Raw genomic sequence first — 72089 nt, 5'->3', positions numbered from 1 at the left:
GGTGAAGTTTGAGTACGAAGACCGAGAGATCGTGGTCCACGGGGAAGATGAGCATGCCATTTATCGGGACCCATCCATCCCGTACCTTGAACCGAGGGAAGGAAGTGAACATACGGTCTATCAAGCTTTCGAGATTGTACTGGCAGAGCAGCACGAAGAGGGAATACCCTGCCCTCAGCCTTTCTTGTCTAACGCCTCGTTTATGGTGGCCAAAGAGATGATTCGGCACGGATTTAGGCCAGGGAAGGGACTTGGACGAACCCTTCAGGGAATAACAGAACCCATTACTTTGTCAATCATCAAGAAACCTTTTGGACTAGGTTTCAAACCTACTCCAGCAGATGAAGAATGGGCAAAGGAAAGGAGAAATGAGGGTTGGAAGTTACCTCAACCACTGCCGGATTTATATGCGACTTTCGTCAGGCCAAGGTACGTTGAAGAAGATGATGAGGTCTTCACAGCTGAGGAAATCGAGGAGATATGTGGGGCAATGAGGGAGATGCTCTACGAGATTCACGTGGTTCAGCCAGGTGAAGGAACGAGCACTGCTGAGATGCTGTACATGGGGCCGAGCGCCCAACTCCAAAACTGGGAGGCTACGCCATTCCCGACTAGACGGAAGTCCGGGTAGACCTGTCCTGCCACCTTTCCTGTGTCACAAGTTATCTTCGGGACATAACTTGAACGTTTTCTTCTTTTCTTTGTTGTTGTTTTGAATCCCTAGTTGTAAACATTGTTGTCTTCCAACTTTCCAAAGAAAATAAAAAAAATCGTCATTGCTTTCCCATTCTTTCTTTTGTTCTAATTTTTGTTATTTTTCCTTTTATCTTTCTTTTCAGTCCTAATAATGCGGCTTTAAATATGACATGCTTGCGGACTTCACGCCCAGATCACAATGAGTTATTTAACTGCGAATTAATGAACCCAGAACCAGAATATGATGTGGAAGAGGCTTTTAGGGAGATAAACCGAGAGTTGGAATATTTCGAGAATAAACCTAAGCCAAATCTGAATGACACTGAACCGGTAAATTTAGGAACCCCGGAAGAAATCCGGGAGACCAAGATAAGCATTCACACGGACAAGAAAACGTGAGAGGCAATAATTCAACTTCTTTTTGAATTCAAAGATGTGTTTGCTTGGTCATATGATGACATGCCGGGACTAGGTGTTGATCTAGTGGTTCATAAATTGCCGATTCATCCTGATTGTCCTCCAGTTCAACAAAAGCAACGAAAGTTCAAAACTGAGGTCAGTGACAAGATTAAGGAGGAGATCACCAAGCAACTGAAAACAGGAGTGATCCGGGTAGTCCAATATACAACATGGTTAGCGAATGTGGTTCCAGTACCAAAAAAGGACGGGAAAACTCGGGTATGTGTAGATTACCGAGATCTGAACAGAGCAAGTCCTAAAGATAATTTCCTGCTGCCCAACATCCACATCCTCGTTGATAATTGTGCCAAACACGAGATACAGTCTTTCGTAGATTGTTACGCTGGGTATCATCAGGTACTGATGGATGAAGGGGACGCCGAGAAAACTGCCTTCACCACGCCTTGGGGAACCTACTGCTACCGGGTCATGCCATTTGGTTTGAAGAATGTGGGGGCTACTTACATGAGGGTCATGACTGCCATTTTCCATGACATGATGCATCAGGAAATAGAGGTGTACGTGGACGATGTGATAGTCAAGTCCAGGACGCAGGATAATCACATCCAAGACTTGAGGAGATTCTTCGAGAGGCTAAGGAAGTATGATTTGAAGCTAAACCCAGCCAAGTGTGATTTCGGAGTTCCGTCAGGCAAACTTTTGGGCTTCATCGTAAGCAGGAGAGGAATCGAGCTAGATCCAACTAAGATAAAATCCATCAGAGATCTACCTCCCCCAAGAACAAAGAAAGACGTGATGAGTCTGTTGGGCAAGTTGAATTACATCAGTCGGTTCATTGCCCAGCTGACAAGCACGTGCGAGCCCATATTCAAGCTGTTGAGGAAAGACGCAGCGATCAAATGGACAGTTGAGTGTCAAGAAGCCTTTGATAAAGTCAAAGAATACCTTTCGAATCCCCTGGTCTTGGTCCTTCCAGAACCGGGAAGGCCACTTTTCTTGTATCTAACAGTCTTGGAGAACTATTTCGGCTGCGTCCTCGGGCAACACGACGTAACTGGAAAGAAGGAGCAAGCAATCTACTACTTGAGCAAGAAATTCACCGGCTACGAGGCCAAATACACTCTGCTGGAAAGGACATGTTGCGCTCTCACATGGGTTGCTCAAAAGCTGAGACATTATCTCCAAGCCCACACTACGTTCCTCATAAGCAGGTTGGATCCTTTGAAGTATATATTCCAGAAACCAATGCCTACTGGGAGACTGGCTAAATGGCAAATCTTGCTTACGGAATTCGACATAGTTTATGTCACTCGCACGACAATAAAAGCCCAAGCGTTAGCAGATCATTTGGCCGAAAATCCGGTCGATGAGGAATACCAGCCATTGGATACCTACTTTCCAGATGAAGAGGTAAACACCGTAGAAGTGATCTCGGAAGAAGCTCATGTTTGGAAGATGTTCTTTGACGGAGCCGTGAACGCCAATGGTGTAGGGATTGGGGCAATATTGATCTCGCCTTCCGGTCAGCATTATCCCGCCACAGCTAGACTTCGTTTCTTTTGCACAAATAATACAGCTGAGTATGAAGCCTGCATTATGGGCATGCATATGGCAATCGATCAGGATGTCGAAGACTTACTGATTATGGGAGATTCTGACCTGATCATCCGGCAAGCTCAAGGCGAATGGGAAACTCGGGATGTCAAACTTATCCCATACCGACAACGTGTGGAGGACCTCAGCAAGTGCTTTACATCAATAGAATTCAGGTACATTCCGAGGTGTCACAATGAACTGGCAGATGCACTTGCTACTTTGGCTTCAATGCTACCCTACCCGGGCAACGCCCACGTCGATCCTTTGGAAATCCAAATCAAGGAAAGACACGGTTACTGCAATGTAATCGAGGCGGGATCAAATACGCAGCCTTGGTACCACGACATCAAGAGGTTCCTGAAGACGCAAGAATACCCCGAGCACGCTACTGGAGATCAAAAGAGGACCATTAGGCGACATGCAAGTGGTTTCTTTTTGAGCGGTGAATTGTTATATAAGAGGACCCCGGACCTCAATCTCCTAAGATGTGTCGATATCGAGGAAGCGAGAAAGATCATGCACGAAGTACACGCAAGTGTGTGCGGACCTCACATGAACGGGTACGTCTTAGTAAAGAAAATCCTTAGAGCAGGTTATTACTGGATGACCATGGAAAAGGATTGCTTTAGCTTCGTTCGGAAGTGTCATCAGTGTCAGGTGCACGGTGATTTGATTCATGCACCTCCCACGGAATTGCATCCCATGTCCGCACCTTGGCCATTTGTCGCTTGGGGCATGGACGTCATTGGACCAATTGAACCAAAGGCTTCGAATGGACACAGGTTTATACTGGTTGCCATCGATTACTTCACGAAATGGGTAGAAGCTGTCACTCTCAAGTCGGTCACTAAGAAAGCTGTGGTGGATTTTGTACACTCAAATCTTATCTGTCGCTTCGGTATTCCTACGACTATCATTACAAATAACGCAGCAAACCTGAACAGTCATTTGATGGGAGATGTATGCGAGCAATTCAAGATAACGCATAGGAATTCCACGCCTTATCGGCCAAAGGCCAATGGTGCCGTGGAAGCGGCAAACAAAAACATCAAGAAGATTCTGAGGAAAACGATCCAAAGTTCCCGACAGTGGCATGAGCAGTTACCTTTTGCATTATTGGGGTACCGCACTACGGTACGCACATCAGTAGGAGCGACTCCTTATCTTTTGGTTTATGGGACCGAGGCTGTAATACCGGCAGAGGTAGAAATTCCTTCGCTTCGAATCATTGTCGAAGCAGAAATCGAGGACAGCGAGTGGGTCAAGACTCGGTTAGAGCAATTGACGTTGATTGATGAAAAGCGGATGGCTGCAGTTTGTCACGGACAGTTATACCAACGAAGGATGGCTCGTGCTTACAACAAGAAAGTCTGACCCCGGAATTTCGAAGTAGGACAATTGGTACTGAGGCGTATTCTGCCGCATCATGAGGAAGCAAAAGGGAAGTTTGCTCCGAATTGGAAAGGCCCATACATCGTAAGGAAGATATTGCCAAGAGGAGCATTGTATCTAGGTGATATCGAAGGAAATGACCCCGACACAGCAGTAAATGCAGATGCAGTCAAGAGGTACTACGTCTAAATCATACTCCAGTGGTCCTGACACGTTTGGAAATGGCGAAGGTTTTATTCCCCACTACTCCCCAAACACTACCCAATTCTCTCTGCCAACTTTCGAGCCGCTTACAAAACAAAAAAAAAGAACAAACAAAAAAAAACAAAAAAAAGAAAACAAAACAAAACAAAAATTGATTGAGGCCTGAACTACGTTTGACTTGATTCCGAAAGGATACGTAGGCAGCCTCTCCCTGAGGTTCAGTCACACCAACAATAAAATCTCATTCACCCTGAAATTGAAAACCGGGGCACGTCGAGCAGTTGGGAGGTTAGTATCACTACCTCTCCTTACCAAGCACAAGCCTTCAAATCAATTACCAAATATGGTAGGGAACCAATAAGCGTCACAAATGGAGACCAGCACACTCTGAATTGAGAGAGATAAAATAAGAGAGTCTCGGCGGTGAAAACCTTCGGGCACCACGAGGCGACGGGAGTAGAGAAACCAAAATGAGAGAGCTTGTTTAGTAAAAACTCGCAAAGAGTGCTATCAAGCGATGACAGGAAGAGAAATGAGAGAGGTCAGCCAGCGAAAACCCGTAAAGGGCGCTGTTGGCCGAAAAAGAATGACGCCACCCCAAGAAAGTTTCGGCAGAGTGCCACCGATTTGGAATCACAGATCCGTTCTAGTTCAGGAAAACACAAGCTCTTAGAAGGTCAGACGTCCAGTCCAAAGAGCATGTCATGTCATTTAAAGCCAGCGTTATCTTCCTCAGATAAGTCTTTCTCGTCCCGAAAAGGGTATTCCTTTTCTGATTTGTTTTCCCCTGTCTTTGTTTCTTTTCGAATCCCTTTTGCATTTTTAACCCCGAGTTCAGGACACACCAGAAAGGACAGGTGGCATGGTTTGTTTGCACGGAATCCCGTCTCATGAAGGAAAGCACATCATCTCATTGATATGATTACCCAAGCATGATGAATCATGACGTTTGATGGTGTTTCAGAGTAAAGAGGAAAGAGAGAAATCTTGAAATCTTCCCCAGCAAGTCCGCCTTCGGACAAATCCCCACAGAGTCTCCCCCTGTACAAATCCCCACAGAGTTTCTCCTTTTGTACAATCTCCCACAAAGTCTCCCCAGTATGAAAAAAAAAGAAAAAAAGAGAAAAAATCCCCGTTGGAATTTCATCAGCACATCCCCAGCGAGTCTTTTTGTAAATATTCCCCAACAGGCTTACCCCAACAAACCCTGGGAAACTCGTTTTGAAACGAAAACCCAGCATACCCCATTGTGCAGAATCCGCACAAAGAATCCACTTTGTAAATATTCCCCCCACAGAGCTTCCTTTTGTACAAATTCCCACAGAACACCTCCAATAAAATCCCCGTTGAGAACCTCCAATCAAAACGGGACAAAAAAAAAAGAGAAAGGAAAAGGAGACCTTACGAGGCAAATCATCGCAGAATCTGGAAATACAAGCCTGAGCAGTCTAAAGGGTTTCGCCATTCGAATCAAATCAATGGCGGAATTTCACAACAGAAATAAAGACGCACGAAAGCAACTGGGAACAGTCAAGGTCACCAAACCGACCGTCATTTCCGAACTAACAATTGTTCTTTGTCTGAAAGTTCAAACAGGTTTAATCCAAGACAACCGTGCAAGAAGCAGGTGTCGCCCAAAGAAGAAGGTACATGGGTGCAAGAAACATTTTGGCAATAAGGAATTCAATCGAAAGGTAAGTTTCCGCGAAACTCCCTTTTATTTCTTGTACTAAAGTAAGAAAATTCAAAAAAAAGAAGTCAGTGGTTGTTCTCGAATTTTGTCCCCAGCCAGTCAGCATTAGGGTTTTAAACCCTAAACTGAACTTTTTCCATTTAATCAGCATTAGGGTTTTAAACCCTAAACTGAATTTTCCTTTTAGTCAGAATTAGGGTTTTAAACCCTAAACTGAACTTTTTCCTTTCAGCCAGCATTAGGGTTTTAAACCCTAAACTGAGCTTTTCCATGCAATTAGCATTAGGGTTTTAAACCCTAAACTGAATTTTCCTTTTAGTCAGCATTAGGGTTTTAAACCCTAAACTGAACTTTTTCCTTTCGGCCAGCATTAGGGTTTTAAACCCTAAACTGAGCTTTTTCATGTAATCAGCATTAGGGTTTTAAACCCTAAACTGAATTTTCCTTTCAGTCAGCATTAGGGTTTTAAACCCTAAACTGAACTTTTTCCTTTCAGCCAGCATTAGGGTTTTAAACCCTAAACTGAGCTTTTCCATGCAATCAGCATTAGGGTTTTAAACCCTAAACTGAATTTTTCCTTTTAGCCAGCATTAGGGTTTTAAACCCTAAACTGAGCTTTTCCATGCAATCAGCATTAGGGTTTTAAACCCTAAACTGAATTTTCCTTTTAGTCAGCATTAGGGTTTTAAACCCTAAACTGAACTTTTTCCTTTCAGCCAGCATTAGGGTTTTAAACCCTAAACTGAGCTTTTCCATGCAATCAGCATTAGGGTTTTAAACCCTAAACTGAATTTTCCTTTTAGTCAGCATTAGGGTTTTAAACCCTAAACTGAACTTTTTCCATTCAGCCAGCATTAGGGTTTTAAACCCTAAACTGAGCTTTTCCATGCAATCAGCATTAGGGTTTTAAACCCTAAACTGAATTTTCCTTTTAATCAGCATTAGGGTTTTAAACCCTAAACTGAATTTTTCTTTTAGCTAGCATTAGGGTTTTAAACCCTAAACTGAGTTTTTCATGCAATCAGCATTAGGGTTTTAAACCCTAAACTGAATTTTCCTTTTAGTCAGCATTAGGGTTTTAAACCCTAAACTGAACTTTTTCCTTTCAGCCAGCATTAGTGTTTTAAACCCTAAACTGAGCTTTTCCATGCAATCAGCATTAGGGTTTTAAACCCTAAACTGAATTTTCCTTTTAGTCAGCATTAGGGTTTTAAACCCTAAACTGAACTTTTTCCTTTCAGCCAGCATTAGGGTTTTAAACCCTAAACTGAACTTTTTCCTTTCAGCCAGCATTAGGGTTTTAAACCCTAAACTGAGCTTTTCCATGCAATCAGCATTAGGGTTTTAAACCCTAAACTGAATTTTCCTTTTAAAACCCTAAACTGAACTTTTTCCTTTCAGCCAGCATTAGGGTTTTAAAACCCTAAACTGAGTTTTTCCATGCAATCAGCATAAGGGTCTTAAACCCTAAACTGAATTTTTCCTTTAGTCAGCATTAGGGTTTTAAACCCTAAACTGAACTTTTCCTTTAATCAGCATTAGGGTTTTAAACCTTAAACTGAATTTTTCCTTCGTTCGGCGTTAGGGTTTTAAACCCTAAACTGAACCTTTCCCCAGCTAGTCGGTATTAGGGCTCCAACCCTGAACTGAGCATGCATATCCTCTTTCATCAATTTTATGAACTTCCTGGCGAATAATTAACGAAATTTTCCTAGTGAAATTGGGGCAGAAAATTTCGTTCTTTTGTTTTCTCCTGCAGGTCTAACCTCGACCCACATGGATCGAAATGACCCCGCGAGATGAGTCCCAGTTCGAAATCAACGAAGAAAAAGAAGAAAAAGAGAGAAGATGTCCCGAGCTATCGGAGTAAATGGAAAGCAAATTGACTTCAACATTTGATTAAGGTCCTGAACCCTGCCAATCGCGTCTCACTCAGTATCCCAGAGGTTAAACAAGTCGCCGCAACTCGCAAGCATCAAGATTCAGATCGGAGTCTACAAGCAGAATCAGCTAAGACCCAAGATCAAGTCGTAAAAGAATCATAGATAGGAATCTTGTAACTAGCAGTTGACATGCATATAAGTAGTTAGTTCAGTTTCCAATTTTCGTTTGGTTGTAATAAGGCGGTCAGTGACGCAGCAGTGACAACAGCAACAGTAGTAGCAGCAAGCATTGCAATCCCATGGTAGGCCCAGCTACCAAAACTTCTCGAACTACATTGACCTGATTCCTGTTTAGCCCAGGATATGTAGGAAATCTTTGAAGCAAGATTCGGTCAGATCTTTCAAAAAAAATGCTTCATACGGAGCGGTCCATAGGCAAAAATCGCTCATACACGCTCACTTTATCTTTGCACGAAAACTCTTCGTGTTTCCGGACAAAGAGGGGCAGCTGTGAGCACGTGATTTTTGTTTCGCACGACAATCGCTCCAAAAGAAATAAAAAATAATAATAATTGGTCTTGCTGTACAATTTTTGGATTTCTGTGCAGCACTTTGTTGATTTACTTGTAACTTTTGTCCATTTTTATGTATTTAGCTATTTAAAACAAAATACAAAAAAAAATGTGTGGGTCATGCATAATTCGAACCGTAATCCGGTCGTCAAGTAGAAAATCATAAATAGGCATCTTCGTCCGTGATTTTGATTGGTTTGATTTTACCTGTTCTGAAATATTTTAGTATGTGTGCAAATACCCAGGGTGTCCAAACGACGCCGTTTTGGTCCAAACTGATCTGGGTCGTTGATCTCAGATTGATCAACGGCCACGATCACCTCCCCTTAACCCACTAATGGCCCCGACCCGTTTTCACCCGGACCAACCCAAACCCTTTACCCTCAAAACGACACCGTTCCACTTAAGCCCTCAGATCCAGACCGTAGATCTAGATTGATCTAACGGTTGAAATCCGCTCACCCATTAACTATATAAACCCTTTACCATACCCTGCCCCCCCTAGCCAACACCCCTGCCTTCGTCTTCACCAAACCCGTCCCCTTCAAACCCTAGCCTCCCCTGTATCCTTCACCATGAAAGCCGGCGGCACGGACGCCGGTGACCTTGCCCTTAACACCATAGAACCCCCTTGCCGTCCTGAACCCAAATCTATCAACCACACACTTCGAATCCTATCCCACCTTCTCGAATCTTCATTTGAAGATTCGAGTCGGAACCTAATCTACACCGATTGGCCCTAAATTCATACCAGACACTCCCCAGACCCCCCTCGTGACCAAACCATACTTGGTTTGGTTCGAATCTGACCAGGGAAGCACGAATCCCAGATCTGAGTTTTGAAACCACAAGGTTCCTCGTCACTGGTTCATACCCGTTCGAGCCAAAGAAATTAAGGTCTAAGGGACCTTAATCGAAGTGTTTCTCATCTGAGAAACACTTCGATTAAAGTCCGTTCAGCCTTAAGAAAAGTCTGTCCAAATCCGAGTTCAAACTTTTGATTTTTTTCGAGTTTTAAGGTGAGTTTGCTTTCTTTCCTTTACTTGTTTTAGTCCGTGTGATTTGTTTTAAAAGTCGGTTCATGTTTGTCTTTGAATTTTTACCAACTTCTGTTTGTCCACTTTGCCTAAACCACTGTGTTTGTTTGAATCCCTCCTTTATTCTGATAATGCGTGTGTATATGCTCTGCGAATAATTGAGCTCCAAATTTTGGACTGACTAGTTGACTCCTCGAGTACATTTCTGCTTAGTCAGTATAATTCGAATCATGCATCGATACTGTTTAAATTTTTGATTTTTGGCTACGATTGTGTATGTTAATGCTAATATAGTCGAGTCGACATGTGTCGTCAATTAGTTTCAACTGTCCGAACAATAACAAATCGACTTACTTCTGCTAAGCATTTGTTGAATCAATTAAGAACCAGTTTTGTTTACTTATAGCTGTTGATTTGGATCAGTAATGTAAAAGGGATGTTTGGTTTAAATTCTGAATTGGAGGGCATGTGCACAGCATGTGCATTGGTGCACCTCATGTGCTTTGTGCACAACCTGTGGCCTGCATAAAGGTCTTTGTTAAGTTTTAAATAATTTGACAGCATATGCTGTCAGATATATTCTACTGCCCATACTTTGCTTTAGTTTAAAAGTATTAAACCTTTTAAAAGTTAAGCCTGCGAAGGGAATGATGGGGTTTAATATTTACTTAGCTAAAGTGGAACTGAAAATGGAAGGCACATGGGAGGGGTATTGGTGATAATCTATCAGGCTGTAAAAGGGGTAATGTGAAGGCTTATAAGAGGGCAGACATCTGACTAAGGGGGGACAGGTTAGAGAACCCTGAAGAGTTAGAGGAAAGAAACACACACATTGTGAGGATAGAAGAGAAAAAGAGAGAGCTGATAGAGATACACAGACAGAGCATACAGAGATAGGGAGAGACACTGAGAGGGAACATCTGAGAGTTCAAATTTTGGAAACAGAAAACTGGAAAAGAATTTTTGTCTGATAATTCAGACAGACAAAAACTAGAAGTTGCTTCCTTTCCTTTTGTTTTAATTTCACTAAACCTGGACCTGTTTTGTGCAACACTAATTTCTCCCAACTGAGTTTACTTGGTTGTTGCTTGTTCTACTCGAGAGTTTGGTTTAGTTGGGGTGTTTGATCTCACTCCAATTGTTTTGTGAGTCATGGCTGCTACTCTTCTATTTCTTGTTGCTGCTGCTATTCTGTCCTGCTGTTACTGCTAGTGCTGTTATTGCTGCTGCACCTGTTGCCATTGTTGCTCTGTTGATTTCCCCCTTTTCTTCAAATTTTCAAATATTTCCAGGTACACAACTCCTGAAACCATGTGTTGTTGAAAGTTCGAAGTTGAAGCAGAAAATAAAGAAATGAACATCTGTTTATGTTATAATATTGGTGTTCAAAAATAGGTTGAATGCTAGTTTAGCCTGTATTTGTTTAACTGCAAACTGCAAACATTCTGTATAAACTAACATACATTCTGTTTGAGATGAACTATTAGATAGCATTGTTCAATAGTAATGACAGTATGACATAGACAGTATGTTTGATTTAGTATACATTCAGTTCAGTATAACATCCTGTTTGACTTAGTTATGACTGTATAACATAGAGTCATGGCAAGCACTTGTATGTATTTTGCCTAAGACCACTGAACTGACAAATCTGTGGTACTAGGTCTGGGATAAATGTATCCCAAACAAACTCTCATGCAGTCATATTAAGAGTCAGACTATGAATGCCAGCTCTCCTGTCAGATTGTTTGTTCCGATATAGGTTCGATATCGGGTCTCGGTATAGATTCCTTGTTTCGAAATAATGCGAGGACTGTTGAAAAAAAACTAATAGTCGTTTTGAGTTCAATTAGTAGTAATTTTCCTAAGAAACAACCAATTTCGTTTATCAATTTCAGATAGGTTAGAGTTTAAAATAAAACTTGGAGGTCGTTAAATATAACTCAGTATATGTTGTTGGTTTGCTTGCAATCTCACTTAGCAAATTAATAAGCGTATTCACTCGATGAAGACAAAGCATGAGGTAACTCTCACCTCATAAACAATCAATCAGGTAATCAAACAAATTTAGGTTCGGCAAACATAATAAAGATTCAGTCTGTATTTGTTCAAACAAGCAAAGTTCGGTATCATCTTTCTTTTTAAAGACAAACGTAGTAGAAATGTAGTCACTGTAGGATACCCTTCTAAAATAATGAGACGAGCCTCGCCAAATAAAAATGCAAATTGCGGGGCCCTCAATAATTGATCATGATAAATACTTAGAATTTGGGACGGACTGTTTAGTGAATTCCACTGCCTTCCCCAAAGATAATAACGCGTTAGATTCTTTAGGCGCGACTTTAAGTAAATTATATTCTTAAATTCGGGTGCGCATTGATGTGACCCGAATCCAAATCTCAACGGAGTCGAAATGTGTTGACAACCACGGGTGCATTGATTGTGACGTGGTTCGAGATGCATTTTCACGACGTTGCAATTCTATAAAAATAAATGATAATAATAAAAGCGGTTTAAACTTAATAAAAGCACGTAAGTCATAACATGTATTTAAATCAGATATTTAGCCATTATAACAATTTAAGCGACCATGCTAGAACCACGGGATTCGAGGGTGCCTAACACCTTCCCTCGGGTCAACAGAATTCCTTACTTAGAATTTCTGGTTCGCAGACTTCATTTGGAAAAGTCGAAAATTTCCTCGATTTGGGATTCAAGATAAACCGGTGACTTGGGACACCAAAAGCCAAACCTTTCCCAAGTGGCGACTCTGAATTAAATAAATAATCCCATTTCGAATATTGTCACTTAAATTGGAAAAACTCCACCCGCGCATCTTACCCTTCGGGGCGGGCGCACAAAAAGGAGGTGTGACAGGCTTAATGGGTATAAAGTAAGATTTTTCTATTAAAAATAGTCAACGTTTGAAAAGTCACTGAAAAATAGCCATTATTTTGCTACAACGTGGAAAGTTCCAGCATAATATATTGGAGATTGGTGCACTTGTGTATGAACGTCCATCATATTATGCTGGAACTCCAATACACAGAAAGTTTCAGCATAATATACAGGAGATTGGAGCACCTGTGTATGAACTTCCAGCATATTATACTGGAAGTCGAGTATATTATACTGGAACTCCAGTATATTATGCTGGAATATTTTTCGAATTTTGAACAGTGTTTTCGTTCAAATTTATCTTACATAAAAAGTGGTTAAATTGCGATTACTTTTGAAACTGTGGCTATTTTTCAATTACCACTTCTAAATCTGGCTATTTTTGAATTTCACCCATTGGCACGTAATTTCTATGTTCTTGTTAATTAATTTTCTCCTTGAAAGATTTTCATAATATAAATGATTTAAGTGATTCATCTTGACATACATGTGAGCATGTGATTTTTGCCCTACTAAAAAAATACTCCTACAAAATTAAAGAAATAGATTTTTTTTTCAAATTGTTTTCAATTTTTGTAGGATTTTATTAATTGTTTGCATTTTTGTGCACATTTAATTTTGTTAAAATCATGAAAAATTCCCCAAAAATGTCAAAAATTTCATGCATCGCATATTAGGTTTTGTGTTCATATTTTAGGATCAATTAGTTAATTAATTGCTTTATTAAAATGAAAAATCACAAAAACTATTGTCCATTTTACATTTTTAGCTCTTAATATTAAATTAGTAATTTTCTCTTCATCAATTTAGGATTAATTAATTTTGTAAGAATTATATATAGATAATTAGTTTAATTTTACATATTAGGTTAATTTAGGATTTAATTTAGGACTTTAATTAATTAAAGAAAAGAAAAATGAAAAACAAAGAAAAGGAAAAATGGTCTTTGATTTGTTGGGCCACCCAAAGAGCAAAATCGGTGGCCCAATTACATTTTACCCAATTGCACCCCATGGCCGGTCCAATCCCCCTCTTAACCAAACGACGTTGTTTCTTTTCCCTTATCCCAGTCGTTGGATCATCTTGGATCATCTTGATCCAACGGCTCGCAACTGATCTCCACCCCCTTTATAACTGTCCGAATAGACCCCCCCCCCCAACCCCAAAACCCCCTCATTCTCTTCTCTCTCTCAGCACCTTAACCTTAGCTGCCTTAAGTTCCCTCAGAACCCTAGCCGCCATAGAATGATCACCACCGGCGACGGCCCCAACCCCTTCCAAATTGACACCATATACTCTCCATCCTCCCCTCTCCTCAAACCCCATAACCATTTTCTTAAAATCCCCATTTATTTTCTCCAATTGTAGATCTGAAAATTTGAAGAAAAAAAAAACTTAAAACCTTTCTTTTCTTTATTACTCCTTGACCCTGACCCGTTTGAACTCAAAATACATCAATCGATTGCTCTTGCCGAGAGCAATCGAGTGATGTTAGTCTCAGTTCATCCCACGACCATCGGAGTTTGTTCGGTCTACCGGAGTTTGGTCGGAGTTTTATCGTTTCTCCTTGGAGGGCTAGTAGGTAATTATTCTGCTTTTCTTCTTCTTTTTCGTGTCTTTCTTTCAGCCAAACAACCTTTCTATTCCTTCTCGAACTCCTCTTCAGTTTGTTTGCCATATTGATTAAGAAGCTTAATTATTCATTAAGTTAGTATAAACATATAACAGTTAGTTTAATCAATTTTAGTTTAGTTCGGACAAATAGGTTAGTTTACTTGTTAAATTAGGCGTTGGTCTTGTTTTGTTTCTGATTTTGCATGACCTACTTGCCATTTAATTGCATGATTCTTTTGTTTTTTAAGTTTAATTGCATGTTTGGATTGATTGATTCAACCTTAATTAGTTCAGTAATCTAGTTTGGGTGAGTTAGTCAATTGTTTCTGCTTCATTATGATCTGTGATAGCTTGATTGCCAATTGGAATTAAAAAGGATTGGGAGGGGTAATGTTGAAAGCCTTAAAAGGGTAATTGGAAAACCAAAATCAGGCACTCCAATGTTAGAATTCCCTAGTTGATTTTAGAAGGTTCTAGAAGGGTTTAATAGGTAGTTAAAAATCAGAATTTAGGGTATATTGAAATACTCAGTACTTGAAAGGGTAAAATTGGATTGATAAATAAGGAAAATATCAGAATGTTCTAGTATGGGACAGTTGTCCCCATTTCTAGTATGAAAAATGCTGGAATTGGGCTGAAAAGGACAGACAACTGTCCAAATATGTTGTACTATCTGACACTTAGGGAATTTAGGGTAGAATATGCTTTTTTTGATGTTGTTTTAGCATACCCTATAAACAGAACAGTTATTCCCTCATTCTAGACAGATGATCATTAGCATTTGAGACCCTAAAAAGACCTCTGAAAAAATCCAGCTCCATTGTTCTTCTACTTCTATGTTTTTTCATTAAAGTTTGGAACAATTTTCCTTCGGATTTCTGGTTGTTCAAGCTAAAAAATGTCTGAAGCCTTGTTGGTTGATATTGTTGTTGCTTTGTTGTGGTTTCCTCCTGGTCTTTTGTTGTTCTTAGAGATTCACTGCTTTGTTTTTGCTCTTTGTCACCAGGTATATCTTGGACATTGAGTGACCATTGAAGTGCAAGCATGTTTTTTTCTTTGAAAGATGTATTTGTAATATGAAGTTAATGTTCAAATGTTGAATCTCACTTTTCTTTTTACATGTGGTTCTTTCAAGTTATTTAGCTTTATAGTTTTCTCAGCTTTTTTGTATAAGTGTCTTGGGTCTGCTTGATAGTCAGTAGCTTGGTAGGGAATTCTAGTATTGAATATTCTGAATAGTTCATCTTTCATGTGTTGGATTTGTTTGGAAGTTTCCGGATAAGTATGTAATATCATTAGCTCATTTTTATTAAAAGGTGTAATAATTAGTATAACTGGCCATGATGCATCTGTTAAGTTTAAGGTCAAGTTCATACACTTTCAAAAGAAACTCATGGTTCATTTGCTAAATGATGTCCAGATTCTGTTATCTTAGGAATCCAGTATTGATAAAGTGACTATACGCCTGATGTGAGTGTGATTAATTAGTAATTTAAAGTATTTCAAGCTAATATTGTTGTTACTAATTGTGTGTCAGTAGATTAGAATTCCATAATATGATTATTCATGCATATTTGGTTTCTCAGAATTTCATATAGTGTTTTGTTATTTGTGTTCGAAGAGATTGGGCTTCAATTATGTCCTTAGCATATTAAAGGTTTTTCCCGTTTAAACTGTTGGGCCTGATATTAGCCCAAAATAAGACAGCCATGGTCAAAATCGGACCTGGCAAGGTCTTTGAGCTTTTTTTTACTTATGGGCTCAATTTTAAGCCCAAGAAGCCTCATCGTCGTTATTCCTTTGATCAAATAACTTAATGGGATTACTGCTGGCTCAATTTCTTTTTCCAAAATAATTAAAGTTCAACATATCTACCCAAAGCATATCTATGTTTAGTAGCCTTACAATGAACTTCGAATTAGTTTTAAATATGAACATTCATAGTTTGCTTTAGGCGTGCTATAACAAACCATCGTGACTATGGGTACGGTTCCTGTGACATAGTTATGATGCCAAATTTCCAAATGCGGGTGTGCATTTCATGTGACCCGATTATAACAACTTCGAATAATAATAAAATAAACATGTCGCGAATCGCGGGTGCATTTCATATGGCGTGGTTTGCGGTGTGTTCCAAAAAATGGCAAGTGTACGACAATCGTAACTTGTTCAAGAAATAATTCCATAAATCCTAAAAGCGGTCGTCAATAATTAGAAGACGTTTTAAAAGGTTAAAGTGCACAATAGGTTTAAAACATGTAATTAATCAGATAATTAAGCCAATTATTAATAGTTAAGTGACCGTGCTAGAACCACGGAACCCGAGAATGCCTAACATTTCTCCCGGGTTAACATAATTCCTTACCTAGTTTTCTGGTTTTGCAGACTTTTAAATAAAGTCAAAATTCTCCTTGATTTTGGATTTAAAAATAAACTGGTGACTTGGGACACCATAATAAATATCCCAAGTGGTGACTCTGAAATAAATAAAATAATTTTGTTTCGATTTATGTCACTTTAATTGAAAAAACTCCCTTATATACCCCTCGGGTAAAAAAGGAGGTGTGACAGCTCTGGAGACTCTGCTGGGGATCATAACCCAGAACTTTTGGTTCAGGGTTCATGAATTCGAGCTTAGAATAACTGTTATAGTTGGCTTTATTTATTATATGATTTTTATATGTTTGAGCCTAATGTGCTAAATGCCGCTTTTTATCGCTTTGATATTGTTTGGACTGTATATAAATTATTACGAAACCCTCTTCTCTCTGAGTCTTCTAAATCATCTGGAAAGTGTGCACTTCGTGTGACTTCTTTTCTGTTAGAGTCATAACCCAATTTTAGAACGAGGTTCGGACAAGTTGCAAAGCCGGTGAAGCTTCTGTATTCCCGGTACGCTGGCCCCTTCCCCCCAGCTCGAGCTGTCCGCTCAGGTAAGTCAGGTCTAGAACAATACACCCAGGTTTTTAAATCTGGAATAACATAGCCTCATACTGGATCCCTAATAGGAACACTTGTTTGCATCACGTACATTTGACTTTGGGGATTCAACATAGGGGTTGGGTCCGTCTAGGACAGGTGAACCCAAAATAAAAAGATCATCCTGATGCATTTTACCTGCTACTTGTACACTTATTTGCTTCGGATTACATGTTTACCGGCTTTTAGAATAAGGGAGAAAAGTTGGGAAAATCAAATTGAGGTGTGAGAGAGATAATTACCCGCCTTTGAAAATCTGGTGTCCAAAATATACCGAAACTCTACCGAAATTTCGGAAAAAAAAAGAGAGAAAGAGAAAAAGAAAAGAAAGGAAAATTGTTTCAAAATATTTTATGTTTTTCTGTTCCGTTAATACTTCCCGAACTACGCAGGTTTGATTCTCACTGGATGTGGAATACATAGGCAACCCTCATCGGGTCCAACCCCTTCTTTACGAAAATAATCCAAAAATATGAAATGTTGTCATTTTTGTCATAAAAAAATTTAGGTGATGCCGTTTTTGTCTAAAAAGCCAGAAATGTCTCGACAGTGCGCCGGAAGGCTATTTTTGCAAGAATAGCCACATATGGTTTTTTTTCAAATGTTTGGCCAATTAGCAAACACAACCCTAAAATCTTCCTTCCTGAAGTGTTGAAGGCCCGTATTTGCAAAGGTGGTTTGTTTTGAGTTGCAATTTTGCAAAAACATAATAATCTTCCTTTTGGGTCAAAATAAATCTTGGGATTTTAACTAATCACTTTAAATAAATGTGCAGGATGAGCACAATTGAAAATGTACCTTTCAAAGTTGTAGAGGAAATCCCGATAGGACTTCATATGTGGTGGAATGGCCTGGGGGAGGTCAGCAGAGGTGCTGCGATAAAAGCTTTAGGTGGGCTCACTGGTCTCTTTAAGATTAAATCAAGGGTGGGCATAATTGAAGCTTTGATACCGTTTTGGGACCCGGCGCACAATGTGTTCCATTTCTATGATTTTGAGTTAACCCCTACACTTGAGGAGATAGCAGGCTATGCTAGCCTTAATGGGAATCTCAGGAGCCGATACCTAGTGGCACCAAGAGCTGTAACCCCTCACAAGTTTCTGGACCGAAAATGTGCGATTATAGGGCCGATTTGGGAAAAGCCGAAGATGAATTGGCAAGAACCCGGGCAAAGTTGGCAAAGAATGCAGAAGAATGGGCGAAGTTTGTTCAGTAGCTAAAAGGGAAGTATGACAAAAAAGTCACAATTTAAAGAAAAAGCTAACCACTCTTGAGAATGAAATGGCTCAGCAAACGAAGAACTTTAAAGCGGAAAGAGAGCATTGTTATGCATTGATGTCTCAATTGGAAGAAGACATGCAGCAGTTACAAGAGCAAAACCATACGGCCACCCAAGTTCTGGAGGCCAGGTCTCAGCAGATTGGGCGCCTACTCCAAGAAAAGGGCATCATTATAGAAAGGATTAGGGGAATTGCTGATTATGTCGTTATGAAATGCCATGAGTGCGAGGATATGACCATATCCATGTTCTTCGTCGTTGTGATGATTTTTGTCCGTCAAATAATGGACGAACTATATCGCCTCCAAGAAGATATGGCACGCAGGCCCGCGGTGAGACCGACTGATGTCTCGCGGGCCCCTGGAGTAGTATTGGAGGTACTTATGTATTCCTGATTTTCTTTTCGAGTCTGTATTTGAGTCTGTTTTGGTTTTTTAGTTCTTAAGTATGTATGTCGGAGTCGTTGTAATAGAGGAAAATCAGAAGTTTTTATTTAATGGAAATTTGATAACCCAAAAAATGTTTCTTTCTTTTATTTCGCATTTATCAACTGAACTACATAATGATCTGATTCACGCGGCATCGTGATACGTAGGAAATCCCCATCGAATTCGGTCATAGCTATAGATAATTCGAATAAGAGAGAAAATGATGAAAAGAGGGCACAAGAAAAAGAGAGAAAACAATATAAAAGAGAGAGCACAAAGAAAAGAGAGAGAATGATGAAAAAGCACAAAAGAAAAGAAAAGATTCAAGATCTAGGATATAACAAAAGCCAGGATGAGACACGCAGCCATTGCAAAACATGTAGAAAAACGTTTAACTGTCTAGGTGCATTGCATTCCTCCAACGTGCTATTCCATATGTGTTAAATGTCTAAAACTAACCAGTTTGTTGTGTATGCTGTTGAGAACAGGTTCTGTTTTAGGTGGTTGGTTTTGTGGTAATCTGGTTTCACACCCTTACTTCACGAGATCTAAAGGGAGTGTTGAAATAACATCGGAGAGTCACCTACTAATCATTAACCCCTCAAAGGATAGCCCGATGTCGGTTATCCCGACATTAGAGTCAACAACTACTGAAAAGAACATGATACTACGCCTCCACATGTTAGAGATGTGGGATGCTTGGTCTAACGGTAGAGAACCGCCCAATGTAATCCCTAGTTTTCCCGAACTAATTCCCAGGACAAGTGGAACCTCCAACGTCCCTATAACTTACCTGACCACCCCGTTTGGGTACCCCACTATGTCAACCTATTTCACTGGAACGCCTTCTGAGGTTCGCCCCTATGCATTGTTTTCGGGAGTGTCTTCTAACATATTCACCACACCACCAACCTCTGCTACGACACAACCAACAGTGCCCAGGCTAGGTTTCGAGCCGTCGGCCTTTACTTTCCAAATACCACCATTTCAACTGGACACAGCTCATGTCATCCCAAACTCCTAACCTCAGCACCCTCGGTATGAATCTACCATGGAACAAGAGAGAATTGTGAAGAACCCCGAGCAAGAAGAGATCAATCGAAAAATGAAAAGCATCGAACAAAGTTTGAAGAACATGCAAGGCCTGAGTGGAAAGAAGAGTGTCTCCTATGCTGACTTGTGCATGTTCCCTCATGTTCATTTGCCCATCAGTTTCAAGACTCCTAACTTTGAAAAGTATGATGGACATGGAGACCTCATAACCCACCTGAAAAGGTATTGCAATCAGTTAAGAGGAGCGGACGGAAAAGAATAACTCTTGATGGCTTACTTCGGGGAGACTTTAGCCGGAATTGCATCCGAATGGTATATGGACCAAGACATCTCCCACTGGCACATATGGGACTACTTGGCCCGAGACTTTGTCAGACAGTTCCAGTACAATGTGGACATAGCTCCAAATAGAAACTCTTTGTCCAATTTCAAAAAGAAATCTTCAAAAAGCTTCTGAGAGTATGCTATCAAGTGGCGTGAACAAGCTGCTACGGTAAAATCCCCAATGGATGAGACCGAGATGGTCAGTGTCTTCTTGCAAGCCCAAGAGGCTGATTATTTCCAGAACATGATGTCCGCTATGGGCAAGCCATTTGCAGAAGCCATAAAGATTGGGGAAATAGTGGAAAATGGTTTGAAAACGGGTCGCATCCTGAGCCAGTCGACTATAAGATCCACTTCTCAAGTAATCCAGAGCGGGTCGGGGGCTGCAGCAAACCGAAGAAAAAAAAGAAGTAGCAATAATGGCCTCATGTTTGAGAAATCCCTGTCAACCCCGAGGTTACTTTGGTTCCTCTTCTAGCACCCCACAACATTACTACCCTCACTAATATGCGGCATATGCCATAACTCCTCAGCCTTATGCAGTAATGAATGCCCAGCCATACGCTCGGCTGCAACAGCATTATAACCAGAACCGAGCTCCACCTCCAAAAAACAACCCTCCTTACCAAGGCCCGTATAATCCATGTCCTCCACAGAATAATTATCCATATAACGCCTATCCCCATGAGCCACCCAGAAAAACTAACTTCACACCCATCGGTGAATCATATTCCAGCCTCTTCCCAAAGTTGGTCCAAAAGGGTTTATTACAGCTCGTACCTCCAAATAGGCAAAACGCAGAGTCACCCTCCTACCGACTCGGTACCCGATGTGCTTATCATTCAGGGGCAGAAGGGCACGACATTGAGGATTACTGGACCCTTAAAAGAGCAGTCGAAAATCTGATAGAGCAGAAGTGGGTAGTGTTAAGGGATGAGGAAGCTCCCAATGTAACTACCCATTGCCGGCTCACAATAACGGGCCAGTCATTGGGATTATCTGCGAGGATAAATAGTTCAACCCAGCTTTGAAAGCTATCATTGCTATTGCTAACATGGAAAAGAGACCCAAAGCGGCGGCAAAGCAAGCTAAGGATGAGAAGAAAATCAACTCCAATCCTCAAAGCATACAAAAGGTTGTGGAAACCAAGACAGGGGCATCATCTCCTAAAGATGTCGTTCTCTATGTTCCTAGGGCCCCCAGAAAAGAACAGTTCGTGTTGAGTCCCCCCAAAAGGTTTGATCAAAACAAGGTTACACTGAAGGTACCAAAGATGTACATACCAAAGGGGACTTATGTGGCGCGGGGGGCGATAATTTCTCACCTAGGATGACTGAGCCCGTGGTTATCAGTTGCACACCACAGAATCCCATGAAGGACCCCACTATTGTCCCCTAGAACTACAATAAAGCACCGGTGACATATAAGGAAAAGGAAATCACGGGGGAGGTGAATGAAATGAACTCGTCTAGGAAGTACCTCAACTTAGAAGAATTGAACAAGACCAAATAGAAGCGTTTTTCGTTCAAAAAGCAAGTCAGTGCTGAAAGAGGCAGAGGAATTCTTCTAAAAGATGAAAACCTCAAACTACACCGTGATTGATCAACTCAGAAAGTCCCCCTCTCAGGTCTCACTTTTGTCCCTGTTGATAAGCTCGAATGAGCATCATAAAGTGTTGTTAAAGACACTTATGAGGCATATGTTCCGATCGAGGCCACGGTTGACCAATTTGAAAGAATGGCGGAACAATTTTTTGAAGTCAACCGGATCTCATTCAGCCGAAATGACTTGCCTCCGAAAGCGGCTGCCCACAACAAAGCTCTTCATTTGACCGTTAAATGTGAAGGATACTACATGAAAAGAGTTATGTTAGATGGCGGATCTGGGTTGACATCTGCCCTATCTCGGCCTTACAGAGAATGAAAATTGGGACTGAAAGTATTAGACCCAACAATGTTTGTGTACATGCTTTTAACGGTGTCAAGAGGGATACGATAGGGGAGATTGATTTGATCCTAACTATCGGCCCTGTGGATTTTGAAGTAACATTTCAGGTTTTGGACATGGACACCTCTTACAATTTTCTCCTAGGAAGGCCTTGGATCCATGCTGCAGGAGTTGTACCCTCTACTCTCCACCAAATGGTTAAGTTTGAACATGAAGACCAAGAAATCGTGGTCCACGAAGAAGATAAGTAGTCAATCTACAAGGACCCGTCAGTCCCATGTCTGGAGGCTAAGGAAGGTAGCGAGCACATAGTCTACCAAGCTTTTGAGATCGTGGTCGCAGACCAGTGTGAGGAAGTAACCCCGTGTCCTCAACCCTTCTTGTCAAACACGTCAATCATGATCGCCAGTGAAATAATCAAATATGGGTACAAGCCCGAGAAAGGGCTCGGGGTATCTTTGCAAGGCATTATAGAACCCATCACTTTGACTGCCAGTGAGAAATTTTTTTGCGTTGGTTTCCAAGCTATAGAACCCGATGTAAAATGGGCTAATGAATGTAAGAAAAATGGGTGGGTTCTGCCTCAGCCGATCCCGCATCTCGCCAGAACATTTGTTAAGACAAGGTACATAGAAGAAGAAGCCTTCACAACTGAAGAAATTGAGGACATCTGTGGGGCAATGAGGCAAATGTTATATGAGGCTCACATGGTCCAGTCGGGTGAAGGATCAAGCACTACTGAGGTGCAATATATGGGGCCAAATGCCAAACTTCAAAATTGGAAGGCTACTTTGTTCCCAGTCAGGCAAGAATCCCGGTAGTTCAGTCTTGCCATCTTTTCTACATTCCGATTTATTTCAGGGTATAACTTGAATGTTTTTAGTTTATTGCCTTTTAAATTCCAATGTAAACCCTTCTATCTTCAAATTCAATGAAATGAAATCAATATTTCATCGTCTATGAATCTCTTTATTTATTCTTTCTGATTTTTGTTATTTTTTCTTATCTCTCTTTTCAGTTCTAATAATGCGGACTTAAATAACATGGCATGCTTGAGGACTTCATGCCTGATCTTAATACGTTGTCTAACTATGAAATAATGTGTCAAGAACCGGAATATGATGAAGATGAATCTTTTAGGAAAATAAACCGAGAACTGGAATAATTTGAGAATAAGCTTAAGCCAAACATAAATGAAACTGAGCCAGTTAATTTGGGTATTTCGGAAGAGGTCCAGAAAACCATGATAAGCATTCACGCTAATGAAAGAACTAGGGATGCATTGATCCAACTTTTGTTTGAATTCAAAGAAATGTTTGACTGGTACTATGATGTTATGCTAGGACTGAGTGTTGATTTAGTAGTGCACAAATTGCCAACTTACCCCGATTATCCCCCTGTCCAACAAAAACGGAGAAAGTTTAAAACAAACATCAGTGATAAGATCAAAGAAGAAGTCACGAAATAGTTAAAAACAGGTGTGATCCGAGTGGTCTGATACACCACATGGTTGGCTAATGTGGTCCCAGTACCAAAGAAGGACGGGAAAACCCAAGTGTGTGTTGATTATCGAGATTTGAACAAAGCAAGCCCCAAGGACAACTTTCCATTACCAAACATCAACATCCTTGTTGACAAAACATGAGATACAGTCTTTCGTGGATTGTTATGCTAGGTATCATCAGGTTCTGATGGATGAAGAAGACGCAGAAAATATGGCTTTCACCATACCTTGGGGTACTTACTCTTACAGGGTCATGCCGTTTGGTTTAAAGAACGCCGAGGCAACTTACATGAGAGCTATGACTGTCATCTTTCATGACATGATGCACCAGGAAATTGAGGTGTATGTGGATGATGTGATCATTAAATCCAGAACACAGGATGACCATGTGCGAGATTTTAGAAAGTTCTTTGAGCGCCTGCGTAAGCATGACTTGAAGTTGAATCCAACTAAATGTGCATTTGGAGTACCATCTGGGAAACTTTTGGGGTTTATAGTCAGTCGGAGGGGCATCGAGCTAGATCCAACAAAGATAAAGTCTATTCGGAAATTGCCCCCTCCGAGAACAAAGAAAGAGGTTATGACTCTATTGGGAAGATTGAATTACATCAGCAGGTTCATTGCTTAGCTAACTACCACATGTGAGCCCATATTTAAGCTATTGAAGAAAGATGCGGCGATTAGATGGACATATGAATGTCAAGAAACTTTCGACAAAATCAAAGAATATCTATCGAATCCGCCAGTGTTGGTCCCACCCGAGCTTGGATGATGTGACCGGGAAGAAAGAACAAGCCATATACTATTTGAGCAAGAAGTTCACTAGTTATGAGGCCAAGTACACTTTGTTGGAAAGAACTTGCTGCGCCCTAACTTGGGTCGCTCAAAAGCTTAGGCATTACTTGTTGGCTTATACCACCTATCTCATAACCAGATTGGATCCTTTAAAATACATATTCCAAAAGCCGATGCCCACTGGGAGGTTAGCGAAATGGCAAATCCTGCTCACCGAGTTTGACATAGTCTATGTCACTCGCACGGCAATGAAAGTTCAAGCTTTGGCGGATCACCTAGCTGAGAATCCTGTTGATGATGAATATCAGCCTTTGAGTACTTACTTTCCGGACGAGGAGGTAAATTGAGTTGAGGTAATTCCAGAAGACACCAATGCTTGGAAAATGTTCTTCGACGGAGCTGTGAATGTAAAAGGTGTCAGGATTGGGGCAATTTTGATTTTGCCCACTGGCAGCACTATCCGGCCACAACCCGGCTTCAATTTTTCTGTACGAACAACATTGCCGAGTATGAAGCCTACATTATGGGCATGAACATGGCAGTTGATCAGGATATGGAAAAATTGTTAATCATGGAAGATTCTGACCTGATTATTCGACAAGCTTAAGGTGAATGGGAAACCCGAGATATCAAGCTTATCCCATACAGGCAACATGTAGAAGATATTAGCAAGTGGTTCAAATCCATCGAGTTCAAGTACATTCCTCGGTTTCACAATGAGTTAGCCGATGTACTAGCTACTTTGGCCTCGATGCTGCCGTATCCAGGCAATGTCCACATTGACCCACTGAAAATCCAAATCCGAGAAAGACATGGTTATTGCAATATAGTTGAGATAAAACCAGATATTCAGCCATGGTATCATGATATCAAAAGATTCTTGAAAACAAAGGAATATCCCGAGCAAGCCAATGGAGCCCAAAAGAGAACCATTAGAAGGCTTGCCAGTAGTTTCTTCTTGAGTGGAGAGGTCTTGTATAAAAGAACTCCATGTTTGAACCTTTTGAGATGCGTAGATGCCCAGAGGATGGAAAAATCATGAATGAAGTGCATGTGGGAGTATGTGGACCCCATATGAATGGATACGTCCTTGCAAAGAAAATCCTTCCGGCAGGTTATTACTGGATGACCATGGAAAAGGATTGCTTCAGTTTTGTCCGAAAGTGTCATCAGTGTCAGGTACACGGTGACCTGATCCATTCACCGCCTTCAGAATTGCATCCTATGTCAGCACCATGGTCGTTCGTTGCTTGGTGTATGGATGTCATTGGGCCAATCAAGCCAAAAGCTTCAAATGGGCACAAGTTCATCTTAGTTGCCATTGATTATTTCACAAAGTGGGTTGAAGTAGTCACTCTCAAAGCCGTCACCAAGAAAGCAGTGGTGGACTTCGTGCATTCCAATATTATCTGTTGTTTTGGTATTCCTAAGACTGTCATTACGGACAATGCTACAAATTTGAACAGTTATTTGATGAGGGAGATATGCGAACAATTTAAGATCACGCATCGAAATTCTACCCCTTATCGGCCCAAAGCTAATGGTGCTATTGAAGCAGCGAACAAAAAATCAAGAAGATCCTCAAGAAAATGATTCAAATTTCTAAGACAATGGCATGAAAAGTTGCCTTTTTCATTGTTGGGATATCGCACAACCGTGCGCACATCAGTTGGGGCAATACCCTATCTATTGGTTTATGGTACTGAAGCTGTAATACCCGCAGAAGTTGAAATTCCATCTCTTCGAATCATCGTTGAAGCTGAGATTGAGGACAATGAATAGGTCAAGACCTGTCTAGAACAATTAACTATGATTGATGAAAAGCGGATGGCTGCAGTTTGCTACGGGCAGTTGTATCAACAAAGAATGGCCCGTGCCTACAGCAAGAAAGTGCGACCTAGAAACTTTGAAGTGGGGCAACTCGTCTTGAGAACGTATTCTCCATCATAAGGAAGCAAAAGGAAAGTTCGCTCCAAACTGGAAGGGTTCGTACATTATAAGAAAATTGTTGCCAAAAGGGGCACTGTACTTGGGAGACGTTGAAGGAAATGACCCTGAAACAACTGTCAATGCGGACACGGTCAAAATGTATTACGTTTAACCCTTACGTGGTGCTAATATTCTCTGAATGGGATGATGAAGGCTTTCATTCTCGCTACCCAAACACTGTCAACCCATTGCAAACCCTTTGAGCCGATTACCTTTCTTTGATTACCCTCTTTGGAATCCGAAAATGTTATTAAAAAAGAAATGAAAGAGAAAACAAAACAAAACAACAAAAAAGGAAAAGAAAATAAAAAAACAAAGTTTCTTGAACTACGTTCGACTTGATTCCGAAAGGTTATATAGGCAGCCTCTCTCAAGGGTTGAGTCACACCAAAACAAAATCCACATTTCCCCAAAAGTTGAAACTGAGGCAGAAGATATAATGGTTCGGCGATGGTTCACCTGAAAGTTTCCAAAGTTGTAATTCAATCCAAACTCTTTTTACCCCAAATCCTGTTCAAGTCCTTCCGATCAATCGGTAAAGATGTTCAAAATTGGAGGATATGGTTACTTGGATGTGATACAATCAAATGAGAGAAATAAAATGAGAGAGTCTTATTGATGAAAACCCACACGGGCACCATAGGGCGATGGTAAGCAGAGAAATTGAAAATAAGAGAGTCTTGTTAGTGAAAACTCGCAAAGAGCACTATAAGGCGACGATAAGAAGAGAAATGAGAGAGGTCAGTTGGTGAAAACCCGCAAAGGGAGTCACTGATTGAAAAAGGGATCCCTTACAACCATCGGTACTGATAGAGTCCTGGCAAGGTTTCTCGGTTTTGAGATATGGGTTATGATGGGTTTATGAGAGTTGGATGGTTTGCACAAATCGGGTATCCAGTCCAAGAAGCATGTCATGTCTATTGAAGTCTGCATGCACCCCAGACAAGTCCTTTTTCCTTTCCCCGAAAGGGACATTTTCTCGTTTACATTCATTATCCTGTCTGTTGTTTACTTTTCTTTGAATCCCTTTCGGTCTAATTCTCCTCTGAAACTAATACAAAGAAAAGATGGCAAGATTGGTTTTATAGGGTTTTGTTTGACAAAAAGCTAAAATTCAAGAAAGCACCCAGCCTCAACAGGTGCATCAAGTCGACCTCGACTGGCCATGATGGTCGATACTCTAGAGTCAAAAACTCTTGAAAAGAAAGGATCAAAGTCAAGTGCCCATAAAGGCAAAATAATATAGAAAAAGGCCAAGCCCCACACAGGTTAATCATCTTGTGGAATTTGGGAAAAGTCAAGTTCCCCGGGTTTAGAAATGAATCCAATTTCCAGAGAGCTAGCGAGTAATGGAGATTTTTATTGAAAGAGCTGGGCCAAGATCAAGTGACTGAAACTCTCAAGGACACAAAACCAACCACCGTTTTAAACTAACAAATTGTTCTTTGTTTGAAAAAAAAAATAGGAAACAGGTGCAATCCAAAGCAACCTTGCAAAAAGCAGGTGCAACCAAAAAGAAATTGCGCAAGGGCTAGAAACAACTTTGCAGCAACAACCCAAAAAGGGAAGTCTCCTCCAAAAATTCTTTCCCGCATTTACTCATTCTCTGAAATTAAAGAAATGACGTTGAAATGAAATGAAAAGAAAAAGAAGAAGAAAAATTCAATATCATGGCAGTATAGGGTCTCCAATCCCTACCTGTATCTTTTCCAACATAGGGTCCCACTCCCTAGTTGATGCCGGTATAACCCGAGACTTTTTCCTAACATATGGTCTCACTCCCTAGTTGATGCCGGCATAATCCGATAATTTTTCCAACATAGGTCCCCACTCCCTAGTTGGTGCCGGCATAACCTGATGATTTTTCCAACATAGGGTCCTACTCCCTAGTTGATGCCAACATAACCCGATAACTTTTTCCAACATAGGGTCCCACTCCTTAGTTGATGCCGGCATAACCTGAATGATTTTCTAACATAGGGTCTCACTCCCTAGTTGAGGGTCCCACTCCCTAGTTGATGCCGGCATAACCCGATGATTTTCCAACATAGGGTCTCACTCCCTAGTTGATGCCAGCATAACCCGATAACTTTTTCCAACATAGGGTCCCACTCCCTAGTTGATACCGGCGTAACCCGATGACTTTTTCCAACATAGGGTCCCACTTCCTAGTTGATGCCGGAATAACCGGATGACTTTTCCAACATAAGGTCTCACTCCCTAGTTGATACCAGCATAACCCGATAATTTTTTCCAACATAAGGTCCCACTCCCTAGTTGATGCGAGCATAACCCGATGACTTTTTCTAATATAGGGTCCCACTCCCTAGTTGATGCCGGCATAACCCGATGATTTTTCCAACATAGGATCACACTCCCTAGTTGATACTGGCATAACTCGATAATTTTCCAACATAGGGTTCCACTCCCTAGTTGATGCCAGCATAACCCGATAACTTTTTCCAACATAGGGTCCCACTCCCTAGTTGATACCAACATAACCTGATGACTTTTTCCAACATAGGGTCCCACTCCCTAGTTGATGTCGGCATAACCTATGACTTTTCCAACATAGGGTCCCACCCCCTAGTTGATGTCGGCATAACCCGATGATTTTCCAACATATGGTCTCACTCTCTAGTTGATGCCGGCATAACCCGATGACTTTTCCAACATAGGGTCTTACTCCCTATTTGATGTCAACATAACTCGATGACTTTTTCAACATAGGGTCCCACTCCCTAGTTGATGCCAGCATAAACTGGTAATCTTTCCAACCTAGGGTTTCCAACCCCAAGCTGATCTTGTTTTAGATATAGGGTCTCCACACCCTGATCTCTTTTTCCAAGGATACAAAATCCTGTTTTTTTATTATTGCTTTCAATAAAGAAGTAGTTTAGATTTTTGTTACAATAACTCACGAAACTTTCCTGGTAAAAATTGGGGCAGAAAAATTTCGTTCGTTTGTTTGTTTTGGTGCCTGAGCAGGTTTTTACCGTGAGGCATGAGGTTTGAGATGACCAAAAGAAGAAGTCTTAATCCAAAATAAAAGAAAAGAAGAACAATAAAAGAAGTGAACTCTAAGTGTAGAAGCAGAGAAAAGATGTGGACGGTTCAAGATATGATTAAAGTCACAAGCTTTACATGTACCGCCTTGATCCGAAAAACTGAAGAAAATGAACCAGCGGTTGCAGCTAACGAGCATCAAGATTCAGATCAGAGTCTGCAGGAAGAACCAACCAAGACTCAAGATTAAGTTTTAGAAGGTTTATAGATAGGAATCTTGTAACTCGTAGTTGATAGGCTTAGTTAGTTTAGCTTTTCATTTTTTATTTTGGTGTAATAATGAGCTCAACAAGCAGAAACAACAGCGACAACAGTGAAATCACAGTTTCTCGACAGTTCCAGCTACCAAAACTTCCAGAACTACATTGACCTGATTCCTTTATAGCCAAGGATATGTAGGCAACCTCCGAAGCAAGGTTCGATCAGACTTTTTCCCAAAAATGCTTTCCAGGGAGTATCCAGACGGGCAAAAATCACTCATAATTGCTCATTTTATCTTTGCCCGAAAACTCTTCGTGTTTCCGAGCAAAGAAGGGCAACTGTGAGCATGTAATTTTTGCCCTACTAAAAAATACTCCTACAAAATTAAAGAAATAGATTTTTTTTCAAATTGTTTTCAATTGTATAGGATTTTATTAATTGTTTGTATTTTTGTGCACGTTTAATTTTGTTAAAATCATGAAAAAACCCCAAAAATGTCAAAAATTTCATGCATTGCATATTAGATTTTGTGTTCATATTTTAGGATTAATTGGTTAATTAATTACTTTATTAAAATGAAAAATCACAAAAAATATTGTCCATTTTACATTTTTAGCTCTTAATATTAGATTAGTAATTTCCTCTTCATCAATTTATGATTAATTAATTTTCTAAAAATTATAAATAGATAATTATTTTGATTTTACAGATTAGGTTAATTTAGGACTTTAATTAATTAAAGAAAAGAAAAGGAAAAAACAAAGAAAATGAAAATTTGGTCTTTGATTTGTTGGGCCACCCAAATTGCAAAATCGGTGTCCCAATTATGTTTTACCCAATTGCACCCCAAGCACAAACCTCTCATGCCTGGTCCAATCCTCCTCTTAACCAAACGACGTCGTTTCTTTTCCCTTATCCCAGCCGTTGGATCATCTTGATCCAATGGCTCGCAACTGATCTCCACCCCCTTTATAATTATCCGAATAGACTCCCCTAACCCCAAAACCCCACTCATTCTCTTTTTCTCTCTCAGCACCTTAATCCTAGCCGCCCTAAGCTCCCTCAGAACCCTAGCCGCTACAGCATGATCACCACCAGCAACGACCCCAACCCCTTCCAAATTGACACCCTATACTCCCCATCCTCCCCTCTCCTCAAACCCCATAACCATTTCCTTAAAATCCCCATCTATTTTCTCTAATTGCATATATGAAATTTTGAATAAAAAAACTTAAAACCTTCCTTTTCCTGATTACTCCTTGACCCCGACCCGTTTGAACTCAAAACCTACATCAATCGATTGCTCTTGCTGAGAGCAATCGAGTGATGTTAGTCTCAGTTCATCCTACGGCCATCGTAGTTTGTTCGGTCTATCAGAGTTTGGTCGGAGTTTTATCGTTTCTCCTTCGAGGGCCAGTAGGTAATTATTCTGCTTTTCTTCTTCTTTTTTCGTGTTTATCTTTCAGCCAAACAACCTTTCTATTCCTTCTCGAATTCCTCTTCAGATTGTTTTCCCTATTGATTAAGAGGCTTAATTATTTATTAAGTTAGTATAAACATATAACAATTAGTTTAATCGATTTCAGTTTAGCTCGGACAAATGGGTTAGTTTACTTGTTAAATTAGGCGTTGGTCTTGTTTTGTTTCTGATTTTGCATGATTTACTTGCCATTTAATTGCATGATTCTTTTGTTTTTTTAAGTTTAATTGCATGTTTGGATTAATTTATTCAACCTTAATTAGTTTAGTAATCTAGTTTGGGTGTGTTAGTCGATTGTTTCTGCTTCATTATGATCTGTGATAGCTTGATTGCCAATTGGAATTAAAAAGGGTCGGAAATGGTAATTTTGAAAGTCTTAAAAGGGTAATTGGAAAACCAAAATAAGGGACTCTAATGTTAAAATTCCCTAGTTGATTCTAGAAGGTTCTAGAAGGGTTTAATGGGTAGTTAAAGATCATAATTTAGGGTATATTAAAATAATCAGTACTTGAAAGGTTAAAATTGGATTGATAAATGAGGAAAATATCAGAATGTTCTAGTATGGGACAACTGTCCCAATTTCTAGTATGAAAAATACTAGAATTGGGCTAAAAAAGGACAGACAACTGTCCAAATATGCTGTACTATCTGACACTTAGGGAATTTAGGGTAGAATATGCATTTTTTATGTTGTTTTAGCATACCCTATAAAAGGAACAGTTATTCTCTCATTCTAGACAGATGATCATTAGCAATTGAGACCCTGAAAAGACCTCTGAAAAAATCCAGCTCCATTGTTCTTCTACTTCTCTGTTTTTTCATTAAAGTTTGGAACAATTTTCCTTCGGATTTTTGATTGTTCAAGCTAAAAAATGACTTGATTCTGAAGCCTTGTTGCTTGATATTGCTGTTGTTTTACTGTGATTTCCTGCTGGTCTTTTGTTGTTCTTAGAGATTCACTGCTTTGTTTTTGCTCTTTGTCACCAGGTATCTCTTGGACTTTGAGTGACCATTGAAATGCAAGCATGCTCTTTTTCTTTGAAAGATGTATTTGTAATATGAAGTTAATGTTCAAACGTTGAATCTCAATTTTCTTTTTACATGTAGTTCTTTCAAGTTATTTAGCTTTATAGTTTTCTCAACGTTTTTGTATAAGTGTCTTGGGTCTGCTTGATAGTCAGTAGCTTGGTGGAGAATTCCAGTATTGAATATTCTGAATAGTTCATCTTTCATATGTTGGATTTATTTGGAAGTTTCAGGATAAGTATGTAATATCATTAGCTCATTTTTATTAAAAGGTGTATTGATTAGTATAACTGGCCATGGTGCACTTGTTAAGTTTAAAGTCAAGTTCATACACTTTCAAAAGAAACTCATGGTTCATTTGCTAAATAATGTCCGGATTCTATTATCTTAGGAATCCAATGTTGATAAAGTGACTATACGCCTGATGTGAGTGTGATTAATTAGTAATTTAAAGTATTTCAAGCTAATATTGTCTATTACTAATGGTGTGTCAGTAGATTAGAAGTCCATAATATGATTATTCATGCATATTTGGTTTCTCAGAATTTCATATAGTGTTTTGTTATTTGTGACTGAAGAGATTGGGCTTTAATTATGTCCTTAGCATATTAAAGGCTTTTCCTGTTTAAACTGTTGGGCCTGTTGTTAGCCCAAAATAAGACAGCCATGGTCAAAATCGGACCTGGCAAGGTCTTTGAGCTTTTTTTTACTTCTGGGCTCAATTTTAAGCCCAAGAAGCCTCAACGCCGTTATTCCTTTGATCAAATAACCTAATGGGATTACTGCTGGCCCAATTTCTTTTTCCAAAATAATTAAAGTTCAACATATCTACCCAAAGCATATCTATAATTAGTAGCCTTACATTGAACTTCGAATTAGTTTTAAATATGAACATTCGTAGTTTGCTTTAGGCACGCTATAACAAACCATCGTGACTATGGGTACGGTTCCCGCGACATAGTTATGATGCCTAATTCCCAAATGTGGGTGTGCATTTCATGTGACCCGATTATAACAACTTCGAATAATAATAAAATAAACATGTCGCGAATCGCGGGTGCATTTCATGTAGCGTGGTTTGCGGTGTGTTCCAAAAAACAGCAAGTGTACGACAATCGCAACTTGTTCAAGAAATAATTCTATAAATCCTAAAAGCGGTCATAAATAATTAAAAGCGGTTTTAAAAGGTTAAAGTGCACAATAGGTTTAAAACATGTAATTAATCAGATAATTAGGCCAATTATTAATAGTTAAGCGACCGTGCTAGAACCACGGAACTCGGGAATGCCTAACACCTTCTCCCGGGTTAACAAAATTCCTTACCTAGTTTTCTGGTTTCACAGACTTTTAAATAAAGTCAAAATTCTCCTCGATTTTGGATTAAAAATAAACTGGTGACTTGGGACACCATAATAAATATCCTAAGTGGCGACTCTGAAATAAATAAAATAATTCCATTTCGATTTATGTCACTTTAATTGGAAAAACTCTCTTATATACCCCTCGGGTAAAAAAGGAAGCATGACAATACATGGGAAGTGAATAGATAACTAAGTACGTAAAATAAATTGAACTGAGTTAATAAGGCAAATTGAAATAGAAAAGTGAGAAATTATAAAATATCTAATAATATAAAATTTTAAAAAGAAAATGAGAATATTATAAATGCAAAAATAATAATATTGCTAGTAATTGATGTAAATTATCAAATAATTTGTCCTTATTTTTTGTGTAATAGTTTTAAAGATGCATATTCCAAAGAATGTGTATTCTCCTTTTAAATGAAATAATAAATATTGTTAAAAGGTGGAGAGAAATGTTTGCTATATTAAGTTTGGTAAGCTTTTCCAATTTACCATTTATCTAATTCACCCCAAATTTGTTTAAAACTAACTAGATAGGAGTACGCTCCAGTAAGGTCGGAGGGAGAGTATTAGCTGGTGGTTCGGATCACCTAGCTTCAATCCTAAACTACGCATCGCGACTACACTTGGCGATCGCGAAGAACAACTGGGGCATCAGAAATCATCAGAAACCAACAATGAAATCATCCTCCAAAATTACCCTGAAACTTACCCGAGCCCCGCGGGACACCTGAACATACCAAAAAGTCCCAAACACATAACACGCACCTATTCTAGGCCTCAAATCACGTATTACAACATCGACATCATGAATCGCACTTCAAATCGAGCTTAATGAACTAATTAACTTTCAACTTTCAAAATTCGTGTCCAATCATATCAAATCAACTTGGAATAACCTCAGATTTTGCACACAAGTTCCAAATGATATAACAAACTTATTCCAACTCTCGGAACCACAATCCAAACCTGATAACATCGAAGTCAACTCCCGGTCAAATCTATAAACTTCCCAAAACTTCAAATTGCCAATTTTCGCCAAATAAAGCCAAAACCTTCTAGAAACATCCAAATACAAATCCGAGCGTTCGCTAGGATCCAAATTCACCATCCAGACCAAACGAAACCATCAAAACTCCGATCCGAAGTCAAATACATATAAGTCAAACTTGGTCAACTCTTCCAACGTAAAATTTTCTATTTAAGAATCATTCTTCCAAACCAATCCGGAACCATTCGAAAACCAAAACCAACGATACACGCAAGTCATAATATATCATATGAAGCTACTCACGATGTCAAGCCACCGAACAGAATGCAAATGCTCAAAACGACTGGTCGGGTCGTTACACAGATTCTGTACAAATATTTTTTGTTGAAGTTGTAGATAAATTGTAGATTTCGACTGGATTTGTATATATTTTCTAAAAAACTTTAGTTACTTTCTATAAATAGGAAAACTTAGATAAACCAGGTAAATAAGTTTAATATACGAAAAAGTCCCCAACAAAAAGTTAGTAATAGCTCATGCTAATTGGATTGTGATCCACTACTCAGACTATTGAAAAGGATGGTGGCTAACAATTACATCGGCAGTTTTCTTGTCATCCATGGGCAGATGAACTTAATACAAGCAATGTTCTCTCAAAGGTTTGTAGTTAAAGACCAGGATTGAAAGACACAACCACCAAAAGACGAAAACAAGAGAAAAGAAAAGGCAAGAATTTATCTAGTTAATCCACTTTAAAATTTTGTGTCTTCAACCAGGTTGATGCTTCTGAACATCACCTGTCATCCCCTCAAATGTTACACGCTTTAACTTGAATATATATTAAACGACACTGAAACACCTAGCTTCCCTCGTATAGGGGCAGCCCGGTGCACTAAGCTCCCGCTAAGCGCGGGGTCCGGGAAAGGGTCGGACCATAATGGTCTATTGTGCGCAACCTTACCCTGCATTTCTGCAAGATACTGTTTCCATGGATTAAATTTCGGATCAATACATGTTTATTGAGTTACCATGACCCGTATAAATTTGCTCCAACCTAATCGACACCATAATATTTCATCTCTACCATGCACAAAGATTTAATAAATTGGTGCCTTCTTTGGTTGGACGTTTTTAATTTCTTTGCTCTCAGTATCAGCCTTACAATTGCAGGAACTTTGAGAAGACCTCATGGTAGTAAAGTCTTAGTGCCCAAGTCACTGCAAAGATGGCATCAAAGCTGAAATAGAGGCAGGCGTTCGGATAGTTCGGACTTGAAAATTACGATTTGAATTTTCGGTTTTCGGATTGAAAAATGATAATCCAAATAAGCTCTGATTGGATCGGATTTTTTAAATTCGGTGTCGGATTAATCGGTTTTGAAGTTTCAGTTTTGAGCTTATAAGTTGAGATGTTTCTTCTTTTTACAAAAATAAATATCCAAATGAATTACTCATGTTAAATTTCCTGAAAAGTTTCTCATTCACACCGCAATCATACAAATAAAGTATTTAAGTAATAAAAGTAGTATCTAGGAAACGCAACAGAGACATTAATATGGCCGATAAGAAGTAGCAATAGTAAAATCATGTACAATAGAAAGTTTTCTGACAGTAACTTAATAATTAATATTGAATATATGAGATAATATCTAATGGGTAGGGTATTGAGCTTATTACTATTGACATATGGATGATGGATTAAATATAAAATATAAATTTTTGAATATTCGGATATCCAAAAATCCGAAGTACCAAATCCAATATCCAATCCGAAATCCAAAAATTTTAAAAATTAAATCCAAAATCCAATCCGTAATCCGAAAATCCAAACCAAAAATCCAAAAAATTTGGATTTCGGGTTTACCCAAACTATGCCCATTCCTAGCTGCAACCAAAAACATAAGACAGGGAAAACTAACATTCAGATTTGAACCACATGAGATCAGAGTGGCACGCATCAAAATCAAAATACGAAAAAACTTTTATGCAATTCTTCATTTGGTCAAATAAAATAGTCACTCGCCCAATCCGCACCAAGGGTCTAGGGTCTTTTCGCAGACAGGTAAGCAAGAAGAATAGCCACTACGAAGAAAAAGACAATAATCTGCACAAAGTATTCAAGGAATTAGAATTTTTCAATAGCAGAAATATGAGTTAGTCATCAAAGTGTGCATAATTATCAGCAGAAAACTTACCAAAGTTGGTATGTAGTTAGGCTTGTTCCTGATGAGAAAAGTTATTTTAGATAGATGAAGCAGACCAAAAATTCTAGGGAAAACTAATAATAATAAGCAACCAGAATATAATTGGAAAACCTTTTAGACAAGGTTTCAGAGTAGTCTCTGCAAGTTTTCATGATTGATTCAATCCGCTTCAAAGTATTTGTCGCATTTGGATCGTTATTGTCAACCTGAAAAAAGCAATTATCTCACATCCAGTAGCGGATTCAGGATTCAAACTTAATGGGTTCAATTTTGTACTAAACTAATTATACCATTAAAATTATGGATACAAATCCAATATTTTGTCGAGATTTTTACACACACACATATACACTCTGTGTCGAAAGTTATCGATTCAGATGAATCCACATGTATTGAATAAAATGCGACACATACACAATTTGAGGAACTGAATGTGAAAAGCTAAGGCATCCCTGACAATAGTTATTGAACTTATAGAATGATCAAGTTAAATGTAGGAATCAAAGCTAGTTCAGAGAATAAATATAAGCATCATACCTTGGATTTCAGTATAGAAGAAAAATGGAAAAAAGCACCATATACATCTTCCATTGTCCTGGTCTGGTCAAAAACCTTGGCACTGAGACCTACATTGAAGAAACGACACGATAACTTGATGATGTTGAGAGAATTCTGAATATTTCATGCACTTGTAAATTTAGGACATATCTTACTCCTAGAAATTTTATGGACAAAACTTTACAGGAAGATCGAACACGTCAGAAATTGGCCGAATTTTTTAGGGGTTAGATAAGTCATCAGAACAGTAAAATGCAAGCAATTTGGCATGAAAAATCAGCAAGTTACATGTTGAGGAATGATATATCGTACCTCGTCTCATTTTTACAACACCTCTGAAGACTTCAACGTTGTTGTAGCACATTGTCAATGTTCCGATAGCCATGATCTATAAAGGATAAGAAACTAACAGATAGCAAGAAGGAGAGGATAAATCTAAACAGTACAATGGAACATACAAGCATAAAAATCAGGAAGAATCTTCAGTACGTACCTGTGGAATAGCACATGATCGAAAGATAGCTGGATCATGTAACGTGGATAGGCAAACCAGACAATCTTCCCCATGCGATAAAGCATTAGTGACCATGTCATTGAGACATTGTACTGCCTTGACCGAGTTCTCTCCGCACTTCAAGTCCTGAGATACATATTGAGAAAGATGCCAATTGCAAAACAGTGAACCTCAAAATGACACAAATGTTTATCTGCTTAACTGTAAGATGATCAAGATAGCACAGGAAGAAGACAAAACCTCAAGTTTGTTAACATATTTACTCCAAATTTGACGAGGCCAAAACATACGACACTTGGGTACTTCATTTATGTCCTCCAAATAATCTCTAATGATATTTGTTTTCTGAAATAAATATGTTACTGTTAATTCCCTAAAACATTAACATTACGATCGAGGATGCCATGGTGGCACCTAGTCCAGCTAAGGTTAAGGTTAATACCTGAAGAAATAAGCCGACAGCATTGGGAAGAGAATCTGGAGCTAAATCTTCTTTACCAGAGGCATGGAAAAGTTTTGACAAGCCTAATCCTGCAAGCCCAGCTACATAATGACAATATTCCTCGTAATCATCGATTGTTTGAATCTGCAGGAGAGAGTTTATAATCAAAATCTAATAAGATTGACAGATCAGTGAAACATCTAGAAATTGTAGAATGTCCGAAAGAGTATCTTGCACTGGGCACATTCTAGTTATCGATTACTAAAGGTTGAAGTCAGCAACCAACGCAATCCTAATATTGGTTTGATCTCAGCCTTGATACATAAAAGATGATTTATAGTAGAAAATGAAGATATAGGTTTGTTGTGGGTCAACAGCACTTATTATTATTATTATTGACGAGCGATTTATCTTAGAAATATGGCTAAGATTCTATAGGTGACATACCTCCGTGCTTATGAATTTAGCCATTCCTTCACCCATCCTCATAGTAATATCCTCAATTACCTGCTGATAACTATAAAATTACATGAATATAATGTCCCAATCCAAACTATTCACATGCATTGGCATCACCATTGTACCTGACCTTAAAGCATGTAAAATGATCAAATATACACTTCGACTGTATTATACTGTAGCTGAAGTACACTTGACATTCCTATACAACTGTATTATATCGTAGTTTACTGAGTTACAACTTGATGCAGAGGAGGCGGATGTCAAGAAGTGTTAAGCAAGTGCCAAACATACATTCTCGTAAACAAAGCTTTTAAATATCTACAATTAAGAGCAAAGTTCATGAAGTCTTTAGGCTCATTGTTGCAAGATGATTGATATGCAACCTTTTCATGAAAATATTCTTATGATCAGAACTCTGTTAGATGGTTCATGCCACAACTCCACCACAATTTTATAAGTTTTCTATTGTTTAGTGTAATGTACTGCGACAGAAGAACTCACTTTGTTCCAAGTTCCAAAAAAGCCATCGAAACATGATGGAACTGGTCCATGAGATCCTTGTAGGCATCTGTACCACCTAACAAACAAAAAGAGGTATTTCTCAACCGGAGATGGAACTGTTCCATGAGATCTTTTGGGTTCAATCCAAATGGAAAACCAAAAAACAACTAGCCAAAGAAGAAAAAAAAAGCACTTTGATTTTGAAGCATTTCGACAATCATAAACGAGCAGCTTTTATCAAAGTAGAAAAGTTAACAATGTTGAGTAAAAAAAGAAGAAATAGTAAGAAAGAGAAATTTAGACGACTCACATGAAAAATGCCATTCATGATCATATATGTGTCGATGAAAAGCTATCAGAATAGGTACTTTAACCTCTGTGGCTATGCTGGTATCATCCTCTGACCAAAAGAAAAACAAATAACATATGAATAACAAATGTGAGGTAATTCCAGTTGAAATGTTCAAAAAATAAAAATATTGCAAGCAGTGGTTTTACACACCAACAGTGTCAAGTGCTCGAAGAACCAAATAGAATACACATACCTGAAAAATGAACATTAAAAGGTAATTACAAGAAGTGAAGATATATTATTTTAGAAGAAAACTTAGCTTATAAATATAAGGATGAGGATTCACATAACACAAGCTAAATTGGGAACGATCCAAGAATCGCTTTAGTAAACAACAGCAGAGCAATACTACGGGAAATTAAGCTACCTACACGTCCAATCCCATTTTAACTAACTCCCGCATAATGTCAAACTATTCTAGCCAGGATCCCAAGTTAATATAGTCATTGAGTCTTCTTATCTGTTGTTTCCTTCATATGTTACTGGGGATAAGTCAAAAATTTTCTCCCAGACAGCTTCAACCTCGTCACTTCGAAGCATGTGTTGTTCAACCATATCATTAGAGTTGCTATCAAGAAGATATCTCATCATGTTAGGAGGTTCACAATCATATAAGGCTTGAAAAGGTGTCATTCCTATAGCTGATTTGATGAGATATCTAAACAAGGCAAGAGAACTGAAGATAATCGTCGAAAATTGCTGAAGATTTGATAAGCAAGAACTGAAAATGAGCAATGGCTAGTAAAAGAACCAAGAATGAAGACCCAACAAATTAAATAATAGAAGATGAAATACTCTCAAACTGCTCAAACTCTAAAACTGTATGCATGAAGAAATGAAACTTTGGCCTAACTCAACCCAAAAACTAGCTCACGAGAGAAGGACCGCCAACACCATATAAAGAGATTATAATCCGTTCTCTCAACCAATGTGGGACTTGGCACTCCCCAACACGCCCAATACCAGACAACTAGAGCATGGATAACATAAGAATGGGGCTCAACATTGAGAAATACATCAACATGGACCATAGGTCTGGCTCTAATACCATGTAAAGGAATATATCTTGAGTCTAACTCGACCCTAAAATATAGCTCATGAGGGAATGATTGACCAAAACAACATAAAGAGATGGCAACTCATTCCTCAATTAATGTGGGGCTTGACAATCTACCCATTCCATTTTAAAAGCTCACTGCTCTAAAGCGTATTTTTTAAAATTCTTTGACCATTTTACTTATTAGCCTTATGTCCTACCTTGTTAGACGACCATCGCTAACCCTGTGACAACTTTTATGCCAAATAATATTTTGGTGTTAGATTTGGTGTTTTGGTGCTCCAACTCAACACTATTTCTTACACCATTTTATAGTGTGAATAGTGTTACACTAGATTTGGTGTAACATGTGTAGCACTATTCATCAATATTTTATTATTATCTTTTTTTAATAACACTTTTAGTTTAACATATTATAAATTTTATACTTGTATTTTTTTATGTAATATCTTTATAATATTAATTTTACATCTTAATTTTGGTGTATTTTTTTATAAATTAATTTCATATATATTATTTTATATAAAATTGTAAGTTAATTTTATTATAATTTTTTGGTCAACTTTTTAATTATAAGTTAGAATTTTATAAAAAAATATAACCATCACAAAAATAAAAAGTGCAAATATGAAATATAATATGTTTTTAGTAAATAACACAATGTTCATTAAATAACATAAAATAAATATTTAATATAGTAGCGACTGACATAGATGGCAGAGGAATGTTGTGGACTTGTGGTTTGTGGCTGTTGAAATTGTTGATGTAATTAAAGCTCATGATACGTACTTCGAACAACGCGTTGATGCACTAGGTAGATTTGGATTATCTGCTTTACAAAAATTACAGTTGTATTTAGAATGTTGGCATACGGTTTGCCAGCGGATGCCACTGAAGAATATGTAAAAATTGCAGAGTCAACTACAATTGAAAGCACGAAGAGATTTTGTCGAGCTATCGTAGAGGTTTTTGGCGAGCCGTATTTGAGATCACTAACAACTAATAATATTGCAAGGCTTCTTCATATGAGATTTTGTCGAGCTATCATAGAGGTTTTTGGCGAGCAATATTTCAGATCACCAACAGCTAACAATGTTGTACGGCTTCTTCACATCGGTGAGCAGTGTGATTTTCCACGAATGCTAGGTAGTCTAGATTGCATGCATTGAAGATGGAAAAATTGTCTAACAGCATGGGCTGGACAATATGCAAGTCGTAGTGGATCCTCAACAATTATTCTTGAAGTTGTAGCTGATTATAACCTTTGGATATAGCATGCATATTTGGGTATGCTCGACACCAATAATGACATTAATGTTTTAGACTCATCATATTTGTTTTCCAATCTAAAGGTATTGCTCCCCTCGCCCACTATGTTATTCAAGGAAAAGAATATGATATGGATTATTATTTAACTGACGATATATATCCAAAATGGTCTACTATTGTGCAAACTATTCATGAGTCACGTTCTCAAAAGAAGAAATATTTTGCAATGAAACAAGAATCATGACGAAAAGATGTTGAATGTGCATTCGGAGTTTTGCAATTATTGCAGGGCCGTCACGTTTTTGGAGAAAAGAAGTGCTACATGATATATTAATTACATGTATTATACTGCACAACATGATAATCGAGGATGAGCGTGATCTTAATGCACCAATTCAAGATGCTTGGGAAGGTCCAACTCCAACAGTAAACATGGTAGCAGATGAAAATTACCGATTTGAACAATTTTTAGCTCGACAAAAAAAAAGTTAGAACAAAGATGCTCATTTTTGTACTTCGTAATGCATTAATAGAGCATTTATAGAAGCAACATACTAATCCTGAAAGTTGAATAGTTATGTAGAAATTAAACTAAATTTTACCATAATATAATATTTATTTAATTATATCTTATCAATGATTTCACTTTTATTTAAATTACCCATTAATATATATAATGTAAAATATTTGCTTACAATTTATATTATTTAAAAAATTTATGATATAAAATAATTTTATATTAATTGGTTATATAGGAAAGGAATATGAATTATATGGGATGAATATGCAAAAAGAAAAAAAGGATTTATTTTTATGAAATAGAAAAATAAATTTAAATAAAAAAAATAATATAATATATCAAAGAGAATAATATCAAAGAGATATTCTTTTTTAATATAAAAAATAGAATAATGAATTGGAGTTAATTTGTACTATTTTAGTATTAAAAAGTGGTGCAAGGTTTGGCGATGCACTTGAGGGGTAAAAGATCATTTTCATTCTCTTTATTGAGTTAAAGTCCTAATCCTCAATTTGTGGTGACCTTGTTGGAAACCGCAGTGTACACTCGTTTGTGGTGATTGACGAGTCAAAACCACGCGTTCGTGTGCACGTGTAAAATTACTCGTTGCTTGTCCTCGAGTGAAACCATTTTATATACTTCTTTTTAAAACAAAACTAGTAGTCGTACCCGCGCGATGCGCGGTCAATATTAAAAAAATATTAATTAAATTAAATTATGATCAGGCTTGTTTGATCCTATTAGATCGTATTGCTTTAATAAAATTCAATTGTCATCTTGTTTGTCAATACGATATACCCAATAATGAAATCTCTATTAAATCAAACGTACTTATATAGTCAGTGAATAACTTTTTTGTTCTATTTTTCTTTATATTAAACAATATTTAGTATTCGCTTTCTTTTTGTAATATATGAGAAGATATATAATTTATTACTATTGAATTTTTTTATTTTAAATTTTATTCTGTTGCTCTTAATAATATTATTTAAATTTTAGTGAATAAAATCTATGTTAAACTAACGGGACTTATACAAGCAGCGCATCGAATAACGTTTTTGTTATGTATTTTTCTTTATTATATCTTTTAATATTTAATACTATTACTTTGTTAATAGAAAAGTTCATTAGCATACTATGTTATTTAATATTTTTCTCTGAAGTTTTTATAATTTTGTTTTTTTATTTTTAAATAATTTTAAAACTCCAACTTAAAACTACTCCCCAATTTGAATTGGTAATTTATTATTTTTTTAATTTTGTTTTTTATATTAAAATTCCAACTTGAACTACTCCCCAATTTGAATAGGTATAGTTTTTTTTCTCTTTTTTTTTCGTTTTTTATAGCTTTTTTATTTTAAAATAATTTTAAAACTCCAACTTGAAACTACTCCCACCCAATTTGAACGGATAGTTACTTTTTTATATATTTATATTTTCATTTTTTAATTATAGTTAATTATAAGATATCTATTTTTATTTTAAAATTATTTTAAAACTCCAACTTGAAACTACTCCCCGATTTGAATGAGTAGTTTTTCTTCTCTTTTTTGTTTTTGTTTTTTTATAGATTTTTTTTTGCTTTTTTATTTTAAAATAATTTAAAAACTCCAACTTGAAACTACTCCCACCCAATTTGAATGGGTAGTTTTTTTTTATATTTATATTTTCGTTTTTTATATAGTTAATTATAAGATATCTATATTTATTAATTCAAATAAAGTAATCAATTAATATATATATATTTATTTATTCATATATATATGGTAGTTTTATATTTTCACACACACACATAAATATATATATATATATATTTGGTAGTTTTGTATTTTTTTTATTTTCGTTTTTTATATATATTTAAATTCAAAAATAATAACCAATAACTAATTATTAATTAAAAATAACTACCAATTTGAATGGGTAGTTATTTTCTTATATATTTATATTTTCGTTTTTTTTTATTATAGTTAATTATAAGATATCTATTTTTATTTTAAAATTATTTTAAAACACCAACTTGAAACTACTCCCCGATTTGAATGGGTAGTTTTTCTTCTGTTTTTTTCCGTTTTTTATATCTTTATTTTTTTTTCTGTTTGATTTAAAAATAATTCAAAATTTCCAACTTGAAACTACTCCCACCCAATTTGAATGGGTAGTTATTTTTTATATATTTTTATTTTTATTTTTTTATTATAGTTAATTATTAATATAGATATAGATAAGAAATATATATTTATTAATTAAATTAAAGTAACCAATTAATATATATATATATATATATATATATATATATATATATATAACCAATTATATATATGTGGTAGTTTTTTTAATTATTTTCATTTTTTAGATATATTTAAATTAAAAAGAATAACCAATAACTAATTTAATAACTAATTATGTCATGTGTCATTCTATTGTTCTGCTATTTGGCTTCATGAGATGCTTTTGTCTTCTGCTTTTAATTATATATATAGATTGAATCAAAAGGCTGTATACCATGAAAAGATAATGTAAATTTTAATTACTAGATAAAAATGTACTTGTTCCTTCGGGAATATCTGATAAAGAAATCAACATTATACTATACATGTAGGTCTTTCGATGTAGTTATAAATAAAACAATAAGATAGTTAAATTAATGAACTCCAAAAATTTCACAAATTAAATTACGTACAGTAACTTGTCTTAAATGAAAAGTTTAACTCTACCGATCAGCCTAGCATCATAAGAGCTGACAGTAAATTTTGTTACAAATAGTAATCATTTTGGTCAAAAGGAATACAGTTGTCCAAAAGTGTTGTTCAAATACCGAATCCATGAATTTTAAAACTCCATTCAATTTTATACGACCGTATATTGATTATACACGGAGCTAGAAATGTTAAAATTGATTCTCATATTTTATTTATGAAAGTGAAACAAATATTAAGTACTACTTATAATTTAAAAAGAGTTTATTGGATAAAGGTGGCGAGTCAAATATACCATCACATTAATTGATACGGGAGAAGTATTATATATATACACAAATCTATTTAACTTATTTGTACTACTATTATTTTTCTGTTTTTGTAGGAAGATGATATGAGTTGAGCTTAATTAAACAAAGTGAAAATTCATATTGCCCGCACCAATTTTGTTTGCGATTGAGACGTAGTTGTTGTTGTAGTTTGTTATTCTATAAAGGCACACCAAATAAAATATGGACAATTTAATGAACTTATATTTTGTAAAAATTGTAAAAACTAAGTATATAAAAATTAAATACTAGTATAATTTAGGTATAAGCAAGCAGCCGAGTCATAATGGAGTAGCTGGCATTACATTATTGCAAATAAATCATTTTAGTCAAAGCACATACAGTTACGTATTAGACATGAGGAGAACATGTAGGCCACTTGCATTATACATGGCAGAGAAAGGAGACAAGTCACCATTGATACACGTTCAATTCCTTGGAAATACGCAAATTGTATAAAAAGAACGAATTTGATTTACACGCAACATACTGAATTTAAGAGACAAAGAAAAACTTTTAGGATTAGCTGTTTTAAAAAATCTCATCATAAAAGTTTTGTGTCTATAAAAGTACTCCTATAGTATTAAGGACATAACATAAAAACTTAAATTTAAATTATTTTTAAATATATAAATATATTATTTTGTTGAACAAAGCTTCGTTCTACGGCCATAGGTTAAAGATGTGGCTAAAGTCTCTCGATAATAGCGTATATTACACTAAAAGTTTTAAAGCCAAAAAAAGAAAAAGAAAAAAGAAACAAGGTAAGAAAACTTACAGCGTCTCGAAGCTCAAGGGGAAGCTGTTGAATGACAAGAGAGAAGCTGCGAGAGATGTTGCGGAGCATGAGATAGCAAAAGCTCCAGTTTGGCTTTGAAGGAATTTGTTTTTCTGCTAATTTTGCTGTTACCAACAGCTTTATCAATGGGTATATCTCATTTGGATGTCTCACAATATCTCCTATTATCCCCATGATCACTGGTGTTTAGCGCCCTGTGGAAGTGGAATATTTATAAAGCTGAGAAATAGTGTCGGTGAAGGTGGAAGTTGATATTTGAATACTTTAAATAATTTATGGAAGGTGGAAATTGACTTTCAATCAACTTGTTGAACGCATGTTTTATATAATTTATAAAGATTTTTAACAATTTTATATAAAGATTGGCGAAAGTTGGATTTTTGTGAAGTTTGATTAGGAGTGGACTTTTTAATATCGGGGTCGTATTCCGGTTCCGGAAGTTGGAGTAAGTCCATAATAGCAAATGTGACTTGTGTGCAAAATTTGAGGTTAATTGGACGCGATTTGATAGGTTTCGACATCGGTTGTAGAAGTTGAAGTTTCAAGGTTCATTGATTTTGACTTGAGGTGAGATTCGTTGTTTCGAAGTTGTTATGCATGATTTGAAGCTTCGCATAGGTTCGTTTCGTCATATGAAACTTGTCTGCAAAATTTGACGCCATTTGGAGTTGATTTGATATGGTTCGGACGCTCGGTTGCGATTCTAGAAGTTCTTGAAGTTTAGTTTGATTTTCATGCGTTTTGACGTCCGATTCGTGGTTTTAGAGGTTATTTTGATGATTTGAGCGCACGAGCGAGTTCGTGCTGTGTTTCCGGACCTGGGTACATGATTGGTTTGGAGCTCCGAGGGCTCGGGTGAGTTCCAGATTGATTTCAGAATGATTTTTTATAATCTTTGATTGCTGGTGCTGGTATCATCGCATTTGCGATGTTTCGATGCAAATGTGACAGCCGCAATTGCGAAGCAGCTATCGCATTCGCGAAGTCTGGGCTGTTGGGGGGAAATTCGCATTTGCAAAGAACCCTGTCGCTTTTGCAAAATGTTGATCTTCGCATTTGCGAAGAATGGGTCGCAAATGCGACTTTGACAGGCCACCTTCTTGTTCGCATTTGCGATAAGATGTTCGCATTTGCGAACCACATGTCGCAAATGTGACATCTGCAACATGTTAAGTGCTGAGAATTCCGAGACTTAGCTTCATTTTGATATATTTTGAACCCTAGTTTCGATGAGAGGCGATTTTGTGAAGGGGTTTTCATACCTAATCATTGAATAAGTACCTCTAATCAATTCTCAACTATATTTCATGATTTTATATAAGATTTAACATCAAATTCATGAGAAATCTAAGGAAAAATTTGGGAATTTTGTCAAAGTTTTGAAAAATAAAAATTTGGGATTTGAGAGTCGAATAAGACTCGGATTTAAAAACAAAATATATATTTGGACTTGTGAGGCTATGGGTAGTCAATACCTACGCTTGGACCCGAATTTGACCGGGCAGGCCTGGGGTTTGACTTTTGTTGACTTTTAGAAATTGAATAAAAATCACAACTTTATTAATGAAAATTGTTTTCTCTTGCATTGTGTGATGTATTCAAGTCGTCGTTGGCTAGGTTGAGCCGAGTGGAGGCGAATTCGTAAAGGAAAAAGGCTAAGTTGAGTGTTGAGTTAGCCGAATTGAGGTAAGTGTCTTGCCTAACTTTGTTGAGGAAATTTTTTCCACTATTTGACATTGTTTACTACATGTGAGGGTGATACATATATGAGGTGACGAGCGTATATGTATGTGACGGGGTTAATCATGCTCGGGGGTAGGTTATATTATAATTGTGCTTTGTAGAATTATGTGACCTTCTTGTCTCATGCCTCACTTGACTCCTAGATACTAAGAACATAGTATTAAATGTTAGGAACTAAGACTTAGCTTGTTGTAACTTGATCAACTTTGATGGAAATTCTGAGAATACATTGATGTGTCTAATTTGGTCATCACTATGCATAACCTTTAATACATTGCTACAGCCGATATTCGTGAGACACTAGACTTTATACTTGTGTAGTGGATCATTTGTGAGAATTGTTGGAATACCTGAATAATAATTTTCTTGCGGATTATTGAACTATTGTTGCCTTGGAAAGCTTGTCACATATCGCATTTTCATACGTTAAAATTTCGTCTTCAGTTAATCGACGTAGACTCGGAGATAAGATTTTCTTGAGATTATAAGCATTAGGTTATTTCAAACACGTGATGAGTAAATTCGTGAAGGAAAGAAGGTAAGCAAATAAAAGAAAATGAGTTTCGTTGAAGGTTATCGATTTGGGATAAAATACGGGCCGGACGATAATACCCGATATTTGTGGACTAGTACCATATAAGGCATCATATGACCGTAATAGTATGATGTATAAAGTATATTTAAAATGATTAAAATTTAAGTAACTTGAGATAATTTTCAATTATGCGGGTAATTTGTTAATTATCGAGTAACAGGACATTACCTAATTACTTAATAAGTGGATAAAGATTAAAAAAAATCCACCCCAACCCCACGTGGCAGCAAGCCACTAACAAATAAATGACTCTTGGTCACATTAGATTAGGTGGCAAGCTAATTTTAAGACAAGCCATGTGATTAGAAAAGCTACAAGTCTTTTAATACCAAAAATGCTTATCTTCCAACATTTTTGAAAGAATAGAAATCTTTATCTTCCAACATTGTGAAAGAATAGAAAGGGCTCTACGGAACAATATAAAAGCTACAATCCGAAGTGAAAGTTAGCAAATCTTATAAGTTTTCAACGTGACTACAACAAAAAATTCCTACAAATCCTTATACACCCTACAATCAGAAGTGAAAGTTAGCAAATCTTATAAGTTTTCAACGTGACTTCTTGAAACCAAAAAAAATCCAACGATAATTTTTGGAACAGTAGCAACGTAAAATTTTGCGTTTTTAAAGAAGAACGGTGCAATCTTTTTCAAGAATATTATACGAATTTTTCCCTACTCTGGGTATGTTAAGGCTATACCTCTTTCTTTTTGGCATGATCCAAATAATACTAATAAAATGAGCAAAATACGCAACTTTCATAAATGATTCTATTCATAGAAATACTAGGGTTGTCTATATTCTTGATTTTCCATGTAAATTATTACTATATCTTCTGTTCACGGGTCTCGTAAAAATACGGATTTGATAAAGTTTATCCGAAAGTCATATTGATTTTTATGTCATTCCAAGAAAAACCTTATTAACGTATTTCTTATGTATTTTTGATGCATTTATATATATACATTGACCCATGACCAGATGGCGTTATATACACGTATATATGTATATTATATGTATATGAGATATAAGAAAAGGTTACTGCGTTATATACGCACCACCACCTGATTAGTTGGTATATGTTGATGATTTTGCCCACAGTGGCCGAGATGATATGATGGGATTCCCTCAGAGGCTTGATGATGTTATGTACACCTATACTTATGCATGACACGACATTTACACGCACGTGCATGATATTATAACTGTTTCAAGATTTGCAAAGTTATTTAGACTTACAGGCGGAATTCCTTATTCCATATTTCATCTATGAGGGTGTTTGGATGGGCTTAGCAAAAACAAAAGCTGCTTAAAAAAAGCTAAAATCTGCTTAAAAAAAGCCAAAAGCAACAAGTTGGCTTACCCCAACTTTTCCAATTTTGGCTTAAAAGCTATTTTAGTTTGATACTTTCTTGTCCATTATAAGTTTTTATAATACCAAAATTACCCACAGTCAAAGAAACCCTAAAATATCTACTTCTCCTATTTCCTTCACTTTGAATACAGCGTTCCTCTTTTTTCCTCTTCCTCTCTGCTTCATCTTCATTTTATGCACTTTTCCTCAAGCATCACGACCAATTGTATTCACTCAATGGCAATTTTAAATGCATACTTTGATTTCTCTAAATCTTAGGCTTATCCCTACACTGAGAGAAAGATGTTGAATGAAATTAGTACATATTAGAAAAGTTGTGCTTCTACTGGAGCACAGATATGCTAGCAGTATGTTTCTGGAAGTGCAATTGTTTTAAAACTTGAAAATTTCTTTGAAAACTTGATGGTTTGTTCTAATAGGTTCTCTAATCTCTTTACTCTTTGTGAATCCTCTCCAGAATTTGTTAGGAGTACTATCGCGTGCAACTCAATAAACTAGTGATTTCTGTATAATAACTTTAATTTGTCAAGAGTAAATGGACAAAAAGAGAAAGAGGAATTCAACAAAATAATTTGGTATTTCAAATAGGTTGAGACTTTTATGGAAGTTTACTTGATTGAAGGTGGTGAAAAATAAGCATTCAAGAATTATGTTTATAAAAATTATCTAAAGTAACCATTTAAATTTAAATAAAATTAAAATATAAATTATTTTTTATTTGCATTATTTCATAATTAAATATATTGTTGTAATCAGCTTCTTTTATTGTTAACAGCTTTAAGGATATTTTTATCTTTTTAATAGAAAAAAGTGTTTACAAGCACTTGTTTACCAAACACTTCAACAACTTTTTAAAGCTTCAACACTTTTATCAAAACATGTAACTGCTTATTTATAAAACAAGCTTCAGCACTTAAAAGCTGCTTTTAAGCACTTGTGCTTAAAGCCACTTTTTTTTAAGTCTATCCAAATGGGCTCAATGTCTCTTATGTACTTATTTCCATGCCTTACATACTCAGTATATTATTCGTACTGACAGCCTATTTCTTGTTATACCCCATGTTTTCGTACGTAAAAGTATGCCATAAACAAATTGGTGAAAGCTCGAAAATGAGATATTACATCCCACATTTTTCGTACGTTAAAGTTTCATCGTAAGTTAATCGACATAAGTTCGGGAATGAGATTATTTTAAGATTATAAGCATTTTATGCTATTTCAAACAAGTAATGAGTAAATTCGTGAAGGTGAGAAGGTAAGAAAATCGAAGAAAAAGAATTTCGTCGAAGTATGGCATTTTGGGATAAAATATGGCCAGAGTTAAAATATATGGTATTTATGGACTAGTACCATACAAGATACCCCATGACCATGACAGTAAGGTGTATAAGGTGTGTTAAAAATAAGTAGTATTTTAAGTAATTTGAAATAATTCTCAATTACGTGGATAATAATTAGTGGTGGAGATAATTATGGTATTAAATGGATAAGAGCCTTTTTTGGAATTGCCACTTAGCATAAGCTTAGCCAAGGTGGCAAAGTGTACAAATGAGTCATTAGACCAAATGATAATTTGGTTACACGTGAGGATGGGCTGATCTCTTTATTGAAAAAGTGCAAAACTTTGCAAAGTTAGGCACAAACAACATTTCTATACCATTTAAAAGAGAAAATGACAATATATCTCTAGCTTTTCCTGATGATGGTGCATGGAAACGTTTTCACAAGCAGCTTCAACGTTTTCCAACGATTGTCTGTGCTAAAGTTAGGGAAGGTGATCAACGAATTGCACGGAATTTTTCCAGACAGACCATGGCAGCGTTTTAACCGCGACAAGGAGATCCAACGTGAAAGGCTAGTTCAAAGAAAATCCAGTACAATCTTTCTCAATAATATTATACGGATTTTTTCCTACTCCGATTTTGTCGTCACGAGTTTTGTCGCAATTGCCGTATGTTAGAAGGATTGTCCAGAAAATCGGTTCAGGTATGTTAAGGCCATCCCTCCTTTCTTTTGGCATGATCCATACGATATAAACGAAACGAGCAAATACACAACTTTCATAAATGACTCTATTCATAGGAGTATTAGAGGTGCCTATGTTCTTGAATTTCCATGTGTCATATTATTTTATCATCTATTCATGGGTCTCAAAAAAATACGTACGTTGAAAAAGTTTACTTCATGATATTACTCAAAGGCATAATGGTCTTATGATATTCCAAAAGATTTTATTGACGTACTTTGCATGCATTGCATTCACTTATCCATATGCATTGACCCATGACCAGATGACGTTATATACGCGTATATATGTATATTATATGTATATGGGATATGGAAAAAGGTTACAGCATTATATACGTACCACCACTTGATCAGCTGGTATACATTGATGATTTGCCCACAGTGGCCGAGATGAGATGATGGGATGCCCTCAGAGGCTTGATGATGTTATGAACGTATATACCCATGCATGGTATGACATTATAATATTAAATGATTCATAAAGTTATGCAGATATACATGTCGAGTCTTTTACTCCATGTTTCTCTCATGTCTACTAGTTACCGATTTTCATTCCTTACATACTCGGTACATATTTGTACTGGCATCCCTTTTGCCTGGGGACGTTGTGTTTCATGCCCACTGGTCCTGATAGACAGGTCGAGAGTTCTCCAAGTAGGCTATCAGCTCAGCGAAAAGTGTTGGTGCGCTCCATTTACTCCGGAGTTGTTTCTTTGGTCAGTATGATTGGTACATATATTGATTGGTATGGCGGGATCCTGTCTCGACCTTTATGATATTATGTATTCTTAGAGGCTTGTAGACAGATGTCATATATACAGATACTTGTATGGTCTTGTTGGCCTGTGTTTCGAGTATATAAAGAATCATGATGGACTTATAGGCCCGTACTTCATATGTATAAGTTTGTATTCCCTCATGTTTTACTCTGGTTTATTTATCTATGATAGAATGATATGAAAGATATATTATGTTGATACTCGGTTGAGTAAGGTACCGGGTTCCCGTCATGGCCCATCGGTTTGGGTTGTGACATTTCCCGGGCCTGCGTTTCATGCCCGCAGGTGCAGGTAGGCAAACTGATAGTCCCCGGACTTAGGATCCTTGATCAACGAGAGTTGGCGTGCTCCACTTGATCCGGAGCTGCTTTTGATTCTGGTACGATATGGTAGTATACATATATGGGTATGACGTGGCCCAGTCCCATTCTTGAATAATTGTATTTTCTATTAGAGGTCTGTAGACAGCCATGTATAGTCAGCTTCCAATTTTGGGTATAGTTATTTATAGTAACCTTGCCGGCTCGCCCACTGTATTCTGCATATATACATGTACATATATCTTTTGGATAGGTTTCTTTCACGTATGTGTCACACCGCTTTTTTCCGCACCCGAGGGGGCGCGGGGGAGTTTTTCCAATTAAAGGACAATCGAAACAGGATTTATTTGTTTATTTCAGAGTCGCCACTTGGGAGATTTAGGGTGTCCCAAGTCACCACTTTTAATCCTGAATCGAGGAAAAGAATGACTCCATATTACAGTCTGCGTACCAGAAATCCGGATAAGGAATTCTGTTAACCCGGGAGAAGGTGTTAGGCATTCCCGAGTTCCGTGGTTCTAGCACGGTCGCTCAACTGTTATATTTGGCTTGATTATCTGATTTTATACGAATATGAACTTATGTGCAAATCTTAACTTTTAACTGCTTTTACCATTTACTGTTATTTTTATCAAGAATTGCAACGTTATAAAATGTATTTCGAACCACGTTACAATCAATGTACCCGTGGTCGTCGACACATTTTGACTTCGTTGAGATTTGGATTTGGGTCACATCAATGTGCACCCGAGTTTAAGGAAATTCGATTTATTAAGGCACGCCTAAAGCGACTGGCGTATTGTTATTTTGGGGAAGGCCGTAAAGTTCGCTAAACGGCCTGTCCCGAATTCTAAGTGTTTTAATATATACATTTAGAGGGCCCCGCAGCTTGTGCGTTTTTGTTTGTCGAGGCTCATCTCATTCTATTTATTTAAAGGAATTTGCAACGTCATGGAAATGCATCTCAAACCACGTCACAATCAATGCACCCGTGATTAGAGACATATTTCGATTTCGTTGAGATTTGGATTTGGGTCACATAAATGTGCACCTGAGTTTTAGGGGGATAACATTATTAAGACGCGCCTAAAGCAACTAGCACATTATTATTTTTGGGGAGGGCCGTGAAATTTGTTAAACGGCCCATCCCGGAATCTAAGTATTTAATACATATATTTTGTGAGGGCCCCGCAATTTGTCCCTTTTATTCGGCGAGGCTCGTCTCATTTTATTCTTTATTATTTTTTTTATATTTTTAAAAGGATGCCATTTTTACGTCTTTAACAATACTAAAACTTACGGCCTCTTTACAACTAAAATCCCATGACTTGTTAGAAGTTTAATAAAAGGAGTTTAGTGAATGAGTGTTTCGGGAGTAGTAACAGCATGCACTAATACTATTTTTTCCGAATGACCTAACCAAAGGAAAGGACGAACAGATTAACGTCAAACTTGTGTCATAGAACGACTAGTCCAACTTAATTAAAAGACATCAAATAAACAAGAATAACATAACATGAAAATGAACCAAAATGCAGACAATGAAACATAGGCAGAAAATTTCCATACCAATTTTATATTGCATCTTGAACATTCAACGTAAAGTTTATTTATCTAACACATCGAGGTTTACTGACCTTTGCACCCCGACAAACTCAGAACGACAAACACGACTCCGACGGAACTCAAGTCGGACCTCACTGAATCGAGGGACAACGACGAAACCTCGGAACAACCTCGACGTACCAGACCTCGACGAACGGCAACGACCTCGATGGAGACTGAAAGCTTGGCCAAAACTGTCAACGCACAAGATATTGGCTGCTGCTGGATTTTCTCGACGCAGCAGGTTGGTTCGAGAGAATGCAACGAAAGGGGTCGTTTGGATGTGAGGAAGGAGGAGACTATGGGGGTCGTCCGGGCAGTGGTTGATTGAGGCTGCTCACAGCAGCAGCAGTAGCGCAATGCAGGAAGGAGCAGCTGCTTGGATTGAGGCTGGACGACGCAATGCAGCAGCAGCAGTAGCGCTGCTCGCTGGTGAGGGACAGTAGGGTTCGAGGGTTATGGAGGTCTGGAGATAAGGAAGGTGATGACGATGATTATGGTGCTTGGACGTGGGGTCGATGACGTTGCTGCTGGTTCGTGAGGGATGGTAGGTTGACGATGGTGGTTGGGGGACAGAGAGGGAGCTGGTCGGAGGTGGTTTTATTTTACAGTAGGGTTTTCGTTAGGAGCAAAAGGGGGAGGAAGATGACGAGCAGTGTACGCCGGGTTTAATGGAGGAAACGCCGGACTGGTTTGACGGAGCGGGGAGGAGACGGAATGGTCGTGTTTTCCGGTGTTCGTTTGGACAGTGGTCGACGGGCTTGTTTGGTTGTTGACGGAGGTGGCGAGACGGAGAGGGGTTAGCTGGACGGGACGTAAGGAATGGTGGTTTTCGACAGTGGGGGTGCCGGGGAAGGTGACGGGATGGAGAGGGAGCTGTTGGTCGCTAGGGCCGTTTGTTCGTTTTTCCTCCAGTAGGTTTTTCTTTCTTTCTTCTTTATGAAGAAGAAAGATGAACAGTAGTTCCCTTCAAAATTTTCCAAAGTCCCCCTCCCAAATGTTTCATCCGTGTATTTGACATGGCTTTGCCCAGAAAAATGAGCCCACGCGTGGTGGGGTTCAAGGTTTGTGTCCCCCACGCGTGGTGGGGTTCCCCATGTGTCCTGGACACGGTTTATTATGGGTTAGGTCCGAAATTAGGCCTAAAACCGGGTAGTTTGAACCCGAATATTATTCTTTTGCCCGGACCCGAGAAATAGGAACACGTTGCTTAATTAGTCCTATGTAAGCAAAATAGCTACCAAAAATAAGACTAGTATTTAAACAAAACTATATCCTTTTAAATATTTTTCAAGATTTAAAATAGCTACAAAATATTAATAAAACTATTTTTTTGTAATTTTCGTTTTTAAATATTAAGATAAAATATGAGGTAATATTTTTGTATTTTTCAAAGTTAAAAATGACTATAAAACCTTAATAGAATTATATTTTTTGTAATTTTCGAAATTATATAAAGTACAAAAAATAAAGTGCAATTTTTGTATTTTTCAAGTTTATGAGAGATACATAAACTAAAATTTATATATATATTTTTTGAAATTTTCTTTTTGCAACGAAATAAAGTAAAAATAGTTAAAATAGCTATACTAGACCCAATTTCACATATTCACGCTAAAAATGTGAAAATTCTCGGGGAGGGTCAAAAATCACGTGCTTACAGCTGCCCCTCTTTGACTGGAAACACGAAGAGTTTTCCGACAAAGAACAACTAGACGTGTTTTTGACCCGATCAGTACTTGGACGGACTACACTTAAGGAAAGGGAGGGAATGTGTTTTTTCCAATTAAAGGACAATCGAAACGGGATTCGTTTAATTATTTCAGAGTCGCCACTTGGGAGATTTAGGGTGTCCCAAGTCACTAATTTTAATCCCGAATCGAGGAAAATAATGACTCTATATTATAGTCTGCGTACCAGAAATCCGGATAAGGAATTCTGTTAACCCGGGAGAAGGTGTTAGGCATTCCCGAGTTCCGTGGTTCTAGCACGGTCGCTCAATTGTTATATTCGGCTTGATTATCTGATTTTATACAAGTATGAACTTATGTGCAAATTTTAACTTTTAACCGCTTTATTATTATTGTTTTTACAAGAATGTGAACATCGCTTAAAACACGTCTTTGGACTGCGTCACATGAAATGCACCCACAATCCGGAACGCATTTTATTTGATGTTTTGAGATTTGGATTTGGGTCGCATGAAATGCACACCCGAGCTTGAGAAAGTAATTATTAAACACGCGCCTAAAGAGACTATCGCGTTATTATTTTGCGGAGGTCGTGAAATTCGCTAAACAACCCTCCTGAATTCTAGGTAGTTTTAAAACAAGTATTTACCGAGGGCCCCGCAATTTGCATTTTTTGTTTGTCGAGGCTCGTCCCATTTACTATTTTAAAATGAATTCGCAACGTCATGGAAATGCATCTCAGACCTCGTCACAGTCAATGTACCCGTGATTAGAGACACATTTCGATTTCGTTGAGATTTGGATTTGGGTCACATAAATGTGCACCCGAGTTTAGGGAGATAACATTATTACAGGCGCGCCTAAAGCAACTAGCGCATTATTATTTTGGGTGGGGCCGTGAAATTTTCTAAACGGCCCGTCCCGGAACCTAAGTGTTTAATACATACATTTAGAGGGCCCCGCGGCTTGTGCATTTTTTCTTTTCTTTTTTTTTTCTTTTTTTTTGCGAGGCTCGTCTCATTTTTACTATTTAAGGGCAAACTTAAAACAACTACGATTTCCTACTAGTGAAGCCATCCGAGATTAAACGAAAAAAAAAACGATTCTAACAGGTAATAATATCCATGGTAAAAATGAAAAAAAAATAGAATAACCTCGTTCATATGCTCATATTTACTTTAAGCATGCAGTAACCAAACATAAAATACCATTTTTAACACAACAACAAAAATTGCATCGTTGACATTCATAAATATAGAATACTTTCATTTATTGCCTTGAATCATAACATGCGAAACGAACAAAATGAAACAAGGGACGAAGAACACCAACCTTCGAACCTAGACAATCCTAGAACGACAAACAGTGCTTCCCACGGAACTCGAACCGGACTTCACTGAACAAGGAACAATGATGAAACCTCGGACAAAACACCTCGACGAGCAATAGCAAACTCACCGGAAAAACAGAAAGCTCGAACCAAAGTCGAATCGAAGCAACCAACAGCTGCTCGACAATGCCGACAGTAGTAAGGTCGATGCCAGGGGGGGGGGGGGGCTGCTGACGGGCTTAGGGCAGTGACGACGGGTAGGTTTTTCTGGTTTTTGGACGTGAGGGTTTTGGGGTCTGTTTGGTGGTGGTTTAGCGGAGAGGGTGGGTTGTGACGAAGCAGCTGGGCTCGCCGGATTTAATGGAGGAAGGAGGCGATGGTGCTGGGAACTGGAGGTGGAAGGTCGTGGTGCGACAGTAGGGGTCGTTAATGATGGTTTACTGACGGGGGGTGGTTGGACGACGGTGAGGCTGGTTTCGTTTGGATGGTGGTTATGGTGTTTGGTGGTGAGGCTGGTAGCCGGAGGTGGAAGGTCGTGGGGGTGTCGGGTGACGACGGAGGGTCTGTTGGAGCAGGTGGGTTTGGACAGTGTCGAGGCGTTGGGGAGGTGGTGGTTCGGGCGAGGTCGACGGACTGGGCTGGATGGGTCGTTTGGTGAGTCGAAGAAGAGGACGATGGTTAGGGGGTCCAGTGGTTTTTGTGTTCGGGGGGGGGGGGGGTCGTTTCAGTAGGGTTTGTGCTTCTTCTTCTCAAAGAAGAAGAAGATGAACAGTAGTATATTTCCCAACTTTTCCAAAAAGTCCGTTTTTTTTTCAATTCAAAAATCCCCCCGTCCTCCTGTTCGTTGCTTTTCCCTTCTTTTAAAATTTCCCAAGTCCCTTTTCGTTGGTCCCTCCCTCTTTTCAAATTCTGTCCGTGTTTTTGTAATGTAATGCCCATGAAAATGAGCCCCACGCATGGTGGGGTTCGAGGCATATGTCCCCCACGCGTGGTGGGGTTCCCCACGTGTCCTGGACACGGTTTATTATGGGCTAGGTCCGAAAATTAGGCCTAAAACCGGGTAGTTTGAACCCGAATATTATTCTTTTGCCCGGACCCGAGAAATAGAAACACGTTGCTTAACTAGTCCTATGTAAGCAAAATAACTACCAAAAATAAGACTAGTATTTAAACAAAACTATATCTTTTAAAATATTTTTCAAGGTTTAAAATAGCTACAAAATATTAATAAAACTATTTTTTGTAATTTTCGTTTTTAAATATTAAGATAAAATATGAGGTAATATTTTTGTATTTTTCAAAGTTAAAAATGCCTATAAAACTTTAATAGAATTATTATTTTTGTATTTTTTCGAAATTATATAAGGTATAAAAATAAAGTGCAATTTTTGTATTTTTCAAGTTTATGAGAAATACATAAACTAAAATTTATATATATATATTTTTTTGAAATTTTCTTTTTGCAACGAAATAAAGTAAAAAATAGTTAAAATAGCTATATTAGTCCTAAATTAGATATTTTAAGCTAAGAGCGTAAAAATTCCCGGGGAGGGTCAAAAATCACGTGCTTACAGCTGCCCCTCTTTGACTGGAAACACGAAGAGTTTTCCGACAAAGAACGACTAGCCGTGTTTTTGACCCGACCATTACTTGGACGGACTACACTTCAGGAAAGGGAGGGAATGTGACCGAGCCCTGGTATCTGAGCTGCCTACATATCCTTGGTTATACAGGAATCAGGCCACGTGTAGTTCGGGAATGAGAGAGATAGTGAAGTGTACCGAGGTGGAGAGCCGATCGAGGTGCCGTTCCGTTGAGGTTCCGGTCCGCGGTCCTGTCATTACAACAAAAATGAAAACTGAAAAAGACTAACTAAGCCTATCAGCTACTAGTTACAAGGATTCCTATCTCTTAAGTCTTCTGAAACTTGGTCTTGAGTCTTGAATGGTGCTTCATACAGACTTTGGATCTGAACCTTGATACTTGCTAGTTGTAGGTGCTAGTTCTTGAGCAGACCACATTTGTTCTCCGCTTCCATAATCTGTTTTTTTTTCTTCTTTTTCTTGTTTTGGTTTTTGTTTTGTTTTTGTGACCAGCTTCTGTTGATCATCCCAGACTATTGATTCGCGCTCTTGAGGCGAGCTTCTAACTTGGATTGAATGCTGGGGATTTCTGTTGTAATCCTTCTGCTCTCCAGTGGGTCACTGCTTGATTTTGAAAAATGTTTCTCCGTTCTACAGGCGGACTCCTGACTTCTTCTATCTTCGACACGCAACAAACTTCGTTCTACAGGCGGGTCCCTGACAATCAAAACAAACAAAACAAACAAAATTTCCTAACCAGTTTGTACTGGGAAAATTTGTGAGTTGTTAGCAAAATTTGTAACTCACTTACACTATTGATGCAATGATGAGAGTAAACTAAAGACTAGGCTAGGATGTGCATCTCCTATGAGTAAAACCAAAACTCTTGCTAGCAAATGTGTCTGCTAAAATAAAAACCTCAATGACTCAAACTAGAAAGTGTGTCTTCTATGGTTGAATCGGAATGAACTAAACTAGGAAGTGCGTCTCCTAAGGGTGAAAATTTCAGTGACTAGAACTAGGAAGTGCTGTCTCCTATGAATAAAATCTCGATTAGGAAGTGCATCTCCTACGGGTAAACTTCAAAAAACTGGACTAGGAATTGTGTCTCCTATGGTCGAACTTAAAATGAATCAAACTAGGAAGTGCATCTCCTAGGGGTGAAATCTCAATTCCGGAAGTGCGTCTCCTGAAATAAAATATAATCTAAAAAGCCAAACTCGGGAGTGTGTCCCCTAAAGCAAAAGTATAACCTGAGTGAACCAGACTAGGAAGTGTGTCTCATAATAATGAAAACTTAATTCAGGAAGTGCGTTTCCTGTGCATGGAATTAAACTTAGGAAGTGCGTCTCCTAGGGGTAAAACTAAACTTTAGGAAGTGCGTCTCCTATGGTGAAACTGAACTTTAGGAAGTGCGTCTCCTATGGGTGAAATGAACTTAGGAAGTGCGTCTCCTATTGGTGAAACTTGCTTTAGGAAGTGCGTCTCCTATGGTGAAACTGAACTATAGGAAGTGCGTCTCCTATGGGTGAAATGAACTTAGGAAGTGCGTCTCCTATGGGTACAATAAACTTAGGAAGTGCGTCTCCTATTGGGTACAATAAACTTAGGAAGTGCGTCTCCTATTGGGTGAAAAACTTAGGAAGTGCATCTCCTATTGGGTACAATAAACTTAGGAAGTGCGTCTCCTATTGGGGATGACTGTTTTTAGGAAGTGCGTCTCCTACTGGGTGAAACTATGCTTAGGAAGTGCGTCTCCTATTGGTGAACATAACTTAGGAAGTGCGTCTCCTATTGGTGAAATCAACTTAGGAAGTGCGTCTCCTATTATCTGGGCGGGCTCCCAATTTCAACACTTGAAAGTGAAAACTGAATGTATGCCTCTGTTATCTGGGCGGGCTCCCAATTTCAACACTTAAAAATAAAAAGACTGAATTTATGCCTCTGTTATCTGGGCGGGCTCCCAATTTCAACACTTAAAAATAAAAAGACTGAATTTATACCTCTGTTATCTGGGCGGGCTCCCAATTTCAACACTTGAAAGTAAAAAACTGAAATGTATTCCTCTCGTTATACAGGTGGGCGTCTGGAACATGAAATGCAAATACTGAAATGTATTCCTCTCGTTATACAGGTGGGCGCCTGGTCAAACTAAAACATAAAAGTATTCCTCTCATTATTCAGGTGGGCGCCTGGTTTGAAATTTAAAGACTGAAAAGTATTCCACTCGTTATACAGGTGGGCGCCTGGTTGTAAAGATATGAAAAATGATATGCCCGTATTATACTGGTGGGTGACCTCGAACAGAAATGAAAAGACAGAAATGTATTCCCGCATTATACTGGTGGGTGACCCAGAACAACAAAAAAAATGAAAAGACAGAAATGTATTCCTCTCGTTATTCAGGTGGGCGCCTGTCAAGAAATGTAAAGACTGAAACCAACATATCCTATTTGAGGGCGGATGAACCCGACAGATCCTATTTGAGGGCGGATGAACCCAACATATCCTATTTGAGGGCGGATGAACCCAACATATCCTATTTGAGGGCGGATTAACCCAACATATCCTATTTGAGGGCGGATGAACCCAACAGATCCTATTTGAGGGCGGATGAACCCAACATATCCTATTCGAGGGCGGATGCACCCGACAGATCCTATTCGAGGGCGGATGAACCCGACATATCCTATTCGAGGGCGGATGAACCCGACATATCCTATTGGAGGGCGGATGAACCCGACATATCCTATTGGAGGGCGGATGAACCCGACATATCCTATTTGAGGGCGGATGAACCCGACATATCCTATTTGAGGGCGGATGAACCCAACAGATCCTATTTGAGGGCAGGTGAACCCGACATATCCTATTCGAGGGCGGATGAACCCAACATATCCTATTTGAGGGCGGATGAACCCAACAGATCCTATTTGAGGGCGGATGAACCCAACATATCCTATTTGAGGGCGGATGAACCCAACATATCCTATTCGAGGGCGGATGAACCCAACAGATCCTATTTGAGGGCGGATGAACCCAACATATCTTTAAGACTTGAAAATGTCTTACCTCGAATACTTGCTGGGGATTGGGATGAATTTTCTTTTTCTACCTCCCCCATTTTTTATTATTATTCCTTTTTTTTTATTCTTTTTTTTTGTTTTGTTTTTGCATAGCTTCTTCCTTCAAAGACTACCTTCCTTGATTTACTTACCTGTTTGGGGGTAAAATGTTATCAGCTGGGGGTACCTGACTTCTAGAAAATTTTCTAAATGGAAGGAAAATTTTCTGCCCCAGTTTGATAATATCCCTTGTAGCATGCAGTTCTGGCGTCAATGCCATTTCCTTTACCTGTTTCAAATCGAACAAAATTGTTAGTTTAAAACATGGTGGTTGGTTGTGATACTCCCAACGGGATGGCTTTTCCTTTTTTCCTTCCTTGCTTTGCGTTGCGCAACTTGTTGGGGATGATATTATGTGCTGGGGATAATCCCTTCCTGCTGGGGAATATCCCTCTTCTTTTGGGGCATAGCTTGGAAACTGGCATTTCCCCGACCTTTTAGTCTAGTATGGATTTCGCCAAATCATGCTCATTGCTTTCCTTGCTTTGTCCATGGGCCTTGGCCTTGAGGTTTATAACTTTTGATAAAGGCAACGGTATCCCTCTTGACGCTTGTTAATCCTTCTGTCAATTCCCTTTTGCTGGGGATACCTTTTTGACACTGGCTTCGCGTTTGTTCCTTGCTGACTATACCATTTGGAGGTACTAGTCAGATCTCATCTGGCATAATTGGAAAGCTGATGGCATATTTTGAAGTCAATTCACTTGTTCTGACTAGACAGACTCTATTGGGGATTTTTCTATGAAAGGAGCAAGATAAAAGAAACAAAATAAAAGACAAAAGAAACGATGACTCTTTTACAAATGAAACTATAAATAAAAACCTATCAAACGCAGATACCGACTCTAATGGCCATGACATGCGTATGTGGCCTATCCTCTGCCGTCAATCATCTTTTAAGATCTTCCATTAGCGATTCCCCCTCTGATTCTCAATCTTATTCGACTTGTAGTGCCCGAAGGGTTTTCACTATCAAGTCTCTCTCATTTTTGGGTTCTTCTCTCAGCTTTCATCGCCTTATGGTGCCTGTGAAGGTTTTCACCGATAAGACTCTCTCATTTGTATCACTTTCTAGCTGGTGATTTGGAGTGTCGCCGGTATGACTCTTTCTGCTGGAGATTAGAGTCCTTTCTGCTGTGGAACAGAATGTTATGTTCGCCGGTAAGACTCTTCATTTGTCTGACTTGGCATCTTTTGAAGACTGGTCAGAAGGTCTTTCTTTGGACCGTAATGTGGGTTTTGGATAGGTTAGAAGGAAAGGGTATAAAAGGCTCAAAAATACATTAATTTGGGTTATTAATTACAACCTTCGGAATTAGATTTATTTACATCAAACGCAACATCTGCCCCAGTTTCTTGCCTGGGGATATCTTAATTGATTTTTTTTCATTTTTTTTTTCAAAACTATGACCGAGCCGTGAAGCGCCTACGTATCCTCTTTGAGGAATCAGGTCAAACGTAGTTCCCAATTCCTCTTTTCATTTGATTTTCTTTTTTTTTTTCTCTTTGTTATCAATTTCTTTTCTTTTCTTTTTCTCTTTTTTTTCTCTTTTTTCGTTTTGTTGTTTTCTTTCTTTCTCTTTTTTTCTTCTTTTTCGTTGCTACTGATTCCGAACGAGGGGTATGAAAGAAAATAAATAAGGCTCAAAGGGCTAACGAAGGATAAAGTGTTTGGGTAGCAGAACAAAATGCCTTCGTCATTCCAGTCTTCAACGCATGCCAAGTGCAAACAACACAATTTATATTTGTAGTCTCTTCTGATGGTGCTGGACTTGACAATTATATTCAACGTTTGCTTTTTCAATGGTCCTTTCTAAAGCACCGTTGGGACACTCTCATTATCATGATTGTGAACGAACCTTATGCCAATTTGGCGAATCTTGCTTTTAAACGGTTTTCTTTTTTGTTTAACTTGCCCCAGTTCTACATGACTCGAGCTCTGAATAATCTCAAACCGTCCTTATTTTCTTTAAATGGTCTGATCGCCTTTCCAGGGTTTTATGATTAACTTTAAAGATTAGGCCCAAACTGTGTGTGCATGTCATGTCACTAGAATCGGCGCTGAACAAAAATGATAAAAAGACTAAACAAAAAGGTGAATAGAAATAATAAAAGATTGGATTTTGTGCTAGACTACCGGTGAAATGGTTTGAATGACCAGACAAACAAAACAACCAGAATAAAATTCTAACCCAGCCTCGACAAAACTTGAACAAACTTATATGACAAAATGGAAAGATAGGAAGGTTTGACACAAGACAATACTTGGATTACAACCCTAAGAATAATCCGAACAACCGAAATGACAACAAAATAAGCCACCAACAGCTTCTCTCTTGCTAACCAGGAACGGAGCGGCCCCCGATTTTATCAAGAACTGGCATCTTAGCCCCTGAGCTTTGCATCAATACTGCCGAGACCATTACCAGCTTCCATATCTCCGTCAACAAGTTTCCAATAGGATTCAAGTGCTTCTGTTATTAGGCCTGCTCCCCGCAGATTGTATATCATGAGGTGCAAGCAAAGGATTCTGGGCGTCATTGTCCGGATTACCACAAACCAACCACCTTAACTTATTTGCAAAACAAACAGGTTAGAATGGACTCAGTCGGTCCTTATTATTGACGACATCTTTTCTTTTTTTTTTCTTTCTTTTTTTTCATTCCTTTTTTCATTCTTTTTTCTTTTCATTTTTTCATTTTTTCATTTCGTTTTTTTTTCATTCTTTTTTTCATTCTCTTTTTTTTCATTCTTTTTTCTTTTCATTTTTTCATTTTTCATTGTGGTCGAATCTTATGGAGATTGCCTACGTATCATGACCCCGCATGAATCAGACCTTGCGTAGTTCGGACCAATAAAAGATAAACAACACTAAACACACATTTTTTTTAAAATTTAAAACAAACTGGGTTTCAAGGATTTAAAGATTACCCACCAGCGTGAAAATTAAACAACCCGCATGTTCTAATCAAAAGATTGGTAGACTTAAAACAAAATTCCATCTCCCTTTCTCTGTTCGAAAAATGCAACCAAATGGTTATTTTTTGCAAATGTGGCCCCTTCCAATTTTCTCATGAATTTTGAGGCCGGGGAGGATTATTTTGACACTTTGAAACTTGTCCATTCTTTTACGAAAATAACCTTTCGACAACTGAAAGATACTCTAAGGCTATTTCGGCAAGAACGGTTTAAGACGCGGCCGAAGCTGGCTCGGCTTATTATGACAAAAGACGGTATTCACATGACCGCTGACTCTTTGATTTTTTTTTCTTTTAAAAATTACAATAAAAGACTTGGCGTTGTAAACACGGCCCTTCAGCGCCTCGGGGACGAAGATTTATAAGGCTGTGTGGGTCCATATCTCAAAATGACCCAAAGGTGGCTGTTTATGCCAAGTCAGCCTTCCGGCGTCCCTTTCGGGAACATTCGGCCCTTTTTATGACAAAACAGCATCACCTGACTTATTTATAACTCTTTTTTATCGTTTTTCAAATGAGAAAAGTCAATATTGCAAACACGGCCTTTCAACGTCTCGGGGACGAAGATTTTTAGGCTGTGGGGGTCAACTGGACCAAGTCTCAAAAATGACCCAAAAGTGGCTGTTTATGCAAAGTTAGCCTTCCGGCGTCCCTTTCGGGAACATTCGGCTATGTCTTGATAAAACAGCGTCACCTGACTTTCTTTATGACAAAATTAAAATTTGACATATATTTTTTATTTATTTGTTTTTTGGCTATTTTAGCAAAAGGTGGGTTGGACATCACCCGACTCATTTATGACAAGATTAAATTTTTTGATTTTTAGCTATTTTAGCAAAAGGTGGGGTTGGACCCGATGAGGGTTGCCTACGTATCTCACATCCGGTGAGAATCAAAACCGCGTAGTTCGGGCGAATAAACTATTTTTGAGAGGACCCTTTTCCATTTTCTATATTTTTTATATATTTTTTTTATTATTATTATTATTTTCACAACAAACAAATAGACTATTATTCTATTATTTTTTCATTTATAACAAACAAACGAATTAACGAAAAACATAAAACATTCCTTCTTTTTGAGAAGGTGGGGTTGGACCCGATGAGGGCTGCCTACGTATCTCACATCCGGTGAGAATCAAACCCGCGTAGTTCGGTCGAATGAGAATAAGTAGGCAAATAAGAATAAGTAGATGAACTAACTTTTTTTTGAATTTGCGAAGGAAGGCAAATAAAAGAAGCAAGGAAGTATTTTTTTTTGATTGATTTTCTTTTAAAAGAAAGACTTCTAAGATATTTTTTGAATTTTCATTTGCTCTTTTTTTTCTTTATTCTAAAGAAGAAGAAGAAAAATATTTTTCGGAATTTTGCTTTTAATAAAAGGAATGCTTCTCAAAAATGTTTTTTTTTGGATTTTTTTTTGGATTTTGAATTTTCTTTTCAATTTTGAAAAAGAATCAAAATATTTTCGGATTTTTTTTATTATATATACATTTTTTTTATATAAACAATTAGAAAGAATTTCTAAAGAAATCAATAATGGAAAGTATTTTTGGATTATTGTAATTTCAACATTTTCATAAACAAGTAAATAAACATATTTTTTTTAAAAACAAGACCCTTTTTTACTTTTTTTTTATGGCAAGACAAACTATTTTTTTTTGAAAAACAAAACCAAACAATGATGATTTTTTCTACTTTTCCTTTGTTGTTAATAAAACTAACTAATAAGACATATATTTTCCTTATTTTCTCAAAAATTCGGCAGAGTTCCGACACTACTTGGACATTTGTTTTTTTCACATTTATAAACTGTTATTTTTTCCTCTTTTCCACTATTTCTAACTTGTGGATGATGATGAAAACATACAAAATCTTTTTTTTTTTGAATTTTTCAACGTTTTTTTTATATATACATATATACATATATATTTTATTTTTTATATTTATTATATTTTCAAAAATGTGGCATGGGGGACATAGGGAATTTCAAGATTTCTTGGGTTCCGCAAATGTTCCCCATGTGCTTTTCCCAAAATGAAGCGTGGGAGACATAGTGGATTTCCAAGGCTTCTTGGATTCCACAAATGTTCCCCATGTGCTTTCCCAAAAAGCAAGCGTGGGGGACATAGGGAATTCCAAGAATTCTTGGATTCCACAAATGTTCCCCATGCTTTGATTAAAATAACATCATGCTGGAAAAACGTGCGGCCTTTTTATTTAAATGTGATCAACCTAACAAGGTGTGTTATTTGTCCGCAACTATTATTGGTCCGCCAAACGACCCATTCACCCTTGAATAAATACAACATGTAGCACTTAGGATGCCAAAAGCTGGTCTATTATTTTCAGGTTGCTTGTCCTAGACGGACCCAACCCCTGTGTTGAGTCCCCTAAGTCAAATGCACATGATGCAAATAAACGTTCCTACTAGGGATCCGGCATGTGGCTTTGTTATACTAGGTTCAGAACCTGGGTGTTTGTTCTAGACCTGGCTTACCCGAGCGGACAACTCGAGCCAAGGATGGGAGCTGTGTACCGATAACCAAAGGGCCATCCGGTTTTGCAACTCCTCCGAATCCTCGTTCTATTTTGGTATATGACACTAACAGAAAGAAGCCACGACCAGCGTGCACTCCTCAAGAGAGAGAAGAGAGGGGTTTCGGCACAGTTTATATATACAGTTCAAATAATATCAAAGCGGTAAAAGTAGCATTTAGCACATTAGGATCAAAACATGTAATAATCAGATAATAAATAAAGCCAAATAATAACAATTATTCTAATCTCGAATTCTTAACCCTGAACCAGTGGTTCTGGGTCAGTCGTCCCCAGCGGAGTCGCCAGAGCTGTCACACCTCCTTTTTCCGCGCCCGAGGGGGCGCAGGGGAGTTTTTTCCAATTAAAGGACAATCGAAACGGGATTCGTTTAATTATTTCAGAGTCGCCACTTGGGAGATTTAGGGTGTCCCAAGTCACCAATTTTAATCCCGAATCGAGGAAAATAATGACTCTATATTATAGTCTGCGTACCAGAAATCCGGATAAGGAATTCTGTTAACCCGGGAGAAGGTGTTAGGCATTCCCGAGTTCCGTGGTTCTAGCACGGTCGCTCAATTGTTATATTCGGCTTGATTATCTGATTTTATACAAGTATGAACTTATGTGCAAATTTTAACTTTTAACCGCTTTATTATTATTGTTTTTACAAGAATGTGAACATCGCTTAAAACACGTCTTTGGACTGCGTCACATGAAATGCACCCACAATCCGGAACGCATTTTATTTGATGTTTTGAGATTTGGATTTGGGTCGCATGAAATGCACACCCGAGCTTGAGAAAGTAATTATTAAACACGCGCCTAAAGAGACTATCGTGTTATTATTTTGCGGAGGTCGTGAAATTCGCTAAACAACCCTCCTGAATTCTAGGTAGTTTTAAAACAAGTATTTACTGAGGGCCCCGCAATTTGCATTTTTTGTTTGTCGAGGCTCGTCCCATTTACTATTTTAAAATGAATTCGCAACGTCATGGAAATGCATCTCAGACCTCGTCACAGTCAATGTACCCGTGATTAGAGACACATTTCGATTTCGTTGAGATTTGGATTTGGGTCACATAAATGTGCACCCGAGTTTAGGGAGATAACATTATTACAGGCGCGCCTAAAGCAACTAGCGCATTATTATTTTGGGTGGGGCCGTGAAATTTTCTAAACGGCCCGTCCCGGAACCTAAGTGTTTAATACATACATTTAGAGGGCCCCGCGGCTTGTGCATTTTTTCTTTTCTTTTTTTTTTTCTTTTTTTTTTTATTTTTTTTTGCGAGGCTCGTCTCATTTTTACTATTTAAGGGCAAACTTAAAACAACTACGATTTCCTACTAGTGAAGCCATCCGAGATTAAACAAAAAAAAACGATTCTAACAGGTAATAATATCCATGGTAAAAATGAAAAAAAAATAGAATAACCTCGTTCATATGCTCATATTTACTTTAAGCATGCAGTAACCAAACATAAAATACCATTTTTAACACAACAACAAAAATTGCATCGTTGACATTCATAAATATAGAATACTTTCATTTATTGCCTTGAATCATAACATGCGAAACGAACAAAATGAAACAAGGGACGAAGAACACCAACCTTCGAACCTAGACAATCCTAGAACGACAAACAGTGCTTCCCGCGGAACTCGAACCGGACTTCACTGAACAAGGAACAATGATGAAACCTCGGACAAAACACCTCGACGAGCAATAGCAAACTCACCGGAAAAACAGAAAGCTCGGACCAAAGTCGAATCGAAGCAACCAACAGCTGCTCGACAATGCCGACAGTAGTAAGGTCGACGCCAGGGGGGGCTGCTGACGGGCTTAGGGCAGTGACGACGGGTAGGTTTTTCTGGTTTTTGGACGTGAGGGTTTTGGGGTCTGTTTGGTGGTGGTTTAGCGGAGAGGGTGGGTTGTGACGAAGCAGCTGGGCTCGCCGGATTTAATGGAGGAAGGAGGCGATGGTGCTGGGAACTGGAGGTGGAAGGTCGTGGTGCGACAGTAGGGGTCGTTAATGGTGGTTTACTGACGGGGGGTGGTTGGACGACGGTGAGGCTGGTTTCGTTTGGATGGTGGTTATGGTGTTTGGTGGTGAGGCTGGTAGCCGGAGGTGGAAGGTCGTGGGGGTGTCGGATGACGACGGAGGGTCTGTTGGAGCAGGTGGGTTTGGACGGTGTCGAGGCGTTGGGGAGGTGGTGGTTCGGGCGAGGTCGACGGACTGGGCTGGATGGGTCGTTTGGTGAGTCGAAGAAGAGGACGATGGTTAGGGGGTCCGGTGGTTTTTGTGTTCGGGGGGGGGGGGGGGGGTCGTTTCAGTAGGGTTTGTGCTTCTTCTTCTCAAAGAAGAAGAAGATGAACAGTAGTATATTTCCCAACTTTTCCAAAAAGTCCGTTTTTTTTTCAATTCAAAAATCCCCCCGTCCTCCTGTTCGTTGCTTTTCCCTTCTTTTAAAATTTCCCAAGTCCCTTTTCGTTGGTCCCCCCTCTTTTCAAATTCTGTCCGTGTTTTTGTAATGTAATGCCCATGAAAATGAGCCCCACGCGTGGTGGGGTTCGAGGCATATGTCCCCCACGCGTGGTGGGGTTCCCCACGTGTCCTGGACACGGTTTATTATGGGCTAGGTCCGAAAATTAGGCCTAAAACCGGGTAGTTTGAACCCGAATATTATTCTTTTGCCCGGACCCGAGAAATAGAAACACGTTGCTTAACTAGTCCTATGTAAGCAAAATAACTACCAAAAATAAGACTAGTATTTAAACAAAACTATATCTTTTAAAATATTTTTCAAGGTTTAAAATAGCTACAAAATATTAATAAAACTATTTTTTGTAATTTTCGTTTTTAAATATTAAGATAAAATATGAGGTAATATTTTTGTATTTTTCAAAGTTAAAAATGCCTATAAAACTTTAATAGAATTATTATTTTTGTATTTTTTCGAAATTATATAAGGTATAAAAATAAAGTGCAATTTTTGTATTTTTCAAGTTTATGAGAAATACATAAACTAAAATTTATATATATATATTTTTTTGAAATTTTCTTTTTGCAACGAAATAAAGTAAAAAATAGTTAAAATAGCTATATTAGTCCTAAATTAGATATTTTAAGCTAAGAGCGTAAAAATTCCCGGGGAGGGTCAAAAATCACGTGCTTACAAAGAGTTACTTGGACGGACTACACTTAAGGAAAGGGAGGGAATGTGACCGAGCCCTGGTATCTGAGATGCCTACATATCCTTGGTTATACAGGAATCAGGCCACGTGTAGTTCGGGATGAGAGAGATAGTGAAGTGTACCGAGGTGAAGAGCCGATCGAGGTGCCGTTCCGTTGAGGTTCCGGTCCGCGGTCCTGTCATTACAACAAAATGAAAACTGAAAAAGACTAACTAAACCTATCAGCTACTTGTTACAAGGATTCCTATCTTTAAGTCTTCTGAAACTTGGTCTTGAGTCTTGAATGGTGCTTCATACAGACTTTGGATTTGAATCTTGATACTTGCTAGTTGTAGGCGCTAGTTCTTGAACAGATCACATCTGTTCTCCACTTCCGTATTTTTCTCTTTTTTGTTTTTCTCTTTTCTTGTTCTTCTTCTTTTTTTTCTTGTTTTTTTTTGTTTTTGTGACCAGCTTCTGTTGATCATCCCAGACTATTGATTCGCGTTCTTGAGGCGAGCTTCTAACTTGGATTGAATGCTGGGGATTTCTGTTGTAATCCTTCTGCTTTCCAGTGGGTTACTGCTTGATCTTTGACAGTCGGACTCCTGACTTCTTCGATCTTTGACATACCACAAACTCCGTTCTACAGGCGGGTCCCTGACAATCAAAACAAACAAAACAAACAAAATTTCCTAACCCAGTTTGCACTGGGGAGGTTTGTGAGTCGTTAGCAAAATCGTAGCCCACTGATACTACTGATGCAGTGCTGAGAGTGAACTAAACACTAGATTAGGATGTATTCCCTTGTTATACAGGTGGGCGCCTAACTTCAATGCTTGAAATGTAAGGACTGAAATGTATTCCTCTCGTTATATAGGTGGGCGCCTGGAACATGAAATGCAAATACTGAAATGTATTCCTCTCGTTATACAGGTGGGCGCCTGACAAGAAATTTAAAGACTGGAATGTATGCCTCTGTTCTATGGGCGGGCTCCCAATTTCAACACCTGAAAAGTAAAGACTGAATGTATTCCTCTGTTATTATGGGCGGGCTCCCAATTTCAACACTTGAAAAGTAAAGACTGAATGTA

The 72089-nt window shown here is 38.0% G+C and overlaps 1 protein-coding gene across 1 annotated transcript; it reads right to left on the bottom strand.

Moving 5' to 3' along the window:
- Positions 1–36124: 36124 nt before the first annotated feature.
- On the bottom strand, positions 36125–46437 carry LOC107792297 (squalene synthase). Its single transcript, XM_016614497.2, has 14 exons — positions 46113–46437; positions 39614–39656; positions 39422–39511; positions 39112–39187; positions 38596–38665; positions 38149–38292; positions 37947–38051; positions 37686–37832; positions 37505–37580; positions 37172–37260; positions 36746–36840; positions 36626–36653; positions 36465–36534; positions 36125–36315 (listed from the first exon to the last, which is right to left on the bottom strand). Exons 1-13 carry the CDS (start codon positions 46305–46307, stop codon positions 36472–36474), a joined length of 1221 nt encoding a protein of 406 aa, XP_016469983.1. The 5' UTR covers positions 46308–46437; the 3' UTR covers positions 36125–36315; positions 36465–36471.
- Between the last annotated feature and the right edge of the window lie 25652 nt (positions 46438–72089).

This window comes from Nicotiana tabacum, chromosome 6 (genome assembly GCF_000715075.1).
Source record: "Nicotiana tabacum cultivar K326 chromosome 6, ASM71507v2, whole genome shotgun sequence".
Lineage (NCBI taxonomy): Eukaryota > Viridiplantae > Streptophyta > Magnoliopsida > Solanales > Solanaceae > Nicotiana > Nicotiana tabacum.
Note: the sequence above shows the minus strand (reverse complement) of the source record. Positions and strands in the feature narration are given on the sequence as shown.

Bases quoted from the DNA above. Each gene is read 5' to 3' on its own strand.
- LOC107792297 (XM_016614497.2), bottom strand. From the start codon at position 46,307: ATGGGGATAATAGGAGATATTGTGAGACATCCAAATGAGATATACCCA. The intron at 38,293-38,595 runs GTATGTCACCTA...TCTCTCCTGCAG, and splicing joins CTAAATTCATAAGCACGGAG to ATTCAAACAATCGATGATTA. The intron at 37,833-37,946 runs GTTTTGTCTTCT...TATGTATCTCAG, and splicing joins AATATGTTAACAAACTTGAG to GACTTGAAGTGCGGAGAGAA.